General features: G+C 38.5%; 2 protein-coding genes and 1 long non-coding RNA gene across 3 annotated transcripts; 2 read left to right on the forward strand and 1 right to left on the reverse strand.

Annotated features, from left to right (window-relative positions):
- Positions 1–218: 218 nt before the first annotated feature.
- On the forward strand, positions 219–17645 carry LOC308528505. The gene is made up of 3 exons (XR_013996707.1): positions 219–1318; positions 14746–14847; positions 16562–17645. It is a non-coding gene; the product is annotated as an uncharacterized lncRNA (long non-coding RNA).
- On the reverse strand, positions 13859–36193 carry ENKUR (enkurin, TRPC channel interacting protein; the record flags this gene model as incomplete). Its single annotated transcript, XM_081104112.1, has 5 exons — positions 13859–14838; positions 16847–16993; positions 23031–23254; positions 24877–25022; positions 36117–36193. 5 exons carry the CDS (start codon positions 36191–36193, stop codon positions 14665–14667), a joined length of 768 nt encoding a protein of 255 aa, XP_080960238.1. The 3' UTR covers positions 13859–14664.
- A 647-nt stretch (positions 36194–36840) lies between these two features.
- THNSL1 (threonine synthase like 1) lies at positions 36841–45369 on the forward strand. Its single transcript, XM_081110885.1, has 3 exons — positions 36841–37055; positions 41606–41666; positions 43023–45369. Exon 3 carries the CDS (start codon positions 43075–43077, stop codon positions 45304–45306), a length of 2232 nt encoding a protein of 743 aa, XP_080967011.1. The 5' UTR covers positions 36841–37055; positions 41606–41666; positions 43023–43074; the 3' UTR covers positions 45307–45369.
- The last annotated feature ends 16345 nt before the right edge of the window (positions 45370–61714 follow it).

A 61714-nucleotide genomic window follows, 5' to 3' on the forward strand; every position in this document is an offset into this window, starting at 1 on the left:
GATGCCTGTAAGAATTCACAGCCTTCTTCCAGGAGAATGTGTCAAACACACTCAAGGGAAGTATGAACTGGAACCTCCATGATATGCCCAGAAAAATAACAAAAGAAACTTTAAACATGACTCATGTAATTTCATATGGGCCTCTATGCCACCTTTGTAATTAGAGAAGAAAAATGAAATATGTGCAAAGGTCTTCATACTAAAGTGGCTAATAAAGGAGAGATTCCATTACATGTGGTATGTGCAATGTTCCCATTAACTTTAAAACACAGTGTGGACTTTCTATTAGATGGTAACACCTTCTGGTATCCTTCCATCCTTTCTCCCAGTGCTGTGGGCTTTTCCTGAACACCAGAGACACTTTCCACTGAGACACTTTCCAGAATGAACTGAGCAGCCTGTGCTGCCAGCCCAGTTTCCCAGGCCCCCTTTCCACTGTGCATTCGCCTTCTGTGAGAATGGGCCATTCCACACACACAGGCATTCAAGTGGATGGAACATGGTACAAGAAAGATGTTAGAGATTCAGTGACATCTTGAGGTGTATGCAGTTACCCTTCAGGTGCCTAAGTCTGTGCCTTTGTTTATGGGCATAAGTACCCCCCACATCAACACTTCCCCTGCCAATCATAAATGGTGAGATCTTGGACAGTTACCTAAGCCCTCTGTGTTTCAGTTTCCCTATTGCTAAAAGGGAATGATAATCATACTTATATCTTTAAGTTATTATGAGGACAAAGTGAGTTTAAGTTAAGCCTGTAGAAGAGTGTAGAGCCTAGAATTGGCATAATGTGTGCTATTATTAGTATTACAGAGAAGAAAATTGGCAATGTCTATGTTTTTCATTTTATTGGCTATTCATAGCTTTGAAAAATCATATAAGAATTTAAGTGGGGTTTTTAAACCTAATTTAATAAGCAGATTTTCTCTCCACTGTGAGCAAGTCCCACTGCTCTGCTCATCATAACAGACCAAGAAGGTTTTAGATCCTAAGGTACCAGGTTCAATTTCTGCCTCCACAAATTCAGATATTCTGAGTCCTTTTTCTGGTGTGTGTGTGTGTATGTGTGTGTGCGCGCACACACACACACACACACACTCACATATGCTGAAAAAGTGCTAGAGATGGAACCAGCTGGCTGGGACTGCCCATTCTTGTGTCATTATTCTACATAATGAAATCATGTGCTTTCTTTCATTATATGCAGCTGCTACCACCTGGTCTGCCTTTAATGGATGCCATGCCCAGAAATGATGAAAGCTTTTGGCTCTTACAAATGAGAATATCCCTCCAAATGAGCTGAATACTCACGGTGGAGGTAGGACATGAAAGGTCATGAATTCTTTTTTCTTTCTTTCTGTTAAGCCCTAGTAGTTCTCATTGCATTACTCTTTGCTTAATTCTATATTTAGATCCTTGAATAAAAATTTTATAAGACACTTTTTAACAGTCTCGCCATGATCCTGGCCCTCTTTTGTCCCCTTACTTGGGTAGTAATGATACACATGTATGCAGGACATGTATTAAAGCAACACACACTTTTTAGAAAAATGATTTTAATAGATGCCCATAGACCAGGCTTCCAGTATTTCTTGCCATCAGCTATATTTTCACTGGAACAAGAAGTAAGATGTTGGGGCTACACCATTCCTTCTTCCTTCTCATCCTGATATAGGGAGCGGGGTTTCCCCAGGCTCAAGAGGAAGAAGAACTGTTTTCCTTTTTGCCCCAGCAAGAGTCCTTTTTTTCCATAGCTGTTCATCAAGGAAAACAGGTGTAAGCCTGGCCATCCTGAGGTGTTCCTGCCCCTCAGGTCTGGGATGGCACTAAGTTGCCCTGAAGAGCCAACAAGGTAAATGTAGAAAACAGGAAACGCCTTCTATGTCCTTTACCAATCTCCTCCTTGCTCCTGATGCTGATACTCCCTTGCAACTAATGTCCTTTATAATAGCCTTTGTTATTCAAGGTCCCACAGTGGTGCTATACCCAGATCCACCTTGATTGGTATCACTGCACATCCAAGACTTTTTTTTTTAGTCTCCTATGCTGCCACTACTCCCTCATGTGCCTTCTGACTCCTTCAGTTGGGGCCCTTCAACCATTTGGGTAATTTTACTCAGTAGTACCTGAGAAGACTTGATTGTGGCCTTTCAAACACTGTAGCAGGTTGATGGTGGTAGGCAGTGTAGGAAGTGGCTATAGGGTTAAGCCTCAGACTGACCTGTTGGCAAAGCCACAAACAAGTCCCAGTTTAGAGGTCACAGCCCTCTTAGCATAATTAGGCTTGACCTTATGACTCTCCCTAGATCTTATCTGGGTAGCTAATGGGCAGTGGGAGGTGCAGCAAGTGCTGCCAAAACAAGTGAAACCACAAGAATATTGTAACTATGATGACCACTACCTTGTTTACCTCTGGCTATAAAATAAAGGCTCAGCTTGCCTCTGGATCTCTCTCTGTGGCCTCAGCCAGGCACAGGAGATCCACCTAGACCCAGCTTATTCTCTTTGTCTGTCTTTTCTACATCCTTCGCTGCCCCCCCGCTCAAGCTCACCGAACCCTTCACTGTGCTGGCACGGCACAGGCAGGATGCTTAGAGACCCATAATATCACCTAGGAAGGCTGTATCATACTCAGGGTTCACTAGTACACAGGGACTGCTGCTTGCAGAGGCATAAAAATGGAAACAGGTCTGACCACTCACTCTACTCTCCCAACCCTTGCATTTCAACTTCTCTTTAAGTAGAAAAACTGGTGTTTTCAATTCTAAAGGAAGCCCATGATGCCCCTTTAGATATGAAGAGTCATCATTTTAGAGTCTATAAGTCATGTTTGCTGAGGATGGGAGTTATGAGCTTAAGATATTATGAACATGTGTCATAACTCTTCTTCTACATGTCTATCACAGAACTACAGAGTCCATAGATCTTTTTCTAACAAACACTAAAGGTTGTAGTATTGGTGTATTTATTTGCTTTAATAAGATTGTTATATAATTTTTAAAGCGAAAAAACTCATAGAGGTCAATGAATTTGAACAAAAAGATAGAGAAAATTTTTCATTTGCAAAAGTACAGATAAGAGCACTTTTAAAAACTGCAGTTTATGTGATATCAATAGTCACCAAACCCTTGGAATAGATGAATTTTATCATGTGGTAACATTTCAGGCCATTATTGACATTTACCATTTCTTATCATGAACATTCTTAGATCATTCCCCGAGGAATTCTAAAATTTTTCTAAGATTTTTTTGCATCATTCCAAAGTAGCATTTGTTAAACTTGAGCGCCTTAGGAGAAAACCATTGTTTTATTATTTTTTTTTGCATAGCAACATCCCAAACACAGCAAACATGATGAGGAGGCATGGAAAATGGAGAGTCTGAGAGAAAGACAGCCATGAGAAATCAGTCATGTGTGTGCTTCCAGCAGCCACTTGAGGACCATGTTGCTGCTCTCCCATGACAGCTGCAAGGGGCCAGGCCCATCCGTGATTCTCATTTCCTGAAGCTCTTCCTTAGCAAGTCTCACAAAGTTTTATTTTATTCTGAAATTAGGTGAAAAGAAAAAAATGAATGTTTATTGAAAGAGGAAAAATCCTTTCAAGATGATGTGTACTCCCATAAGGACGAGTTGCATATTTTAGAAGTATAGTAAGTATGCACTGTTCTAAAACAGTTACCATAGAAACAAAACTTTCTCCCCATTAGGTGGAAGGGTAATCACAGTAGTAAATTTCCACACAAATATCTAAGCTACACAAATTAAGCATCGGATGGGAATCAAATCCAATAGACTATGGATTTAATAGGCAGGTATTAGAGGGGGAGGAGAAGAGCCATAATAGAAAAGAAAATGTTTGCATATCCAACAATCAAACTATAAGTTTGCTTTAAATAACCCATCAAAGTGAACACTTTGATGCCCGCTGCTTTTTATTCTGCTCTAATTTCCCAATAGAGCACCACCCCAGCTCTGAGCTAAGCAGCATTAAAGTGGATTCTTTCAAACTAGTTCATAAGTATTTATTCTGAAAAAGACCCGAACAAAACAAAAGTGCCATACCACTGCATAGGTGCACAGTAGGTATGTCGAGTGGGTCAATAATCATGGGGGCTTCCACAATGGGCTGGGTTTGAGCCAGGTTTTAAAAGACACAGTAACATAAAGGAATCTGAGGGATGTTTTGGTAGAAGAGCTACTACCATATTTCATCTATCTTAAGATGTACATTTTTCACATTTGAACGGCTCCAAAATGAGGCTACCTTAGATTGAATGGTGTCTCAAAGTCACTATCAACCAGGTGGCAGTTGTGATGTGACATGATACACATGTGAGCAAACGTAGTCATTGTCACTTTAACTGAGTTTTGTACATGTTGGCTCTGCATACGTTGAGCTTAATAACATTTAAAATGTCTTATAAAAGATTCTACCCCCATTAATCCCTGAAATTAAAGTTTTTGTGTATATAGAAAGGTATGGAAACACAGTGACCAGTTTGATAGTATATTAGTTGAAGGAAGTGGTTGTCATTGGATGAAAGACCAATATCATCAAAACATGCAGAAGAGGAGTCAGTAACTGGAAATAAATCTCAGAGACAGTTTTGGAGACCTCTGTGTCTAATGTATCACCTACACTCTAATGTATCACCTACACTCCTGATGGCCCAGAAAATGGTAAGATATGGACAATGATGATTCTGCATAGAAAAGTGATAAAGATAAATCCAGCTCTGAATGTAAAGACATTTTAGGATTACCTTAACCTTCATCTTTTTATGTCACATAGGAATACATGAGAAGTTTATAACTAAGTCAAAAAGAAATCTAAAATAAAAATTATTAGTGATAAGAAAGCACTATGACAATTTGTTCATTTTTTTCCCTTCTTAGTGGTACATAAGATAGCGATACATCTTACTATAATGGCATCTTAGACTTAATGATATATGGGTATGTGAGGAAGATAAGATGAATATGATCTCAAGAACATGCAATTGAAAAGCAGACGTTCAATGTAGGCAAGAATCATACTACATAAGATACCCAGAAAAATATTGGTTAGCAAATATAATAATTTTTGAATTAGTTTTTCTTAAACACTTGAATAAGGAACATAGAACATGTGAATTCTGATGGAACTATTAAAAAGTATCTAAAAGTTTTAAGTAGTTTAAAAATCTATTTTAAGAACATTAGTCTCAACATGTTTATTAACTGTTTATAATAATGTTGATCTGCACATTCACTATAATTTCATTCCATTTCCATGAAAAATACCTGAGTTCTCAAAAAAACCCAAATATCATATGATGAATTAACACCAGATGATTACATAAAATAAGCTTATGGGATAGTACTATAACTATAACAACGATAGGCTAATGCATCTTTCACAAGGAGGATTATTCTGGTTAAGGCTCTGGTTTATACTGTTCCTTTTTGAGGATTTTCCATTTTATTTAATTTTAAACAACATAAGGGTCAATTGTCATCAACTTGTTTGGCTTATGCTGAAATAATTAAAAATGTGAAAACTTAGAATCTTGGCACATTCTTTTTTACTTTTTATGTTATAAAATATATTTAGAAGAAACAAGAGTCTTTTAGGTTTTATTACTGTGTGTCTTTTAGGGTGTGTCAAGGGATTTAAGAAGAAAAAAAAAAAGCTTTGGGTGCATTACAAAAGAACTGATAGCAGTTTAATGATATGAAAAGATGGTGACCCAAATTCTAAGATAACATTACAATTTGAAGGCTTACTTGCCAATCTCACTGTTTATATCACCCATACCCTATATGGCTCTCATGTTACTGCTAGTCATCATCTTACTACGTGGGTGGCAGCTGCCTGTCATCTCAGTAATTCTGTGGAAAAGCCAGGGAATTTATTTTAAAGTGTTTGTCCAGATGAAACCACAGATGGCCTCCAGGGTGCTCCGGGCCTGAAGCCTAAGCCTGCTGGCTATGCTGAACCATAGAGCTTATCCAGAAGAAAATTCTACTGTCTCCTGAAAGCCAATAAAGATAAAAGGAACTTGTGTTAGTCCAAAACAGCAGAGCTCATGTGTGGGAATTGCACAAGATGAAGGTTTGTCCTCTGTGTTGGCCTCAGAAAGGCCGGGAAGAGAACAGAAAGTGGACAGCAGCTGGGCCCCTCAGTTTCATTGTGTTGTTTGCTTAGGAGAAACTTTGGATTGGATAGTTAACTTGGTCTTGATGAACCCTTTTGGTGAATAGGGGGCCTTGTGCATGTAATAGCAACCTCTGGCTCTTATGTCTACTTAGGTGATATGTAGCCACACCATTGGAACAGAATCCTACGAAAGGTAAGACTTAGAGGCTCTCTGGGCCTTGGAAAGATCCAGTTTCTCTCAGTAGTCATTGAATAGAGTGGCATGTAGATGACAGCAAAGATTCCTGGGCAGTCTGGAAAGCTGTTGATCCCGGTTATTCCATGGCAAAATATTTGATAAAATTGTCACTTGTACTGTCACAGAAAAAGAAACCACATTCCTGTTTATACCTTTGGGGAGAATTGCTTGGAAAAACTCCAAATATTATGGTGGGTTGGCTACTCTTAGCAAGATACTATGAAAGAGAAGAACTCAGGCAAGGAGAGTACAGTTTGCACAGAAAAGATGGAAATGAGTAGAGTTGTGTTAAGGGAGGTTAATGGAAGAATCAGAAAATGTCACCAAGGGCAAAAAGATGTCATTAGAGACAAGACGGAGATCATCCAACCCTTATATTCCCAATTACTTTGTATGGATGCAAAAGTTGGGCAGTGAAGAAGACCTATAGGAAAAATATTGGTTCATTTGAAATACATTGTAGGAGAGCTTTAGTGATACCCTGAACCACCAGAAAGACAAATAAGTGGGTTCTAGAGCAAATTAAGTTTGCAACATTGCTGGAGGCCAAAATGACAAGACCGAAGTTATCCTACTTCTAGTACATCATGAGAAGGCCCGGTTCTTTGGAAAAGACAATAATGCTGTGGAACACAGAATGCAGCAGGAAATGAGAAAGTCAAAGTATGAGACGACTGACTCTATCAAAGAAGCCAGAGGCATGCGTTTCCAGGGGCTGAGCAGGGCTGTTGAGGACAGGACACTGTGGACATCACTCGTTCATTGGAATGTCACTCATAGGGACAGCACTCATTCAGAGCTGACTCATGGCACCTAACACAGAAGGGAGTTCTCTGCATGTGGCCTGTGTTCTAAAGTTAATGTGTATCCTTTCAGTGTTGGAAAAGACAAGAGAGAGGAAAGCACAAAACACAGGAAGCAGTAGACACACCAGAAGGCACAGGAAAGGGGAGACATCTCAGATGGTTACAATGAATCCAGACTGGAAAATTCAACATGGTGTGGCCTGGGACAGGACAAGGCCCCATATCCCTGTTCTCTGTTTTATCCATAATGAACACATAAGCATAGTGAAAGTCAATAAAACTATTGCTCTCTTGATGGAATCCACAATATTGATGGTGTGTGTATGATAATGGTGAGGAAGTGAAAAAGTGATTCCTTATATGAATGCTTACACTGATCAATGATGGCTCTCTTGGCAAGAGTCATCTGATCCCCATAGACTGTGACAGAAGAAAACTGTGTATCTGTTAAATTGAAATAATTCTCCAGTAGATATATCTATCATTTTTATATTATATATACACACATACATGTTATATTGCTTGAAAAGATACACAGCAACAGTGGTTGCTTCTGGAGAGGGGGATTCAGTGGCTGTAGAAAAGGAGCACGAGGGAGACTTACTTCCTTTTAGTCACCTTTGAGCATATTATGAATTTAAACTATGTATATGCATCACCAATACCACACACACACACACACACAGAAAGAGAGAGAAAGAGAGAGAGAGAGAGAGAGAGAGAGAGAGAGAGAGAGAGAGAGTAAAAACATAGTTTTGAATAAAAGTACAAATGCACATATCTTCTGACCTAGTTATTTTTCTCCTGGGAATGATTTCCTACAAATATAACCAAAAGTATGAAATGATGAATGTTCAGAGTCACTGTGTCATTGCTTTTATAGCAAATAATGAAACAACTTAAATGAAGTAACTTAATGTCCATCGATAGGGCACTGGTAAAATATTTGTGCAACTTAATACTATGCATCCACAAAAAAGAATGAAGAACACTATGTATGATAAAAAAAAAAAATGCTCCACAACATTATTAATGGAAAGGGGCAAGTGTTATTGCATGCTCTCATTTGAGTTTTTAAAAACTGAGACAATTATAATATATATAATTATGTATATTTTTTGAGAACAAACATGTTCATTACTTTTACAAAATATTTCTGAAAGGTAATAAAAATTGCTAACACTGGCAGTCTCAGGAATGGAGGACTTGGTGGCAGAGGTTCAGGGGTGGGGTGGATACTTTTATTCCAAGAATTCCACAGATGCTTTCCACGTCAGCAGCATCATTTATACCAGTGTATATACTTGTTCCATAGACAACACGCATGTGAGCGCCTAAATTAAGGCAGTCAAAAAATATGTCACTGCCCAGACTTACTTCCTATAGAAGCAGCATCCTTTAGAATAAAAATATCTGCATCTAAAAGCCATTTCTGCATGTGCAGTTTAAAATGAATATGTGCATGGCCTTTTACGTCAATCCTGTGAAACAATATATTCAGTTTTCAAAAATATTTAGCATTAGTCTTGCTAACTTCAGTTCTTTTTCACCAAGCACATTATGTGTGAATAAATGCTGCCACCTCTGACCTCATTCTGCAGTGAATCAATTTCTTATTACGAATTTCTTTTTTTTTTTTAATCACAGGTATTTTCTAAGAGCATAGAGGCTGTGGCACATCCAGAGAGATTGTTCTTCTATAATTAGAACCACTCTTTCCACCTAAAAAGACATCCAATTTCTTTTTAAAATTTCCTCCTGTCCCTCTCAACTTCCTTCTCTCCTGTTCTCTCCTCCTTTTTTTCTCTTTCTTTCAGTACTAGTTTCCTAAAGAGAACATCTATTTAAACTCCATAGAGTGAAGAACGCTCCATGGTCAAAAACCTCAAATGACTATGATTAAGAAAGTTTTCATCTAAAAAGAACTGAACACTGATGGTTTTTGCTCTATTTAACATTCTTTCTAGTATGTCAGATGGCGGGTTGGTCTGATGAGGGTTGGTGGACATTGTTGGCTCTGGATCCTAGTGCTTATCTGCATTCTGATCAGTTTGGAGACCAAACTTTTGCTTAAACTAAGTTGAAAATAGTCATAGTTTTATAGTGATAGACCATTAGAATAGAAGGGAGGGTTGGACAAAATCTAGGTCAGTTTCTTTGTTTTACAGATGAAACTAAGGTTGAAGGACACTAAGTGATTTCCCAAAGGCCACGTAACTATCAGAGTCAAATCTGCTGATTTTCTTCACCACGGCACATTTCAGCAGGAAGAAACAAACCCTCCAGGAAAAAGGATCTTGCTCTTTTTGTCCCTTATCTATGTTTGTCTCCTACTTGTAGTAACCAGTGTTTATGAATAAATCACCTTCTGGAGGTTACTAAGAACTAGAAAATTATTGCCCTCTTAAGAGCTAATTATGATATTAACCAACATTAGTCTCTTTAACTACTGAAAATTTTCCTTCAGCTGTTGAAAAGTTCCTTTCACTTTGGTGGTCAAATTATGTTCATGTGGGCGGTATTAACAGGCATATTAAGTCTCGTGCTAAAATCGTGACATTGGCCAATGGTATAAACATATCCAGAGAGAGGAAAAGAATTACAACAGAAGAGTTTTGACTGCAAATAAAACAGGAGCAGGGGAGTCAATGTAGATGTTGACCTGTAGCCTGCTCAGAGCTGGGAAAAAGGAGGCTAAGCCAGGGTGTTGAGAGTTGCATTCCCATTGTCAAGGTTCTACTTTAGGGAAAGGGTGTTCCTTTCTTGAAATTTCTTGGTTTTCTTCTGACCTCTTAAGACACTGTTTTTTGTTTTTTTTAAAAAAATATATTTTTTATTGATTTCAGAGAGAAAGGGAGAGAGACTGACTTTATAAAAGAAGCCTCCTGCATGCCCCACACTGGGAATCGAGCCCACAACCCGGACATATGTTCTGACCAGGAATCGAACTGTGACTTCCTGGTTTACAGGTCGACGGTCAACCACTGAGCCATGCCGGTCAAGCAGGACACTCATTTTTTCATCTACTTGATCCTTCCTGCTCTCCCATCTGACTTCTAAGTGAAAGATTTGCTGAGACCTATACATTGTCTTCTCACTCAATATGTGTCCCAAGATGATCTCATTCATGCTGTTCAATTCCCAGATTCATTGTCCTACCTAGATCTCTTTTCTGACTGAATCTATCATCTATCTATCTATCTATCTATCTATCTATCTATCTATCTATCATCTTTCTAAATTTCCAATTAGATATCACAAGACTGTCATAACCATGTCTATAATTGTGAATATATATATATATATATATATATATATATATATATATATATGAGGCCTGGTACACAAAAATTTGTGCACTCGGGGGTAGGGGCCCCTCAGCCGGGTCTGTGCCCTTTCGCAGTCTGGGACCCCTCAGGGCTGACCACTTGCTGGCTTAAGCCTGCTCCCTGGGGGATTGGGCCTAAGATGGCAATCAGACATCCCTATGGCAGCCCGGCAGTTGTCGGAAGATGTCCACTTGCCAGCGGGGAGCAGACCTAAGCTGCAGTCAAATATCCTTAGCACTGCTGAGGAGGCAGGAGAGGCTCCCACCACCACCGCTATACTGACAGCCATTGGCCTGGCTTGTGGCTGAGCAGAGCTCCCCCCTGTGAGAGCGCACTGACAACCAGAGGGCAGCTCCTGCATTGAGCATCTGCCACCTGGTGGTCAGTGTGTGTCATAGTGACCAGTCATTCCCAGTCTTTCTGCTATTAGGGTCAGTTTGCATATTACCCTTTTAGTATATAGGATAGAGGCCTGGTGCATGGGTGGGGGCCGGCTGGTTTGCCCTGAATGGTGTCCCGGATCAGGATGGGAGTCCTGCTTGGATGCCTGGCCAGCCTGGGTGAGGGGCTGATGGATGTTTGCAGCTGGTCACACCCCCTTCAGGTGGGGGTCCCCACTGAGGTGCCTGGTCAGTCTGGGTGAGGGGCTGAGGGCCGTTTTCAGGCTGGCGGGCGACTGAAGCTCCCAGCCTCTTTTTCTTTTTTTTTTATTCTGGGATTTATTTACCTTCTATAGCTGTCACTGGAGCTGAGAGTCGGCTCCAGCTCTGAGGCCATTGCCAGCTGAAAGCAGGTATCTGGGTTTCTTTAGCTTCTATAATTGCAACATTGTTGCATCCGGAGCTCAGAGCTGGGCTGTGGGATGTGGGGAACCTTGGCTTCCTCCATCACTGGAGCAAGCAAGCCTCATGTTTGCTTCGGCTGCCTGGCTGCCGGCTGCCATCTTGGTTAGCAGTTAATTTGCATATCCTGCTGATTAGCCAATGGGAAGTGTAGCGGAGGTATGGTTAATTACCATGTTTCTCTATTATTAGATAGGATATTAATATTATTTTTTACAGAATGGAAGGGAGAGGGATAAAGAGTTAGAAACATCGATGAGAGAGAAACATCGATCAGCTGCCTCCTGCACACCTCCTACTGGGGATGTGACCGCAACCAAGGTACATGCCCTTGACCGGAATCGAACCTGGGACCTTTCAGTCTGCAGGCCAACGCTCTATCCACTGAGCAAAACCAGTTAGGGCTATAATTGTGTTCTTGATCTCTCCACTGTAACCTCTCCCAATCTGCAATTCCTTTAGATTCCTCCAACTCAGATAATGGGACTTCCATTGTCCACTTGTTCAAATCAGAAACTTAGCTATCATCCTTGAAACCTCCTGTTTCTCTTTTCAATCTCTCACCAATTACATTTTTATTTCTTAAAGCCAACAGCTGCTTTTGTTTTCACTGTCACACTCTTGGTCTATGCCACTCACTTTTTCACCTGGAAGATTATGATAGTCTCCTAATTAGCCTTCCCCATGCATTCATTCTTTCACTTCAATCTATGTAGCAAGTGAGTGCTTAAAAATATTGATTGCATCAGGCCACCTTTCTGCTTAAAACACGTCAATGCCCCCTGCTTCCCTCTTCATCTTCAGCTTGTAACTCTCTAAGTACAATCCCACCCCAGTGCTGCCTTCCTCCTATGGACCGAGGGTTTCCAGCCTGAGATACTTAAGACGCTTTATTCTAACTGCTTGGAATTCTTTTCCCTCCACAACTCTTCTCTTCCCCATCTCTCCAAACTTCTACTAATTCTTTAGTCTGTTTTGAAATGTCAGATCTCAGAAAGGTATTCTTAAGAAGTCAACCACTTATCTATAAAAACTGATTTAAGAATACCTTGATATTCTCTTGTATAGCTTACTACTTTTTCTTTCAACTCACTAATTTCAATATATAATTATAAATGTATTTGTGTGATTATTTCTGTCTTCCAACACAGCTATTTCATTTTTCTGTCCAACAGTCAGAATAGTTCCTGGCAAGCAGTAGACAGTATTTGTTGAATGATGAACGTTAGCTGTAGAAATTTTTATAGTCTAAATTTCTTTTTTGTTTACATGGTTCTAGTCATAGAACCATGGTACCCTTTTGGTTTTGAGTTGTCTCTCTACATAGCTTGATAACTGGGAGAGAATGCGTTGATCATTCAAGTGAAAGATATTTCTTAGTTTAAAAATTGATGTTTACAACACACTTTCATTATAAAACACACACACACACACACACACACACACAAAACTAGGAATAGGAGAAATTAACATAACAAAATTCATATATTAAAAACCCACAGCAGACATTATACTCAATGGGGAAAGACTGACAGCTTTTCCTCTAAGATCAGGAAAAGGACAAGAAAGCCTGCTTTCACCACTTCTATTCAACATAGTACTGCAAGCTCTAGTCAGAGCAGTTAGTCAAGAAAAAAAATAAATAAAAGGCATCCAAATGAGAAAGGAGGAAGTAAAATTATCTATTTGCTCATTATATGATCTTATATGTAGAAAACTCTAAAGATTTCACATACCCCAAAATTCTGTTAGAAATAATGCATGAGCCCTGGGCAGTTTTCTCAATGGTTAGAGCATTGGCCTGCACATCATTGAAGGGTCCTGGGTTTGATTCCTGGTCAAGGGCATGTACTTGGGTTACAGGTTAGATCTGGGCCCTGGTAGGGGTGCATGCTGGAGGCAACCAATCAATGTTTCTTTCTCTCTTACTCTCCCCCTCCCTTCCACTCTCTAAAAATCAATAGATTAACAAAACAAAAAAGAGAAAGAAAGGAAGGAAGAAAAAAAGAAAGAAAGAAAGAAAGAAAGGAAAGGAAAGGAAGGAAGAATATGAATTCAACAAAGTAGCAGGATACAAAGTCAACACACAAAAATCGCCTGCACTTTGCCCTGGCCGCTATGGCTCAGTTGGCTGGGGTGTCATCCTTACACCAGAAGTGGCAGGTTCAATTTCCAAGCAGGGCACATACCAGGTTGTGGGTTCCATCTCCACTTGGGGAGTGTGTGGAAGGCAACTGATCGATGTTTCTCACACCGATGCTCCTCTCCCTCCCTCCCTCCCTTCCTTCCTCCCTCTCTAAAGTCAATTTAAAAATCCAGTTGTATTTCTATACACTAATAATGAACAGTCTGAAAATCACAAAACAACTCTCTTTAGAATAGCATCAAATATACTTAGAAATTAACTTAACCAAGTAGATGAAAGGCTTGTACAATGAAAATTTCAAAACATTGCTGAGAAATATCAAAGAAGACGAAAATAAATGGAAATACATCCCATGTTCGTAGATTGGAAGGACCAAAAAGAAAAAGGAACATCCCATTTTAATTAAATACATAAAGTGAATTACAGAATAAAGCACCTAGAGTAGCAAAGTTGTTTTTTGTTTGCTTGTCTATTACTTATCCCCCGCACCTCCCTCCACTCTCTGGAGGAGTAAAGTTTTTCAAAGTTGGATGTTAGGAAGGAGGCGGTTCTCTTTAATGATGCATTCTACAAGTTGTTTCCTTGATTTTATGTTATCTTCTTAATATTTCTTCCTCCAAATATAAGCTTTGCAGTATGCACTTGGGATATCAAAAATATTTATAGTTGGGAATAGCTGCAAGTGACAGAGCTACCAGAGATTATATGCTGTTAAGTTTGTGGAACTCTGAAACAATATGCAGAAAACACTTTAGTGTAGTAAGAAAGGATACGCCACTATTTCCAATTCAAAATACTTAACAGAGTTTAATGTTGTGTTCCTCGAATCATGCAGTGTAGAAAAATGTAACGTTCTGAGTGCTGAGTTTATTTTCCAGGGCTCAGAAATTAATGGTTATGGGAAACAAGTACATAATAATAATACACTAAAGAGCTGGAACAGATAACATTAAATCTTAGTTTATACATGAAAATCCTGAAATTGATAAAAAAAATGTTTTCTTATGTAAGAAAAAATCCCATTAATTTTTAAACATTGTCTACACATTTTGGTAAAGACTATTTTTATTCTCTTCATAGCCTTTTTCCTCTTTGAAAAACTTAGTTTCATTTGTATGTTTTCTTTTTCTATATTAAAATTACTATCCTTTAAAAATCCATTGTTACTTATTGGCAATATAAATAATTTTGTGCTTTTCAATGACACCAATGTCATGTTCCAGTTGCTTCATTTCTTCTTCCAGCCTCTGCTTGCGGATCTTCTTTGGTAAGGAATCGATGAAGACGGAGAGAGACTGGAACTCCTTATGCACCTCTTCCCAGTTCTTTTTTAGCCCCTGCAAATGGTAAGGGAACCTGTAACTACTACCGTCAACTGCCAAAGTAAAGTACATTGTAAAGCAAACTAAATGATAAGAAGACTACGCTGGTAAGCAAAATAGAAATAGGCTAAAAAACCCAACTGGCAAAAGTGACTTTTAAAATGATATGTGTTTATCAAGTACTTGGCCACAGTAACAACAAATACTGTACAGAGGCCAAACCCTGTCCTGATTGTGTGCTCAGATCCCAGAGGGAGTATTTATTTGCTCTGTTTTTAATGTTACTGTACTTGTCTTACCAACAAATATGCACATGCAGAGTTATGAATAGTATAAAACTAAGCTCACAGGAAATGCTTTTTGGTAAAAACAACAACTTAGAATTGATACCCTCAGACATTAAAAAAAAAACATTTTGGAACAGAAAATTATTTCTTAAACATTTTTAAATTCTTTTCTTTAGAATTTTCTTTTCATACTACCATCCTCATTCTTCAACAGAAAAATCACATCAAAAGATTTGATTCTGACTTGCATGGTCTTATTTTCCTGTAAATGGAATTGTACAAAATACCAAAATTCAATTTCACAAGATATTATATTTTATGTCTCTTTCAATGGATTAGAATTCCTCCTCCATAGAGCCAAGGGATCTATACTTTCCAGTAATGTATTTTAGAAATTACTGAAATGTCATTAAATGTAACACACATGCTAATTTAATAATGTAGTTAATTTTTATATTCTCAGTAACCAACAAATTCAAAATTAGGGATCTCTTAGGAGCAATAACGGCTATTTCTATCTCAGTGTTGTTACAATTTCTTATCATAGTACACTGAGGCCCCACTGACAAAATGGTATTCAACTACTAATTGAATTCATGCAATAAAATTTTGTAAATTAACACTTTATTTTATTCACTCTGGATGCATGTTATTTTTTTTTTTACAAACAAAAAAGTAAAACTGAAACTACAATAAAAGTATTGTCTTGATAATATGGTCCTTGAAAATCGTGACCATGCATTTAAGTTTATGAGATTAGAAGTGTCTTATATAATAATGCCTTCATAATAAACCCTTATAGTAAAAAATTAATCTTATCCATCAATTAAATGACAATATTCCTACAGCAGGAATTTTCACCTACCCTTCTTAATATCTTCGGGGCTTAGCATGATACTGTATGTGAAATAGACATTTTAAAAATGTTTATTGATGATTATTAAGGAATCGTTAAATGTTAAGAATTTATAATGCATATGAACCCATTTCTCAACAGAAATTAATGTGGTAAGAAAACCTTTTTTTCTGTTTCTAAAAGGTCACTAGAAATGACTTTGTAGAAAGCTTTCAAAAATAATAGGTAAAGTACTGTTTTTACTTCTATAAGAGATGGGATGACTATAGAAGAATACAAGTAGGTACATAGTTAATAAATACAACCATGCTCACATCCCTAATATTTTAAGTGCTTCAGATAAAATCTTGTATCAAACACTCTGATGTAAATATTATCTTTAAGTATTTTTTCAAAATAAGAAAAATACATGTAAAATCTAACATCTGGATACGTTAAAAATCTCAACATTTGTCTTATAGAAAACAAAATGATGGTCTGTAGAGTTTCAATTATTCTAGAGCTCCATCTAGTGAAAAATGTCTATTTTGTGGGTATTATTTTTAATAATTCAGGGACATGAGAATAAAAATAAAAATGTTTTTCTTCTCTGTAGGCATGTTTGTTGAAGAAGAAGGTGGGCTGCCTTACAACACTAACTACTTCAGGAAATAACAGACGCTCACCAAACTGGAAACAAATACTAATCCCTATTTCAACTTTTGGTTTTCCCTGAAGAGCCATCTTTGCTGCATGGAGTTGTCACCATAACTAAAAGAGAGCCATCGAATTTGAAAGTCAAAGTGCCTGCTTTGTTAATCATTGTTAATCACTGGCAGCAGACCTTTCTTTAAGAGGTGTTCTCAAGAGTTACATGGAGCCAGAAGTTCAGGACCCTTACCTGCAGCACTCCTTCCCTCTCTTCATCGGAGAGCCTTTTCATGGCTGCTTTCCGGAGGCTTTCCTGGACGTAGTTATCATACTCTTCCTGGGCGTTTTTCACTTCCTCGTTTCGCTTACATATATATTCAGGTGTGACACCATAATCCTTACAAGAATTTTTCAGGGGAAAAAAAATCAGTATCCTGAATGCACTCATACATGTGTACATACCAACCAATGAAATGGTACAGACTTAAAGCCTTTACTTACAACACTGCAAACTGGCAAAATTCAGTGACTTTCCCTCTATTGGGAACTAGTTGATTCTGGTCTTTTAAAACCATTTGAGCTGTTATTTGTGGCAGCTTGTTTTCCCTCTTCTGAATGTTTCGAGACCCTGCTCTTGGCTAATGACTCAGCCCTTACTTTACCCCTAAGAGCTGGCTTTTCTTTATTGCTTGTACTACTTCAGCTTTTACCTTGAAATATCTTAAATATCTTGAGGTCTCCTTCGCAAGGTTTTGTTAAATAAGATACTTACTTCCAAGGCATCATCAAAACCAACTCTTGAAAGATACAAAGTACATCTGCTTTGACAGAAAATTGACTTGGGACCTGTTTGGGGAGATGCAAAATCCTGGGCTGCTTACAAAGGCTGACAGTGAACTAGCCAGCTGTGATTCTCCCAGATCAGTGAATATGTGTGATAGATATCACTGTTTTGAGAAACAGAACTACTCCTTGTTTATTCTTCAAAAAATTATTTGTACTTGGCGCTAGATATATTAGTGAGTAAGAAAGGCAATGTTTCTGTCCTCATGGAATGTGCATTCTACGGTGAAAGAAACTCACCAAAAACAGGGTATAAAATAGGAGATTATATATATACTAGAGGCCTGGTGCACAAAAATTTGTGCACTCGGAGGGGAGAGGGGGTCCCTCAGCCTGGCCTGTACCCTCTTGCACTCTGGGACCCCTCGGGAGATAACGACCTGCTGGCTTAGGCCCGCTCCCAGGTGGCAGAGGGCAGGCCCAAACCCTAGGTGCAGCCCCTGTTCGGGCTCAGAGCAGGGCCGATAGGGGAGTTGGGGCACCGCCCCCTGTCACACACAGAGCAGGGCGGATCAGGGGGTTGGGGTGCCGCCACTGTCACAGTCAGGGCAGGGCCGATGGGGAGGTTATGGCTCTACCCCGTCACACACAGAGCAGGGCCCGTGGGGGGCGGGGGGGGGGCGGTGATTAGGGTGCCACACCTTGTCACACACAGAGAAGGGCCGATCAGGGGGGTTTGGGTGCTGCCCCCTGTCACGCTGATCCCGGTGCTGGGAGGCATATTACCCTTTTACTATATAGGATAGAAGCCTGGTGCACAGGTGGGGGCCGACTGGTTTGCCCTGAAGGGGTCCTGGATCAGGGTGGGGGTCCCCACTGGGGTGCCTGGACAGCCTGGGTGAGGGGATGATGGCTCTTTGCAGCTGGTCACACCCCTTCAGGGTGGGGGTCCCCACTGGGGTGCCTGGCCAGCCTGGGTGAGGGGCTGAGGGCCGTTTTCAGGCTGACTGGTGACTGAAGCTCCCAACCTGTCCTTTTTTCCTTTTTTTTTCATTCTGGGCCAGCTTTAGCTCTGAGGCTCGGCTCCAGCTATGAGACTTCCACTGCTGAAAGCAGGTTTCTGGCCTTTGTTACCCTTCTGTATTTGAAACAATGTTGCGGTCCTGCTGGCTGAAGCCCCTGGTGGGTTTTGTTTAGCTTCTATTTTTGTAACATAGTTGCTTAGAGTGCAGCTGAGAGGCCGGCAAGGCAGGCGGGGAAGCTTTGGCTTCCTCCGTCACTAAAGCAAGCAAGCCTCATGTTAGTTTCCAGCTGCCTGGCTGCCGGCCACCATCTTGCCTGTCAGTTAATTTGCATATCTCGCTGATTAGCCAATGGGAAGGGTAGCGGTCGTACGCCAATTACCATGTTTCTGTTTTATTAGATAGGACTAAAGGCCCAAAATTTGTGCACTGGGTGGGGGCGGGGGGTGGTGTCCCTCAGCTCAGCCTGCATCCTCTCCAATCTGGGACCCCTAGGGGGATGTTCGACTGTCGATTTAGGCCCAATACCACAGGGATTGGGCCTAAACAATCTGGGACTGCTGGCTCCCAACCACTTGCCTGCCTGATTGCCCCTAACTGCTTCTGCCTGCCTGATCACCCCCTAACCACTCACCTGCCAGACTGATCAATGTCTAACTTCTCCTCTGCCATCCCAATTGCCCCCAACTGCCCTCCCCTGCCAACCTGGTCACCCCTAACTGCCCTCCTCTGCTGGCGTGATTGCCCACAATTGCCCTCCCCTGCTGGCCATCTTGTGGCTGTGGGTGCCGCCATCTCTGAGGGCAGGGCAGTCAATTAGCATATTCCCTCCTTATTGGCTGTGGATGCTGCCATCTTTGCGATGGTGTGAGGGTCAATTAGCATATTCCCTCTTTATTAGATAGGAGATATATATATATATATATATATATATATATATATATATATATATTCCAAGGTAAAATAAAAGTTAAAAGGGGGAAAGAAAGAATAGGAGCTATTTTAGATAAATAACAAAAATCAGGAAAGACCTCTCTCAGGAAATAGTTGTTGAGAGAGAAGGTAGTCATTAAAACTATTCAGAAATATTCTGGTTCTTCTCCCTTTGGGCATTTGGTAGTTCAACACTTTCCTGCTCCCTTTGAAGTAAGACATAGTCATGTTACCTGACTTGCCCAATGTGAGTGGCAGTGACCTCAGTACCTTCTGGGTAGAAGCCTGAAGAATTAATGAGTGACTTGCCACGCTCTGCTTCTCTGGAATGGTGATGGGAGATGTTTGGGGTTGCCGGGGTTATGATATGAGGATAATAAGCAGAGCTTCCAACAACCCTCAATGGACATGTGGCACAAGGAAACTATACAACTTTGTTTGTTTTAGTTACTGAAATGTTGGGGCTTTACCACAGCATAACCCAACCAATTCTGCCTGAATAAGGGATAGAAATCCTAGTTGTGAATGTGTTCTGGAAAGTTGCAAAGCACTCGACAAATAAACTCCAAGAGCACAGTATTCTTGTTAATGCAGTGGTAAACAGTCCAATCCATTCCAGAAAACACTGAGGGAAACACCTCATTATAGTTCAGTACAGTTACTGAGGGTCATAATAATGATTTTGTGCCATCAAAAAGATTAAGTTATATTTGGCATACTCTGTTTAATAAAGGGAATCATATGATACATTTTAGGAAAGTCAACTATCTCACAAATAGCTAAAAGCTTCAGTGATCTGAAATATTCCTATGTGTTGAATCATTAAAGAATAATGCATACTATTGATAATAATAATTGCATATATTATAATATCTACTCTTTACTGAATTTTTATTAATGGCCAGGTCTTATGTCAAGTGCTTAATATATTTTATATCACTTAATCTTCACTCTAACCCTGTGATAAATTAATAACTTGTTTAAGATCATAGAGTTAAGTAAGTGGCAGAGGTAAAATTTGAAATGATCCCTTTACTACTATTGCTATGTGCTTCAGGCAATCATGCATGCCTCATGGCACAAATGGGCAAATATTTTCTTTGGAACTAAAACATGAGATTTATTCACTTTTTACAAATGACCTTGCCCTTAAAAAGGACTTATGATCTCACTCACCAATAGCAGATTTTTAAAAAACATAACTGATAAGTGGAAAGTAAGTTGACACCAATAATAGATTTTAAAAAAACATAACTGATAAATGGGAAGTAAGTTGAATAAGTCCATCATGAGCCCTGATTGCTCAGCCAGCAACAAGGGGACAATAATATTGTGGTGTTTGGATGGCTTGGTAAACAAGCTCAGGTAGACATACTTAATATTTTTCTGTCTCTTTAATGTATTTTTACTTCTAATTTTCTGTTCAAGGCAGAAAATACACTGAAGTGGGCAACTTAGGCAGAAGGCGCCAGAAGGAGGGGCAGACTATATGGCAATTGGTGGTATGACTATCAAAGGAGCAGGGTTTTTACGTGATGGTGGAGAAATAATGGACTGGAAATAGCTTTGAAGGACCAGGAGAGGGAAATTTCTGTTTTCCACACCCTATGGGACAAGGGCTATGTGCAGGCTCCAGGGGCCTTAGGAGGAGGAAGTATCCGGAGAAGCCTAAAATAACTGAATCGGCATGTGCTACTAGCTCCTAGATTCCTGCTAACATCTTCCAAAGGTGCCTTAGCCTATAGCATGACAATTTCTCAGGGAACAAGCAGTGTCCTCTGACAACAGCCTTGAGGTTCCTGTTTGATTTTGAACAGGCACAGGATTTCTCATGGTAGATCACTGGATTACCTCAACACAAGCCCCCTCATACATCAACGCAATTTTGTTTCTCTTTTTTCTCTTCCTTCCTTTCTTCCTTCTTTCTTTTTTGCCATGCCTTATTATTATTATGCACTAGTGACCCAGCGCACACATTCATGCACATTGAAAGGAAATTAATTAGAAGGTGGCCAGTGGGGCGGGACTGGGCAAGATGGGCCAGACACACCCTGGAGCCAACCTCCTTTGGTTCCTCCCTGGCATCTGCGGAGTGAGCGGGGTCCTTCTGGCAGGTGGGGTGCCTCAGCATGGCCTGTGGGGATTGGTGAAACCAGCTCTCCCACATTCCCCAAAGGGTCCCAGTGTGCAAGAGGGCACTCTGCAAAGTTGCTGTCATACAGAGTGTGGAATGCAAATGCAAGTGTGCAGTAAACCAGATTTGGGGCTGACAGTACCCCGCAACAACATAACCCACGGCCGAAGGTAGAATCGTGTGGCCCCGCAAGGAATTGGGCTCCCTCCTCTCTGGTTTCGGGGTGCGTCATCTGCAAACTGCCACTGCCAAGTCACTGCAGATTGGCAGCCCCTGCATTGAGTGTTTGACTCCTGGTGGTCAGTGCATGTTATAGCGACTTGTCGGACAGTGGGAGAGGAACTTAGCATATTAGCCTTTTATATATATAATTATTTTTAGGGTTTTGCACTCATATTTGCCATGTGTGTTTTGCACTCATATTACCATGTGTGTTTCAAGTACCTTTATGCTCTATACTAGAGGCCTGGTGCAAAAAAAATTCGTGCACTTGCGGGGGGGGGGGGGGTCCCTCAGCCTGGCCTGCGCCCTCTCACAGATCAGGAGCCCTCAGGGGATGTCCAACTGTGGTTTAGGCCTGCTTCCTGCGGGGGGTGGTCCTAAGCTGCAGTCAGGCCTCCCTCTGTGGGGGGGCGACCCATGGACCAATGGGGGGGTGGGATGGTTCTGGCTGGTTAGCGGCCGGCCTCATCCCCCCGATGACCCCTCTGCCACCGCTGGTCACCGTCACCTCCTGATTGCTGTCCCCTCCCTCTGCCCGCTGGTACCCACTCTGGCTGGCCTGGTGCCACCTGCTCACCAGCCCTGCCCCCCACTGACCAGTCAGTCCACCATTTGGTTGATTTGCATATTAGGCTTTTATTATATAGGAAGTATACAAAGTAAAATAGGTTTTGTATAAGGTATTTTTTGGTAAGCTTTTTTAATTTTAAAGATCTTCTATATTTAAACAATTAAACCCAAGCTTCTATAATTTTCACTGATGAAATTATATGTTCATCTGATTAGTGCCTTTTCAAATAGAAATGAAGGTCCCAGAGGACTATTTTACTGTCCAGTACTTTCAAGGTCCGCTTTATTTCAAACTAAAAGCAAATGAATACATTCAAGTTGAAATAATGTGAATTAGCTACATTTCGCTAATAGGATGGATGGCTCTAAAGTTGTTTTACTCTTCATTTCTCTCATTCTGCTACAAGACACTGAAACCTAATAACTAAATCTTAGGCTCTTCTGAAAGGTTATTCTTTTTAGACTTATAGTAATGACTGTGCTTTTAATGACTGTCCACCTAAAATTATTATATTTTAGAGAATGTTTGTTATAATTATTAAATATATTAAAAATTAAAGTTAAAGAAAAATAATTAGTTTTCCTTTACTGAACTATATGGCATTCATTTCAAGATTTGCACCAAACACAGATTTCAGGAGAATGAGAACTGGTAACCTAGATAACTTGTCCAGTGAGAGCATGATTACTGATAATATGGACAATTATTGTGAACATTATATTTAAATTATTTGAATCTCGGGTCTAAAAATAATATATCACAAGGTTACCTTTTTATTGATGTACTTTGGAACTAGTCCAGAACTTTCAAGATCATGCTTATCTCCAGTTCTTTTGTCAACGTAAATTGGTTTAGGCTTTTTAGCGACTCCCATAATGACATCGGCTGCGTTTGTATTGATAAAGTTTTTTCCACTCTGTACGCCCATGACTGGATGATCAGTCCTCAGTGGCACAGGAGGCTTTTTGGTCCCAAACCGATCAAATTTCTTTTCTGTGAAATATAATATATCCTTGTTAATATTAAACTATAAACATTGCTACTTAGTGCTATCTGTAACATCTAGATATTTTACCACTAGTATATTGAAGTTTTATTACAATATATTCAAATGTTTAAGATAAAAAAATCAGTAATTGTAAGTGTAAAAATAAAGTGCAACTTAATATCTCGAAGAACAGTATAAAAGTCTAAGGAAGAAGATAAGCACCCCCCAAATATATGTTAGCTAACTATTTTAACTAGCTATTGTGAAAATATTTTCTTATAAAGATTTCAACAACAAAAGTTCAGCTTTCCCATTGAAAAAAGTTCAAACTTTAAAACTTTTTTTATGAGTATTGTCAGTATTATGAATAATTGTTTCTTCAGAGGAAAGTTACTGTAAAATCACCACATAAATAAAAAAACTTGATGTATTGAAAGCCCAAGAATCTATTTTTTTCCACTAAAACTACTATTAATATAAGGTACCTAACATACAGCTTAATAAATAAAGCATTACCAATATAATTGAAGTTTCCTATTCACTCCTCCCTGGTTGCAGCTCACCTAAAATAACTGCTATGCACATTTATTTTATTTCTCTATACCAAATTCTCTTCATTAGCTGCAGGTGAAACTGTCCATTTTTACATAGTCTCTTCAACCTGACCAATCCAACTCATCTTTTTTGACAGAGCCACATCAAAATGCGTTGTAAATATATTAAAATGTAAAATAATTACTCCCCCCCACCCCCCACCCCCACCCCCCGCCCAAGAGCCAAAGGCAACAACTCTCTTGAAAAACCTTCCTCACATCTTAACCCCATCACAAGTACTAGGGACTTTGACTTTATTTATTTCTGCATTGTTGGAGCATTTTATGAGCTTATATAGCTTTTATTATTTATTAAAAAAATCCATACAGGGTGGGGCAAAAGTAGGTTTACAGTTGTAATACAGATAAATAATACAATCATTAATAAATAATAATAAAAGAATCATCTCTCAGTTTCATGTATTCACAACTGTAAACCTCCTTGGCCCCACCCTCTACTTATTACTAAAAACAAACCTATGGACTAGATTTACCTTTTGTTGTGGACTGAATTGTGTTCTCCCAATATTCATACATTGAAGACCTAACCTCCAGTATCTCACATTGGGACTGTGTTTGGACACAGGATCTTTTTTTAAAAAAAATACATTTTATTGATTTTTTTACAGAGAGGAAGGGAGAGGGATAGAGAGTTAGAAACATCAGTCAGCTGCCTCTTGCACACTCCCTACTGGGGATGTGCCGGCAAGCAAGGTACATGACCTTGACTGGAATCGAACCCGGGACCTCTCTGTTCGCAGGCCAACGCTCTATCCACTGAGCCAAACCAGCCAGAGCTAGACACAAGATCTTTAAAGCGGTACTTAAGTTAAAATGAGGTTATTAGGGTGGGCCCTAATCCAAGACACACTCAGAGGGAAGGCCACGTGGAGGGGCAGGAAAAGACTGCCGCCTACAAGGGAAGAGACACCTTAGAAAAAAAACACCCTGACAGCACATTGGTCTTGGGTCCAGCCCTCAGAATTGTAGCAAAATAAACTTCTGTTACTATGAAAAAGAGTGATAAAACCTACTGGGAGGAGCAGCTTTTTCCTTTGAGTGTTTCTTCAGGAAATCCTTTGGAGAAGGTACTTCAACTTTTGGTGGCCCCATAGTCTTCATTGCAGTTTTAACTTTTTTCATGTCCTCTTTCACAGCTGTCTTAAAAACTGATATGTACCTAGAATTAAAAGATGTTGCAGCATTTATATGTCTAGTAAAAAGTATTTAAAGTTTAACATAGGATATACATTTCTAATTTAGGTAAGTCTATATTCATTGGAAAATAGCCAAAAAGCATAATTATCTGAACCCTGTCTTCAGGTTTAGTCAAAGCTAGAGAGAAGCTTTGCACTAAGGAAGAGTTGCTGGGCTAAGAGGTTCATAGTATTTCCTTATTATTCTTTGAACATATGAGGCACCAGTAGTGATTTTCATCTGTGTGTGTGTGTGTATGTGTGTGTGTGTCCTCCTCTCTCCCTCCACCCCCCCCCCCCCATTTTTTTTCTGATCAGTCTGGCAAGGGTTTTATTAATTTTATTGCTCTCCTCAAAGAACCAGGTTTTCACCGATTTTCTCTAACGTTTACATATTTTCCATTTCAATAATTTCTGCACTGATCTTTACTATTTCTTCTTATTTTGGATTTAATTTGCTTTTCTTTGTTAAGTTTTTAAGGCGCAAGTTTAGATATTTGACTTTAAACCTTTATATTTTCCTATTACAAGTATTTAAAGCTATAAAATTCCCTCTATGCATAGTTTTTAGCTGCATCCTACAAATTTTGACATGCAATGCTTTCATTTTTATTAAGCTCAGAATACCTTTCTACTTGCCTCTGACATCTTTGACTTAGGAGCTTGTTTAGATTTTTTGACTTTCAAATATTGTGGGATTTTTTCAGATATCTTAATGATTCTTAATTATAAAAAAAAGTGTACTTTGCTATTGTTGGCTGGAGTGTTCAATAAATGACAATTAGGTCAAACTGGTTGGTAGTGTTCTATTAATTACTGAAATCCCTGGCTATAATTGTGGATTTGTCTGTTTCTTCTTATAGTTCTACTAGAGGCCCAGTGCATGAAATTCATGCATAGGTAGGGTCCCTAGGTTGGAGCCTTCTGGCTGCCAGTCGAGGCCTTCCTTCCCTGGCTGCTGGCCAGGCTTCCTTCATTCCACACCACCCCCTGGTGGTCAGCGCATGTCATAGCAAGCAATCAAACTCCCGGTTGCCAGGTTGAACTTCCAAAGCGACACTTTGCATATTAGACTTTTATATATATAGATTAGTTTTTGTTTTATATATTTTTGACACTGGTAGTAGGTGCATAGTATTTAGGATTACCATATCTTCTTGAAAAACTAACCACTTTATCATTGCTTTTTAATGCTTTTTAAACCTGCAAATATTTTGTATTCTAAAATCTCCCCTGTCTGATATAAATATAACCACTCCAGCATTCCTTTGATTTGTGGTGACATAATATTTTTCCATTCTTCAACTTTTTACTTATTTGTGTCTTTATTTTTAAAGTTTTTTTTAATGGAGAGCAAAGAATTTTTATTCTTTCTAACAATCTCTTTTACATGACATGCTTAGACCATTCACATTTAATATTATTTTTAAAATATTCACATTTAAGTTTTCCACCTTGCTATTTGTTTTCTATATATCCCATTGTTCATTCATCCTTTTTAAAAATCCTGCCTTATTTTTATTTATGTTTGGATTTTGTTTTTCTTTTGTGAAAATTCTAAGGTTTACTATAAATATATGTTTAACTAATCACAGGCTACATTCAAATAATGTTATACCACTTCATATGTGGTATAAGAACCTTATAAAAGAATACTTGCATTTATCCCTCTCCCAATCTTTGTCCTAATGTGGTAATATATTTTACTTCTATATAGGTTATAAAACCCACAATTATTATGTTAATTTTCTTTTAAGAATCTCTTTAATATTTTAAAGAAATTTTAAAAGAAAAAATATTTATACATATACAGGGTGTCCCCAAAATGTATAGACACTTTGATAATTATTCATTCCAATGAATTAAATCTGAAAAGAAAGAAATGTCTGAGCTATCAGCTGTTAAAGTGTGTATACATTTTTTGGGGGGACACTCTGTATTTCCCCTTTTCAGTGTTATTTCATTGTATAAATTCACATTTCTGACTCATACCCTTTCTTGTGCATTAAGAACATTTTAACTTCCGACTTCTATTGTTTCTGATGAGATATTTGCTGTCCTTCTTTCTTCCTCTTTATGCAATGGGTTTTCCTTTCCTTTGGCTACTTTTAAGATTTTGTTCCTTTATTATTGGTTTTAAGAAATTTGATTGTAATGTCCCTTGGTATGGTAATGTTCTTCTCCTTTTCTTTTGTTTCTTCCTCCTCTTTCTTTATTACGATTCCTGGATTTAGGGATTTCATTAAGTCTGCCAAATTTTTTTTGCCATTAGTAAAATATTTATTCTGTATACCCACCTCTCTCCTCCCTTTCTGCCATTCTATTTACACTTATGTTAGGCAGCTGATAATTTTTACAGGTCACTGATTCATTTTCCTTTTCCATTTTTTTTTATTTTGTATTGTTCTATTATTATGTCTTCACATTCAACAATATTTTCTTCAGGTTCTTGGATGCTATTAATCAGTGTTCTATTTTCATTTTAGACATAGTATTCTTTATTCTATAAGTTATATTTGGGTCTTTTTCAAAATCCTTTCATTTTTTCCTGCATATTGCTCATGTTTTCCTCCTCTAACTCTTTGAACATACAGAGAATATTTAAAATAGTGGTTGTCATATCCTTCTCTACTAATTCTCGCATTGATACCAATTCTTTGTCTGTTTGTATTTACTGATTTTTCTCTTGGTTATGCATCATATTTCTGTATCCAGAAGAGCTTTGGTCTAGTTCTAGTTTGGCTCCACTACTGAGGCAATATGAGTACACTCCTCAATGCCCTGTGTCTTAGGTGTTTCCACTCTGGCTGGTGGGAATATGAATTTTATTTGGCTCTGTTGCCTTCTGTTAGTTATTTCCCTGGCCTCAGTAGTTTCCTCACATACTTCCATACCTCTCTACCTCTCTCTTTCTCTCTCTCTCTCTCTCCCCACCCCTGCAGTGCTTTGCTGTGAATTCTACATGCCTTGTCTTGGCCTTCCTGAACCTAAACTCTGTCTTCTTAACGCAGGAAAACCGCTAGATTTTGTTTCAATTCCTCTTCCCTGGGCTTTGCCCTATAAATTCTCTCCAGAGAATATGTTGGGGCAATTGTAGGGCTTCTTCCCCTTTTCTTAGGGATGATTGCTCTGTGCTGCCTATTGTCCAGTATCTGAAAACCATTGTTTTATATATATTTTCTGTTGTTTTAGTTGTTTAAGGTGAGAAAGTAAATTCCATCCTTGATTGGAAGCAGAAGTTCACCACATTTAGCAACTTGTATTCTCTTCGTGCTCATGTGGATACGTTAGTTCGAAGAAACATGAGGTGGTTTCTTTCTTTTAGGGGCCTTTCATCAATCTTGAACTCAATGCCTAGGAACCAATTATGGTCCACACTGAACAAACTCATTAGATAGATAAGGTTCAATCCAAACCTGTGTCTTAAAATTTCCACAAAAGTTGGAATTGTCAGATATGATCTTTTGGTTAATAAAATATTCCTTTGGGGAAAAAAAGAAGTAGGTGTACTTTCACCACTTTTTAATTTGCAATCTTGTGATTCAATACATTAGCTTGTGTGAGCTCAAAGTTTACCCATCTGTTACAGAAAACAAGATATTAATGATACATCTTTATTTTTCTAAATTATAAAAAAGTGAAACTAATAGAATGTCAATTACATCTCAATTTTAAAAATTAATAAAAATCTAGGTTCCCCCTTCTCCTCAATCCATTTCCAGAATAAATTTTTTCTGTATTTCTATTTATGTATAAATTGTAACTTAATTTTAAAAATTTAACATAATGTGATCTTTTCCCATATTAGTACATGTAAAGCTTATACTTTCTTCTCAATAACTACATTTTATTCAGTTTTCTGGATGGTGTGGTTTTATTATAAAGATCTAGAAAATGACTTTATTAGATAATTGGCCATACATTCTACCTTTTATTAGATGTGAGTTATAGATTATTCTAAAACGAAAATTATCATCTTCAAAAAACATACCATAATTGCATTTATTTTATTGCTAATAATCACCACTTAGTGAGTCATATCAACTTTCTAGATATACATTTTAAGGCAGTTTATCTTAATTACACTCAGATAAATACGGACCAAAATTTGGGACAGGCCCTAACCGGTTTGGCTCAGTGGATAGAGCATCGGCCTGTGGACTGAAGGGTCCCAGGTTCGATTCCAGTCAAGGGCATGTACCTTGGTTGTGGGCACATCTCCAGTGTGGGGTATGCAGGAGGCAGCTGATCAATGTTTCTCTCTCATCGATGTTTCTAACTCTCTATTCCTCTCCCTTCCTCTCTGTAAGAAAACCAATAAAATATATTTTTAAAAAATTGGGACAGTTTGATAAAGCTTGATTGAGATTTTTTTTCCTAATACATTACTTTGTGTATTAATGGTTAACTACTTTTCTTTCTTTTTTAAAATTTGGGCCAATAGTATTGCAATGTTTCTCTGTTGCATAGAACTTTAAAATCTAGACTACATTAGAAAATCCTTCCAATTATTTCTTGAAGAGAATTTTGTCAATATACATAAAAACATCTTAAGCCTATTTAAAGGCACTGAAGTGATAGTCTTCAGTTCAGCCTCAAGACTATATCAAGTAATTCAATTTCCATAAACGGATGTCAAGTCTACTCCTAGCTTGGTGGGTTGTCAAAGCTATGCTTAGTTGACAACACATATATGTGTCATTGAATATAATTTTGATCTCACTGCTGCTCAATACTTATTGCAAGCTGATGAGAGAAATAATAAATATGGTAGATTATCAAAAGGATATGTAGGTAATGTTTTCATTTAGATCTGTGTTGTACAATACAGTAGCTACCAACCACATGTGGATATTGAGCACTTGAATTGTGGTTATGTTATATTCTTAAGTCATAGTATTTTAGATATATTGGGTTAAATATGTCATTAAAATTAATTTTACATGTTTTTTTTCTACCTTTTAAATGTGGCTATTAGGAAATAAAAAATTACACATGTGGCTCACATTTTATTGGATAGTACTCATGTAGAGATCAGAAAAATTATTCACTGAATCAAACAATATAGTGATATAATTGCATATATCATATCCAGACACATCATATCCATGTCTCTACGTTGTTTTTCTTATGTTTTGGCATGTGGCCACTGGTCAATAATGAGAGTAATATTAGACCTATGAAACTCAGTGTATTTAATGTAAAAGTGTGGCTAAAATCTTTATTACATTACACACATCGTTTCTCCTCTCTTTGAACCAAGGAGGACGTATAATCCTGGCTTCATACCAAGATTACTTCTCAGCTACTGCTTTGCTTTTGTCTTATGGAAAATGTGACTTACACTGTAAGTGACCTTTAGAGGATCATGGGAAGCATGTTTCTCCTTTGTGGGTTGCCCAGTTTCTAGTTAGCACTGAATCAAATTTATACCAGACTTCAAGCAAACTTACAATATTTTAAAGCATACATTTCATGTACAAGGAATTTCATGCTCATTTGTGGTATTATTTTATTTTTCTATCATTATTTTTTATTTGCTTTGATATCCTAATTTTAAAAATCTTATTACATTATAATGTGGAAATGTGTAAATAAATACTAAACACTATCTAATACATGTTAAATTATCTGAAGACTTAAATATAGATGCTATTGAAGCAATAAGTATTCATTAGGTTTGTTTCAATTAGTTACTCAGATTAAAAGCAGTGTGCAAACTGATTAAAGTTATATGCTTTGATGTCAGACTTATCATTCTATCTTAGCTCTTGTTCATCCTACGTGCCCTAATGTTCTGGGCCTGAGTTTCTCCTTTCCTACAACTGAGCTAATACTACTCATCTCATAGGGTTCTTGTGAAAATTAAGTAATGATTGTATAAAACAGACCAGTGCCTGGCACATTATAAACACTAATACATCGAACATATTATCATTATTTTTATTAGTGGTATTCTTATTGTTACTATAATTACTGGATATTCATCTTGCTTAAAAAAAAAAAACACACCTGTTTGACCTGGGGGATAGTCTACAACCAACAAGATGGCAGCCGGAAGCCACGGAGCTGGAGAAAGCAGGAGGTGCTGTGGCCAGCCTGCAAACAGCCATCACCTCCTCACCCAGGCTGGCCAGGTACCCCAGGGGGGGACCCTCACCCTGAGGGGTTTGTGGCCAGCCTGCAAACAGCCATCAGCCCCTCACCCAGGCTGGCCAGGCACCCCAGGGGGAACACCCACCCTGAAGGGGCTGTGGCCAGCCTGCAAACAGCCATCAGCCCCTCACCCAGGCTGGCCAGGCACTCCTATATAATAAAAGGATAATATGCAAATTGACCCTAACAGCAGAATAACTGGGAATGACTGGTCACTATGACCCACACTGACCACCAGGGGGCAGATGCTTAATGCAGGAGCTGCCAGTACAGCGGTGGTGGTGCGAGCCTCTTCCACTGCTTCAGCAGCTATAAGGATGTCCAACTGCAGCTTAGGCCTGCTCCCCGCTGGCAAGTGGACATCCCTCGAGTGCTCCCAGGCTGCGAGAGGGATGTCTGACTGCCAGCTTAGGCCCAATTCCCCATGGAGTGGGCCTAAGCCAGCAGGTGGTCATTCCCCGAGGGGTCCCAGACTGTGAGAGGGCACAGGTCAGGCTGAGGGACCTCCCCGAGTACACAGATTTTTGTGCACCGGGCCTCTAAATATATATATACATATATATATATATATATATATATATATATATACACACACACACACACACTCACACATATATATACATATATGTATATATGTTTGTCAAGAATGAATGTATATATAAGCATGAGAAGTGCACTTGGGTAAAAACACACAAGAGATGAAGAGAAGTATTATTATTGTGTAAGTCCGCAGAGAGAGATAGCCAGATGAAAAACCTGAATATTGACTTCCAGCACTAATTAAAAAACTGCCCAAGACCATATATTACAGAATGGGATTTTTAGCATAAAATTTCATTATGCTAAAACAAAAACATTTGGATATTCTAAATTTTCTGTGAATATAAATTCACTTAAAAGAACTATTGTCTTCCCCAATTACTGGCTGTACTTAGTAAGCAAAGAAGGTAAGAACCTCAGAAGAAAGTAACTATGTCATCTAAAATTTCATAGTAGTCAAGATTGCTTAGCAAACTCAGATACATAACTGGACTTTAAACAAAAAGATGTTACAAACCTTCAGAAAATACAGTATAACAGCATTAAAATGGAATAAAATGGAAGGTAGTCCAAGAAAAATGCAAAGCTCCAAAAATGAAATTCTGACTACATGTCGGAATTATCCCAATGAAAACCAAAAAGGCATGAAAAAGGAAACAACTACTGGGTGCTTATGACATTAAATATTTCATTTTCAAAATGCCTGTATATAGAAACTCCATGCTGGTGAGCCTGATGCCAATTTCAAAGAGCTTCTAAAAATTCGTAGAGCAGCAATGATAGCATGAGCCACTTGGAGTTTCAGGTCACTGAAATGAAGATCTTTTGTTTTTTGAAATGGTAAAGCAACTTTCTCAATGTAATTTTTATGTTTATTATTTATTTATTTAATATATTTTTATTGATTTCAGAGTGGAAGGGAGAGGGAGAGAGAGACAGAAACATCAATGATGAGATAGTATCATTGATTGGTTGCCTCCTGCATGCCTCGTACTGGGGATTGAGCCACAGCCCAAGCATGTGCCCTTGACCGGAATCAAATCCAGGACTTTTCAGTTCACAGTCCAATGCTCTATTCACTGAGCAAAACCAGCTAGGATATGAAGATCATTTTTAAGAAATATAAGACTCAAAAATCAGGAAAATATTTTAGACATAATATACACCTTGATGTTAGTAAAGCCTCTTATTAAATCCTTACTGATAAGGTAGAGAAATATGAACTGATTAATGAATGCATTTGGATGACTGACTGAATCTTCAAAAACATTTATTGCTGTCAGTCTAGAAAGAAATATCTAGTGGCCTATTAAAGTGCAAGGTACTAGCCCTATTCAATGATGGATGGAGATATAAAAGACGTTGGATCTGCAAATGTCACAAAGCTGGGAGGGATGGTTAAGAGAGTGTATGAAAGATTCAAAATTCAAAACTATCTCCATAGATTAATGCTAAGTTTAGATAAAAAAGAACCAGCTACACAAGTATAGGATGGGAGAGACTAAACTTAGTCATAATTCATGTGGGAATTTCAATGTGAAACAATGATAGGACGTGACTGCCATCATGCTAATGGATGCATAAATAAAAGTATTGTGCACCAAGGAAAGCAGATGAGAAGTCAACATTCAGGCCATATTGGAATATTACTTTCAACAAAAGGGAAAGAGAGAATGATTAAAGATATTAAGTAACGAGTTATCAATAGAAGGGTCACACATTTGGTGATGATCTTGGAAACCATCTCATACATCATGAGCAACTGAAGTTTTGAAAACTGATTAATGGTTTCTCATTGACTTTAACATGTGTTGTTGTTTTTTGTTAATCATCACCCAAGGATATTTTCCACTGGTTTTCTTTAGAGAGGGTGGAAGGGAGATAGGGAGGGGTAGAAGGAGTGGGGAAAGAAAGAGAAATAGAGGGAGAGACAGAAACAGAGAGAGAAGAGAGAGAGAAAAACGTCAATGTGTGAGACACACATTGATTGGTTGCTGAAACCTGAAACACAATCATGCCTTCACTTGAGAATCCGAACCCGAGACTCTTCAGTGCTCAGGGCCAATGCTCTAACCACTGAGTGACACCAATCAGGGCTGACTTTAACATTTTTATATCTTAAGTCCCAGCTTATAGTTCCACTGCAAAAGGTTGCCCTTCACCCCACTTTGGTTACATATATCTATCTGGTAACATTTATTTATTTTAGTATATCAGTATTTTAATGTTTATATTTTTGTTTGCTAAAGAAACTAAACTCTGATGTATGGGAGAGCACAGTATAGTCAATTTTTGATTTCTCCCAGAAATCCAACTCTTTATGAAAGCTCGACAATCACCTTGCCAGTCTTGCAAAGAGCCACCGAGAGTTTTCTTGAAGCTGGATTTATAACTCAGTAATACAGATAAGCCTTATAGCTTAATACATTTCTTATGGTTATGTAATTTTACTATCGGTAAGGAGATTCAGACAAGTTTGTGTTAGTGTGGTGAGAAAAAAGTGTGATTAATTATGCTCTGTTGTTTTTTTTTATGAATTAGCGGTTTTCGTGCATGCCATCAAATTAAAAACTCCTCATCGTTGTTGCTGACAGTGTAGGCTGACTTAACAGAGAAAGTGTGTGGCATCACATTTAGATGCCTTCTAGTCCCTTCACCATGAGTTCCTTTTTCCTACACACTCCTTCAGAGCAAACCAAAATGTTTGTGCTGTCACTGCAACACTCCCCAAGGGCAATATTATACACCTAATAGGGGCTCAGTCAATGCTTGCCCAATGAAGAATGATCGTTCCTATAAAATTTCTTGAAAAAATCACCTAGATGCATAGTAAAGCGTTTAAATTTACCGAAGGACAGAACACCTGTCTAATACAGCATCTTACCATTCAAATTCAGTCCTCTATAGAAATCACAACCTACCAGTGGGTTACAGAGAGGAGCTGTATCTTGTACAATATATAGGAATTTTGGACCAAAAGTCCATTTACCAAGAGTTAATTTGAACACTCCTCATAAACTGTGCACCTGTATCATATCTTCTTACTTTATATTCCCCTTTCCAATTTCTACTAGATTTTGAAAAACTAATGGAAGTCAATGTAGGTACTGCTCTGGTTAAAACAAAGAAACTCAGGCTGGTGTTGCTCAATGATTAGAGTCTCATAGGTGCACCAAAGGGTTTCCAGTTCAATCCCCAGCCCAGGTCATGGCACATTAGGGAGGTGATGTATCATTCTCACATGGATGTTTCTCTCTCCTCTCTCCTCTTCTCTCTCTCTCTCTCTCTCTCTCTCTCTCTCTCTCTCTCTCCCTCTCTCTCTCTCTCTCCTTCCCTCCCTACCTCCCCTCCCTTCCACTCTCTCTAAAAAATTAATGGAAAAAATATCCTTGGGTGATGAATAACAAAAATATAAAAATTAAAAAATGGAACTTCTTATTGAAGATGTAAATATTAGTAAAAATAATTGACCATAAGACTGAAAGGGGCCATAAAGACTCATTTCTTTTACAGATAACAAGTGAAAATTTATTCATGATCCCAAAGCCAATTAGTTGAAGCCCCCCGTTTGTTTTTTCTCCCAGCCCAGTGCTCTTTCAATGTGGTTTTCACTTAAATCAGGAAAAGGAGAAAGGTAAAAGACAGCCAAGTACTAGAAGAAATGAGATTTTCTCTATTACCTACTTCTTTTCTCCCCATAGATTTAAATAAGTTCTAAGTCTCTACACAGGAGTGTAAATGGATGTTTAGTTTGTGATTACCTTTTTGAAACTGGGGAATTTAAGAGGTCCTATCACCTATGTAAAATTTTTAACTGAGTTACATATTTTTGGTTCTCCATCCACTCTTCCTTCCATCTATAAGACCCGTAAAAGACCTTAGAAACTATCCAGTCTATTTTGTTTCACCGATGAAAACATTGAGGCTCAGAAACAAATTTATATTTGACAATAATCTTGGGGGAAAAATAAGTACTACACCCTTAGAAAAAGAGCAGTCAGAAATAAAACATGGAACTCCTGAAACCAAATATGAAATATCCTAACACAGGATAATAAAATTGTGATTTTATCAACAAGAAATTTCACACTAGTATATACCACATATCATGTGTGAGCAATCAGATAAATTATAAAAGTCACATGCCCTATTACAGGAGACTACCATAAAACGGCACTGGATCGCCCTCTCTGAATTTTGAGATTCTGAGTAGCTAGATTTTGCAACCTTTTCTTTAAGAAGTTATCATTCAAGGTTACTTCATTGAGACAAAAGTATTTTTTATTTCTTTTTAAAAGTCATATGATGCTTTGATTAATCCTGAAATAGAAGAATTATTCCGCATTCTTGTTTCAAGTGATAATCTTGTATTGCCCACATACCTAGGAGGCGGGGGAGGCTCCTTCCAGTCACTGGGTATGAGGTTGTAAATGCTCTCAGAAGGGCATGTTGGATCCATGGCCACCAAACGGCTCCTCAAAACTACTTTTTTTTTTAATGAAAATACCAGTATCTCTGTCCCTTTCTTCACTGCATCCCCTTTCCTTTCCTACTCTCTTGCCTTCTCAAGGAACTAAGGTTTCTCTCTTTCACACAGTTCCCCTTTGACCCCTTTTTGCCGTCCTCTCTTGGGAAGAGGATACTCTTTCTATTCCTCTTGGGGTTGGTGAGCGTCTAGACCGCGCGCTTGCCATGGAAACAGTTACTAGGCAACGGGGAAGTGGGCGGCCCCACTGCAAACCATGCTTCCTCTCTCCCGTCACCGCAGCTCAATTCTTCTAACTGGAAAGCTCCATGTGGAAACCACGTTTATATGTGCCTTTGGGAGTAATGGGGTGAAAAACGGCGTCCCCATAAAAATGTTGCTTTTTTCTGTCTCTGTATATATGGAGAAAGATTCAGACACAAAAGCCCAGCGAGCGCGCTGGTCACACAATAAGGCTCTTGTGCGCAGGTCCCAATTCCGGCAGGGGCGGGGCCAGCGGCTGAGGCCACGCTGACGCACGGCCCACGTGGAGAGCCGACCAGGTAGGGGCGGGGCCGGAGTTGGCTCGTAGGTGGAGCCTGACGAGAGTCACGAGAGTCACGTGCCTGACGCTGGGCGGCTCCGGAGGTGGGTGTGGCGCGCGGGAGCGCAAGGCTGCACCGGCGCAGGCGCAGGAGCGGGGGCTGCGGCGTGTGGGCGGTCCTGGCGAGGTCCTGGGCCTGGGCCGGGGCTGGGGCCGGAGGTGTGGGGTTCGGTCCCGAAGCGACACTGGCTGCTCCTGGACACGCCCTCCCATTTCTTTCTCTTTCCCCGTCTTCTCAGTGTGATTTTCTGGGTGAGTTATGAGAGGAGAAAGAAAGGGAGGCCATAGCCACGGGTCCGCTCCCATCGCATGCCTTTCTCCTCTCGCGCCCTCCCCTTTCCCTCCTCGCCTGTCATCACCGCTCCTTTCTCGGCCGGCGGTGCTCGGCCGGCGGTGCTCGGCCGGCGGTGCTCGCTGTGCGCCCCGGGCCGCCAGGCCTGCGTCCCCCGGTCGCACCCCGCCTCTCCCCGGCCTGCGCCTCCCCGGTTCTCTGCTCTTCGCCCGGTCTCCCCGTGATCGGCCCTCCTCTTGGGTCTTTGTCCACAGTGTGTGGGCTTGTTTTTTAAACGAGCAGCCTGAACCGGAGGAAGCCTTTCATATGGGCCCTGTAATTTTTGCCCCCCCCCCTTTTTTTTTGGTGTCCTTTTTTGAAAATCGTTTTTTGTGAGAAGCGGTTTTTGTCCGTTCTCAACCCATTTGGTCTTCCATAAACCAGCTCATACACGTGTGGCCGCTGGGAGAAACTGGTTTAAAAGCTTTTGCCATCCCAGCCTCTAAAAGACATTTTGGCAGTGGGATGTGGGAAGGAAGGCAGCCTGGACCAGCCTGACAGCGGCCACTCTGCCCGAAGAGAACAAGATGCTGGGGTGGAGAGCGCGCCAGCTTGGGCCGTCTCCATCTCAATGTTTTTGTTTTTTGCTTGGCATGCATAAAGAAAAGTTTTGTTCTCTATACATGTTAAGATTTGAACGAAGGCCTCACAGTGATAATACCATTAGCCCAGTGGATAGTCACTGGCCCAAACTTACAAATTTTCTAATTAGAAGGGACACTTGGGATGGTTTATGGTAAACAGTTCCTTTAGGGGCCAGGAAGGGCAAAGGAAAGCGCTTCTTTAGTGAGAAAGTACCGACTGGCCTCAGCTAATCCCAACTTTCTGGAGTTCCTGAATATAGTATTTTCACTGTCAGTGTACTTATTGCACCCTTAAAATTACTAAATAGAATTTAAGATCTCCTCACTATAGTATATTTAGTTTACAGTCATGATGGAAGTTGTTAAATCATTTGGTAAGGACCCCTTTTTTTCTTCTTCTTAGATACTTGATCTGTAATTCTGCTTGCTTTTTAAAAAAAATATATTTTATTTATTTTTTACAGAGAGGAAGGGAGAGGGTTAGAGAGTTAGAAACATTAATGAGAGAGAAACATCGATCAGCTGCCTCCTGCACACCTCCTACTGGGGATGTGCCCCCAACCAAGGCACATGCCCTTGACCAGACTCTAACCTGGGACCTTTCAGTCCGTAGGCCAAAGCTCTAGCCACTGAGCCAAACCAGTTAGGGCTGCTTGCTTTTTTTTTTTTTTTTTTTGAAAGTATGTTTACAAAGAATATATTTTTAATTTCTATATTTCCCTCAAAACGGCAGTACTGTTCAAGGAAATGCCCATGTCCAATATGTCCACAGGAAATCAGTGTTGGTATACCATCAGAGATCATGCACTTTTTCTCTAAAGGGCTAATTAATCAATATTTAGGCCTTTGCAGGTCAGATGGTTTCTGTTGCAACTACTCAACTCTACCATGGTAGCAGCCAAAGGCAGTACTAAACAAAGGAACAAATGAAAGCAAAGTTGTGTTGCGAATTTGGCCTGTGGGTTGTAGTTGGCACAGACCCTTGTTACAAATGGTTTCACATAAAAAGTAGGTGTTTTTTGTTTTTTCCTAAAGATTATTTTAATCTACTTAGATGAATAAAATAGGTGTAGGTGGGAATACGAATATGATAATTGGGAGGAAAATAAACGCTTTATAAAGACAAATATCCTTAAAATATTTTTCCAAGTTATAAAGTGGAAAAGTGGACTGTAAAAAGTCGAATTAGCCGAAACCGGTTTGGCTCAGTGGATAGAGCGTCGGCTTGCGGACTGAAAGGTTCCGGGTTCGATTCCGGTCAAGGGCATGTACCTGGGTTGCGGTCACATCCCCAATAGGAGATGTGCAGGAGGCAGCTGATCGATGTTCCTCTCTCATCGATGTTTCTAACTCTCTATCTCTCTCCCTTCCTCTCTGTAAAAAATCAATAAAATATATTAAAAAAAAAAGTCGAATTAAATACTCAAGACCATTGAGAGGATATCTAGCAGCAAAAGGAAACAACAGGAAGCTTAGTTGGCTTTGATACTAAGATAAATGCAGTGGTGAGTAGGCACCTTGTAAAATCCCTGTGATTACAGCATGGCATTGAATGTGCGCTCCTTTCACCCTCTCCACCTCACAATGTCTATGGAAGTGGGAGCTTGTTGAGAGGATTTTTGTTCAGAAGCAGCAGAGCTTTACCCCCACCCACCATTAGTTTATATCCTAGTATATTTTCATTTGTTCTTATTACTTGGAAAATAATTCAATGCTATAAAATGCAGTAATTTTAAAGAATTTTTAAAAACCTCAATATCTTTCTTCATAAGATAGTGGACTAGTTTTAGTCATCTGAGAAATTTAAATAGAGATTGCATTAATATAGGGTGACAAACAAGTTCATTGAACTGTATAGCCAGTTCTCATCAGGAGATAATTTTTGAAGTACTATGTCTTATTTTATTATGGAGGAGAATATAATAGCAAATATTTTAAATGGGTGAAAAATGTTGAATCCTTTTGACTAAGTAGGATTCTGACAATTTCCCAGAGGAATTGAAAACTAGGTAATTTTATAATGGCCAAGAGATTTGGTCTTTAAATGTTTTTGCTTTCTGACTCCTGTGTGATTGACTCTCATTCAATTTCAAATAGTTTTGTCCTTTGGCTAAGGAAAAATGTCCTCTTCATGACCATTATACTAAAAAACATGCTAACAGAAGTAAATGAAAAAAATGCCTAATAACATGACTTTCAATCATAAAAGAATGATATACAGTTGATCCTCATTTTTCACAGGTACCATATTTGTGGATTCTGGCTAAAATTTATTTATAACCCCAAATTAATACATGCAGCACTTTTGTAGTCATTTTCAGACATGCACACAGTGGTGAAAAATTTGAGTTGTCTGATGTGCATGTTCCATGCTGGAGTCAAACAGGGTGACCCTCTGCCTTCTTGCTTCCGCTCTCATACTGTGGACAAGTGTCCTTTTCATGTTCTATTTAGTGCCACATTTTTCACATTTTTGTGCTTCTCGTTGGTGATTTTGCTGTTTAAAGCCCAGTGCTGAAGTGCTGCCTAATGTTCCCAGGCAACAGTGCTATCAGTGCCTTACAGAGAAAATGTGTGTTAGATTAGCTTCATTCAGGCATGAGTTAAGAGGCTGTTGGCTGTGAGTTCATTGGTAATGAATCAACTTAATGTTCAATAAGATGTCTTTAAACAGAAACACATATAAAATAAGGTTATGTATTGATCAGTTGGCAAAAAATGTTATGACCAAAGGCTCACAGGGACCTAATCCTGTATTTCTCAGAAGCAGTGGTTTAATATTCACTAATTCAATATTCCTGGTGATTTTATAGAACACAAGTAACATGAATAACAAGAATTGACTGTATGACTTAAGTAAAATTCTCTTTCTAGATAAAAGTTACATCCATCTTCTCTTGTCATCTGGATTGCTTGCAATGGATGTTGAAGTCCTAAAATTAGTTTGCGGCTAAATGTTACAAAAGCAAAATTAGTATGTAGCTTAAGAATTCATCTTCTTTATTTTGCTTTAAAAAGATAGTATTTGTTACATGTTCTAACACTTAACAGCAATTTTTTTTCTTTTTTTAAAAATATTTTTTATTGATTTTTTACAGAGAGGAAGGGAGAGGGATAGGGAGTTAGAAACATCGATGAGAGAGAAACATTGATTCAGCTGCCTCCTGCACACTCCATACTGGGATTGTGCCTGCAACCAAGGTACATGCCCTTAACCGGGATCGAACCTGGGACCCTTCAGTCTGCAGGCTGACGCTCTATCCACTGAGCCAAACCGGTTAGGGCTTAACAGCAGTTTTTCTAGAGCCAGAGAGATTTTTATGATGAAATAATATTGATACAGAATTAATAAATTGAACGGTCATGATTCTTTTTTCCTTTTCTCTAATCCTCACCTGAGGATATGCCTTTTTTCTGTTGATCTTTAGAGAAAGAGGAGGGATGGAGAACCATCATTGCCTCTTGTATGCACCCCCTTAGGTATGTGCCTGACTGGTAATTGAACCTGCCACCTTTTGGTTTATAGGACAACACTCCAACCAGCAGAGCCACCCAGCCAGGACCGTAATTTTCTATTATTTATTTATTTATTTATATACTTTTATTGATTTCAGAGAGGAAGGGAGAGGGAGAGAGAGAGATAGAAACATCATTGATGAGAAAGAACCATTGATTGGCTGCCTTCTAACGCCCCCACTGGGGATCGAACCCACAACCCCAGCATGTGCCCTTGACCAAAATCAAACTTGGGACCCTTCAGTCCACAGGCCAGTTATTTTTCTGCACTTTAAATATTTCAATTGGGCATTGTAATAATAGAATAGTCTGCGTGGAATTTTGTGATTCTGTATGCAGTTATGATTAACTTGAGATTTCTTCCATTATAGACTCTACTTTTTTGCAAAGATTGACTTTGTCTCAGCATCTACAAACTCTTCATCAAGATTGGTACGTGTGTATCATATGTTTACAAGCCCCTGGGAGTTAAGCACAGCACATAGTACAAGTTGCAAAGCCAAATAAGGAAATGTATTCCTTCTCTTGACAGTTGCAATTTAACTTGTAAATTAAATTCAGTGTTAGTTTAAAATGACTTAAATGGTTAATTACAGAACAAAGTTTGAGTAGAATTGATAATCAGAATAGTAAATGACTGAAAGTTTTCAGAACATATTTAAGCCTATCATCTAACATTTAATATGGCTTAGTTGCATTTTGGTTCTACTATAGAATGTGTGAAAAGCCCCCCTGTGTAGTGGTCAAATTATCTTCATCAATTTAAATGAATGTTGCAGAGGTTATTAACTTGCATTTTACATGTGACTAAATTTTTGACTTGTCTGGCATACATTTGTGTTTAATGGTGAGTATATTTCTAAAAACAGGAATTTGACCAGTATCCAAAGCTGCTTTGGATTCCAGAATAATTTTTCCCTCTTGTCATTGATAACATTCTTGAGGGTTTTTTTCTATCACTCTGGAGTCTGGAATTTGAATTAAGTCTCTTCACTGATGATGTTTATGGGACAGAGACCAAAGTGGTGGTCTCATGCAGATAAGGTTATAGATATGTGGCCTTTGACCTTGCTGCTGATCATCACTTTAACTATTTGCGTAATGTTATACCTTTCATTCTAGCTTATTTTAAAAGGTCTTCACTATGAAGAATATGTAAGAAAGATTCTTAATAGTATGCATAGAAAAGGCACATAGAAATAAAATATCATGTCTGTGCCCTATAGTTTGGAAAATTATTTAAGCATTTTATAAGCAAATACTTTATTCTGGTTTCCTGTTGTGAATACTGTATCTAAGAAATGTATGAGTAACATAATTGTCTATAAACATGTTCATATAACTAAAGAGAAATTAAATATAAAAATAATAATCTTTTTGTGAATTCTAAGCAACCAGCATTACAACTTTAAATAACCCTTATTATATGGGTTATAAACCATAAAACAATTTTCATTACAGGAAAAAGAAATACTAATTTGATTTAGTATAATTTTTCAAAAAGTACCTATGATAATGGCATTTTCTGAATAAAGTTTCTGTTGCTTAATTGCTACAAATTATTAAAGTTTGATTATTCAGTGTCTTGAGACTTGAAAAGATTTTTAAAGTTGTAATATGCAGTATATGGAAATTTGGATTCAAATATTTTTTTAAATATCCCATAAATTTGGAAGATTTTCAAATAGTTTATGTACTGTGGACATGGTTATATTCACTCCTGTGAGGATTTTAAGTCTGTTGAAATTAGTAACCAGATGTCCTTTTTTGTTTTTATGTTTTGAAAAGGATTAAAGCCAGTTTTTAGGTTGGCTTTGGCAAAAATAAAAGTGAAAAGAGAATGCTCCACTTTAACCGATGTCAACATCTGAAACAAATAACCCAGAAATGTTTTTCTTTTATACATGTTAAAACGGATAAACATGCACAGCTATATCTTTCAAGATCCTTTGCACTTGCAGAATTAAGGAAGTCATGTCACTCAACTCACTCTCTTGTTGGAGACAAAAATATTATCCTGATGGGACTGCCTGGAGCTGGGAAAACAACAGTAGGCAGAATAATAGGGCTGAAACTAGGTTGTTGTGTCATAGATGTGGATGATGATATCCTTGAAAAAACCTGGAATATGAGTGTGTCTGAAAAATTACAGGATGTTGGTAATGAACAATTTTTAGAAGAGGAAGGAAAAGCTGTGTTAAACTTCACTACATCTGGAAGTGTGATTTCCCTTACTGGGTCTAACCCAATGCATGATACTAGCATGTGGCATCTGAAGAAAAATGGAATAATCGTATACCTGGATGTACCTCTAATAGATATAGTTAATCGTCTAAAATTAATGAAAATAGATAGGATTGTAGGTCAGAATTCTGGGACAGCTATGATAGACTTACTTAAATTTAGAAGACAGTATTATAAGAAGTGGTATGATACCCGTGTTTTTTGTGAAAGTGGGGCTTCCCCAGAGGAGGTAGCTGACAAAGTGCTTAATGAAGTTAAAAGATACCAAGATGTGGACTCAGAAACATTCATTTCAACAAGACACATTTGGCCTAAAGATGGTGAGCAGAAGGTTTCGACAAAATTCTTCAGTGAAGCTGTGATTGAGGGATTGGCTTCTGATGGTGGACTCTTTGTTCCTGAGAAGGAATTTCCGAAATTAGACTGTGGGGAGTGGAAAAGATTAGTAGGAGCAACCTACATAGAAAGAGCACAAATACTGTTGGAAAAGTGTATACATCCTGCTGACATACCTGCTGCTAAATTGGGAAAAATGATTGAAACTGCTTATGGGGAAAACTTTGTCTGCTCAAAAATTGCCCCTGTCAGGCATCTTTCAGGCAACCAGTTCATCCTGGAGTTGTTTTATGGACCAACAGGATCATTTAAAGATTTGTCTTTACAGCTTATGCCTCATCTTTTTGCACACTGTATTCCACCCAGTTGCAATTATATGATACTTGTAGCAACTTCAGGAGACACAGGGAGCGCTGTCTTAAATGGTTTTAGTAACCTTAATAAAAATGACAAGCAAAGAATAGCTGTGGCCACATTTTTCCCTGAGAATGGAATAAGTGATTTTCAAAAAGCGCAGATAATTGGCAGTCAGGAAGAAAATGGTTGGGCAATGGGTGTCAAGTCAGATTTTGATTTTTGCCAGACAGCTATAAAAAGAATTTTTAAAGATTCTGATTTTACTGGCTTTCTTACCGTGGAATATGGAACAATCTTAAGTTCAGCTAATTCCATAAACTGGGGCCGATTGCTTCCCCAAGTAGTTTATCATGCTTCTGCATATCTTGATCTTGTTAGCCAAGGCTTTATTTCCTTTGGAAGCCCAGTGGATGTCTGTATTCCCACAGGAAACTTCGGTAACATTTTAGCCGCAGTGTATGCCAAAATGATGGGAATCCCTATTCGAAAATTTATTTGTGCCTCTAATCAGAACCACGTTTTGACTGATTTTATAAAAACAGGACATTATGACCTAAGAGAAAGGAAATTAGCACAAACTTTTTCACCAGCAATAGATATTCTTAAATCTTCAAACCTGGAACGACATTTACACTTGCTGGCTAATAAAGATGGACAATTAATGACAAAATTATTTAATCAATTGGAAGAACAGCATCACTTTCAGATCGAAAAGAATCTAGTTGAGAAACTTCAGCAGGATTTTGTAGCTGACTGGTGCTCTGAGGGAGAGTGCCTCGCAGCTATTCATTCCACCTACAATAATTCCGGGTATATTTTGGATCCACACACTGCTATTGCAAAAGTGGTTGCAGATAGAATGCAAGACAAAACTTGCCCAGTGATTGTCACATCTACAGCTCATTACTCAAAGTTTGCACCTGCTATCATGCAGGCCTTAAAGATTCAAGAAATCAACCAAACGTCGTCAAGTCGGCTTTATTTATTGAGTTCATACAATGCATTACCTCCACTACATGAGGCTTTATTAGAGAGAACAAAACAGCAAGAGAAGATGGAGTACCAGGTCTGTGCAGCTGATGTGAATGTCCTGAAGAGTCATGTGGAAAAACTAATACAAAATCAATTCATATAAGTTTTCTGAGTAAAATAATTTTTTTTTGTTAATAACCATGCAATAATAAATCACAAGAATTGATTTGGAGTACAATAGCCTTTTTATTTAGCTATGTCTATATTATTACCTTTTGGAATTTCAATAGCCTAACCTCTAGGACTGAACTTTGTACCTCTGCATGCTCCTTGGATCCTTAATCTAGAAGTGACAAAAAGGTAGCATAGTGCACGGACCGTTGTGCTATTGTACTGTACTCTTTACTCATGAGGGATGCATCAGTTGCCACTTCCCAGCCCCACTTTTAGGTGGACCAAAATGCCTGGTATTTAATTTGGCAGTTAAAATATTTAAACACAGTTGTTAATAACTACTACATTTGTCACCATTACTAGTTCTCTTCTGATGAGAAAGATAATTTGCCGCTCAAATGGCTAATTTGTATGGAGGAAGTAGGTTATCTGCTAAGATAGAGCCAGTGTTTTTAACTCTGCTCAGAATCCGTTTGGGCTACAAATAATTATGTGTATGTGACACCATCCAAATTAGATAAGTGTTCTGTTTTCCATTCTCCTTTGGATGTTTATAGTTAGAGTGACGTAGTTTGAAAATCAGAACACATGATTTAAATCCAGGATGTAATAATCAACAGAACTACTTCGAAGTGGATTCAGAAATAAAATGACTTACCTATTTCAAGAGAAATTTTTTCCAAAATTCAGTGTATTTGGATAGTTCTATTAGAAGTATGTTTATAGTTATAGGTACCAGTTTCTCTATATTATTTGGAGTCCATTCTTCTATACCTGTTGTTTCCCTTTTCAATGAGCATTGCTTTTTTTGACAACTAAAACCACACACAATTGATGCACATATTTACTTTTTCTTTCTTTGTAGTAATAATACGTTTTAACCATACATTTGTGAATTTGCTGGATGTTTGATTTCTGAATTAAAGATGGTCACTGAAAGGAACTGTTAGTGTAAGGAACTGCTCTCAACCACAAGATGGCATTCCTAACATAATTTGTCTTTGCTGATGAACATTTTACCTCATTTTTTGGTAGAGCTAGCTCCATGAAAAAAACAACATAAAAATTGTAAGAAAAAGTAATAGCTTAATGAGCATGAATAATTTTTTTAAACATGCAAACCAATTATGTGCTAATCTTGGCTCTCTGTCTGAACTTCTAAAAAAGCAGAGGTTTGTTGGAGCTGGGCAAAGGGGTGTGGAAATTAGGGACATCTGTAATATTGTCAACAATAAAAGTTCTAAAACCAAAAACTGAAACCAGGAGCAGTTATAAGAAAATAATAGAGGTTTCAAAGTTTACTCTTAGTTATTTTGTCATTTGCCTTTAAGGATATTTGTTTCAGTAGATGGCATATTTAGAAAATACATCCAGATGTTCACTATGTGTATGAGAATACACTTTTTCTGAAAGAGGGTAGGACAGTGTTTAATGAAAGACAATTTCTGCCCTCAGGAACTGTAGTTAAGGAGACAACATAAAAAATCATGTGCAACACAAAAGAGTTATTGCAAGACAGTCCATGAGTAAGTGAAACATGAGTGGTATAGTCAACTGTTGTAAGATTTAAGGAAAGGATTACCATGGGATAGTCAGGAAAGGTTTCAGAGGACATAGAAGATGTGGTGAGTCTTGAAGGATGGGAAGACTTTCTGGAAGAAAAGGAAGAGGAAATACATTGTAGGCAGAGACAAGGGAAATAGGTAAGGTAAAATGTCCAAGAAAGCATCTGCATTTACCTGTGGTCAGTTTGTTCTCAGATTCTTTCACTTTTTCTCAAAACCAACTTTGATCCTTTCCTCTCAGCTAATGATCTTACCTCATTCAAGAGGAGGAACAAGCCATCAGATAGGAAATAACTTGGTTTCCCATCACCAAATGTATAAATCTGCTCACCTGTTTCTGTCCTTTTCTACTCCACTTTGATTGAAATTAGGTAGAGTCACACCTTTCACAGGTTGACCTCTTCAGGTGTGCCTTGGACTCTGTCCTTCAGAATACTTAAGTAACATCAGTTTTAACTTGTTACATCAGTTTTCTCCTTTCCCATTTTTTCAACTTCTCCTCTCTAATGTAAACTTTTTATGCCATTCAGCTCTCTTTTCCTATCTTGAAAAGCATAAGAGCAAAACAAAATCTAAACTTTCACATATTTTCCCTATTTTTTATTTATGTCCCAATCAAGGTCAAGCCTCTTCAAAAAGAATTGTCTACATACAGTTCTCTACTTTCTTTACTCCAATTTTCTCCAGAGTATGTACAAAGTATATATTTAAGGATAAATAATTAATACCCATGTAGTTACTGCCTCTCTTTAAGAATAAAACATTACTCATAATTTTGATACCCACTATAGCTCCTCTTTGATACATTCATTTCCCTCCCCCAGAGGTACCACTATCCTAGATTTTCTGTTCATCATTCCTTTGTTTGTATTTGTAGTTTTGCATCCTTTTAAGTGTTATATAAATGGAGTCATACTATATGTATGCTTCCGTCACCTTTTGCTGAAAAACTTTAAAATTCATCCACCCAGATGAGTGAAGCCACAGTTCATGAATTTTTATTACTTATAATATTCTATTGTATGAGTAGCACAATCTATCCATTTAATAGTTAATGGACATTTAGATTGTCTGATTTTTTCTGTTCTTGTATCCAATAGGCATACTGTTTTTTTTTTTAATTTGTCTTGAAGGCTAATGAATATGGACTTCCAAACATTTGTTGTTCTAATGACATGTAAGAATGGATTTCATAACTTATTATTAAAATAAAAATTTATGGTTTATGAAATGAAAATGAACAATTTTTAGGTTATGGTTATAATTTCTAGCTTTTACTATCTTAAATTATTTTTAAATGTTATAATGAATCTGTAATATTTTTAAGAAGAAATTAGATTTTTAAATTATTAATGAAAATTGTAATATATGTTTCCATCAAAATAAAGTTTTGAAATAGGTAAATTGTTTCATATGAGGTTTTTATAGCAATTCACTTTCAAAAATAGTTGGAGCAAGTACTGTTAAAAGCCATGAAATCCTTCATAAAAATTTTATAATTCAGACTATTTAATGGTAGTGAAAAAGAGCTGTTTTTCATGTGAACCTCAATCCATAGAAACATAAATAATGCAGTTTTTGTCTCAATCAAGGAACATGAACAGAACCTACAGAATAACTATTTGTGTGAGCCCCATCTGTACTCCACAACCATAAAATTGTTAGTTTTAACTCTTTGAAACTTTGAAAACAAATAGCCTTCTTCAAAATCGAAGTTAGAATAAGCTCTCTGATTAAAAAAAACCAATAACACAAAGTCAAGAAAGTTGCCAGTGTCTTGGGAAAGGTACCTGTCAAAAACAAGAAATCAAATTGTATAATGTATAGTAATACTCTGATCAATTGGCAATATTTTGACTGAAGCCCTACATACAAAATTTGAGTTTGTTTCCTAGAGAAGGTTGCATTGCTCAAGTTAGCTATTTTTCTTTTTAAGCTCTCGTTCTGAGTTCTTGTGACTTTCTTCATCTAACTGGCAATAACAATCGTCTAGAGATGTCACTGCACTGAAATTATGCAGATATGGCATTACTTTTTCTTTCTTTCTTTCTTTTTTTTTTTTTTTTTTTTAGGCTTCTAAAGTAACATTTATTTTTTAAAGTTATAGGAAACTGAAAAACACAAGCAAAGAACTTAGCCATCCATAATCACAGTTTACAATCTGACGTGTCCTTCTAAGTCCTGTGTATCTACACAACTAAGCTTTCATTTTTATGTAATTAAGATGGTACAGTTATGTATCATGCTTGCTCACACATCATGAATATTTACCATTTCAAAGTCCCAAAGCTATGAGTATTTTGATAAGCAAGAATACCCAACATCAACTCAATCTGGAAGAAAATGTAATCCTGTCTTACTTGGTGACAAAAATTTCATAAAGGACAAAAATAGCAACAAACGTCTAGATAAAAGATATTCACAAAGTTATAATTAAAATAATGTGTTCCCTTCATGTTCCATTAAAAATGAGACCCAAAGCAAGAGTACACAAAGTATAATGCTTCTAAGAGAATTATGATTTATACTTTAAAATATTAGCAAGGTGGCAAGTTTTAACGGAAGTACTTAACAACATATTCCTATAGCAGTCTAAAGAGATGCAATGGCATTACTTTTTCAGTTATCATTATAGACTTCAATAAGATGCTTTAGTGGCTATAAAATGCAGAATTACTAATACGGGTTAAATTATGTAAATATTAGGGGAAATTATAATTTTAAATTATATAATTCATAATGAATTGTTTTAAATAATTACTCATATTTGTTAAGTCCTAAAAGTAGTCAATTTAATACCATCTAATAAATTTAATGGTATGCTTGTGAGAGTATTTGTTTTTTATTTGAGAGAGAAACATTGACTTGTTCCACTTATTTATGCATTCATTGATTGTGTTCTGTGTGTGCCCTGACTGGGATAAAACTCATAACCTTGGTGTACCAGGATTATGCTCTAACTAAATGAGCTACCTAGCCAGGGCTTTGTGAGTGTTTTTTTCTTATTACTGATCGTATGAGTTTGACTAATCTAGATACCTCATATTAGTGGAATCATACAGTATTTAACTTTTTGTGACTCTCAGCACAGTGTCCTCAAGTTACCATTCATGTTGTACCACATTTTGTTTATGCATTCATCCATTGATGGTCATTTGGGTTGGCTCTACATTTTGGCTATTGCTATAAACTTGGGTGTACAAATATCTCCTCAGGATCCTGCTTCCAATTCTTTTGAATATATACTCAGAAGTGGAGTTGCTGGATTATATAATTCTATTTTAACTTTTTTTTCCCATAGCAACTGCACCATTTAATATTCCCATCGATGGAAATTTGTGTTATTTTAAAATTATGTTTTAAAAAAGCTATATATACACCTAGTTTTTAAAATCCAATAGTTTTAAAAAGCTACAATGAGAGAACCAAGATGGCGGCGTAGGGTGTAGACCTGTACGTGCTGCCTCCCACAACATCATTGAAACTACCAACTATAGGACAACTACCATTCAGAACCATGGGAAAGTTGGCCCAGTGGAAGTTCTACAACTGGAAGGAAAGAAAGAAGCGCAGTGAGACTGAGTAGGAGCTACAGAGGCACCAAGAACAGAGGTACAGAGTCGCGCATCAGGCGGGCTGCAACTGGATGTGCGGTTTTTTGTGTGTTTTTTTCAATCGGAAGGGATTACAAACTCTCGAATCCACTGGGCTTGTTCGGGGCGGGTCTCTGAGGCCCCAGACCCCACAGGGAAAGGCAGCACGGCCTCGCAGTGGTTGGAAAGCAAGGGAGGCTCTGGCACGCAGCTGCTCACCAGCACTGGGGGATGAGAAGTCCAGGAGTCCCAAGAGGCGAGGAGCCCCGGAGACACCGCCATTGCTATTTGCTCTGCCCTGACAACTCCCTGAGACTGCACCCTACTCAATTTACATTCCCATCCAAGCTGTGCCAGAGGCACAAGAGGAAACGCCTGTGCTTTTACAAACTCTTGAATCCACTGAGCTGGTTCAGGCAGTATCATGAGGCACCAGACCCTAGAGGGAGAAGTGGCACGGCCTTGCAGCCGTCAGAAAGTGAGGGAGGCTCTGTTGCGCAGCTGCTTGCCGGCACTAGGGGACGCGAAGTCCCAGAGTTCCAGAGAGGTGAGGAGCTGCGGAGACGCCATTGCTATTTGCTCCGCCCTGGTGACCCCCTGAGACCCCGCCCTACTCAATTTACATCCACATCCAAGCTGTGCCCGTGGCACAAAAAGACCCACCTGTGCTTTTGCAGCATAACCCAACAAATTGCAGACTTCAACTCCTCCCACCCATAAGAGACACACTCAAGAAGCAGACCCAGGAGAACCAAGATGGCGGCGTAAGGTACAGACCTGTGAGTGCTGCCTCCTACAACAACATCGAAACTACCAACTATAGGACAAACAGCTATCATACAGAACCATGGGAAAGCTGGCCCAATGGAAACTCTACAACTGGAAGGAAAGAAAGAAGAGCATTGAGACTGAGTAGGATGTGCAGAGGCACCAAGTACAGAGCCCAACCCAACGAACTGCAGATTTCGACTCCTCACATCGAAAAGGGACACACTCAAGAAGCAGAATCAGGTTCGAAGGAAGCCAGAGCCGGACCCAGCTGGGCCAGCAACATGGAACCGCTGTACCAGCAAACGCACAAGCACGTCCACCAGTTCCAGTCTCACATGGGACACTGGGAGATGGCAGACAAACAGTCTGTGCACTTAGTAGAAAACGAAATCCAAGCAAGCATACCAGATATTCAGCCGCCAAGAACGCCTGGAGATTTTGTCCCGCAAGGAGCCGCCCAACAAAAGACAGAATGCCAAACTTCATGTTGCCCCAGTGAGGTCAGGATGCCCCCGGAGAGGTCGAGATGGCTCCGGTGAGGTCGAGACTGCCCTGGTGAGGTCGGGACGGCTCCGGTGAGGTCAAAACAGCCCCGGTGAGGTCGGGATGGCCCCTGTGAGGTCGAAATGGCCCCAGTGAGGCCGAAACGGCCCTGGTGAGGTCAGGACGGCCCCGGTGAGGCTGAAACGGCCACGGTCAGGTCGGGACGGCCCTGGTGAGGTCGGGACAGCCCCGGTGAGGTTGGGACGGCCCTGGTGAGGCCGAAACAGCCCCGGTCAGGATGGCCCTGGTGAGGTTAAAACGGCCCCAGTGATGTCGAGACGGCCCTGGTGAGGCTGAAATGGCCCCGGTGAGTTTGGGATGGCCCTGGTGAGGTTGAAACGGATAATAAAGACCAATATAAACTGATGAACAAAAATAGATGCAGAGGCAGAGCAGCATTGAACAGACTGTCAAACTACAGTGGGTAGCCTGAGGAGGGTTTGGGGGGGGGCGGGGTAAGAGATCAACCGAAGGACTTATATGCATGCATATAAGAATAACCAATAGACTCAAGACACTGGGTGGGCGGGGCGGGGGGGGGGGGGAAGGAGACATATGTAATACTCTTTGTAATACTTTAAGAAATAAAAATTTGGACAAATTCCTAGAAAAATACAACATTCCAAAACTCAATCAGGAAGAATCTAAAAATCTCAACAGGCCAATAACTATGGAAGAAATTGAAGCAGTCATCAAAAAGCTTCCATCAAACAAAAGCCCAGGACCAGACGGCTTCACAGGGGAGTTTTACCAAACATTCAAGGAAGAACTAAAACCTATCCTCCTCAGACTACTACAAAAAATTCAAGAGGAAGGAACACTTCCAAGCTCATTCTATGAAGCCAGCATCACCCTAATACCAAAACCAGGTAAAGACAACACAATGAAAGAGAACTACAGGCCAATATCCCTCATGAACATAGATGCCAAAATCCTCAACAAAATCTTAGCAAATCGGATCCAGCAGTACATCAGAAAGATCATACACCATGACCAAGTAGGATTTATCCCAGGGATGCAAGGATGGTACAATATCCGCAAATCAATAAACGTGATACATCACATAAACAAACTGAAAGAAAAAAACCACATGGTCATATCAATTGATGCAGAAAAAGCATTTGACAAAATTCAACACCCATTTTTGATAAAAACTCTCAGCAAGGTGGGAGTAGAAGGATCATACCTCAACATAATAAAAGCCATATATGACAGGCCCACAGCCAACATCATACTCAATGGGCAAAAACTAACACCATTTCCCCTAAGAACAGGAACAAGACAGGGATGCCCCCTCTCACCACTCCTGTTCAACATAGTACTGGAAGTGTTAGCCATTGCAATTCGGCAAGAAGAAGAAATAAAAGGCATCCAAATTGGAAAAGAGGAAGTAAAACTGTCCTTATTTGCAGACGACATGATATTATACATACAAAACCCCAGAGACTCCATCCAAAAGCTACTAGACTTAATACATGAATTTGGCAATGTAGCAGGATACAAAATTAACCCCAAGAAATCGGAGGCATTTCTATACACCAGTAGTGAACTTTCAGAAAGCGAGATTATAAAAGCAATCCCGTTTACCATTGCACCAAAAAAATTAAGCTACCTAGGAATCAACTTAACTAAAGAGGTAAAAGACCTCTACTCAGAAAACTACAGGACGTTGAAAAAAGATATAGAGGAAGACATAAACAGATGGAAGAACATACCGTGTTCCTGGATTGGTAGAATCAACATCATTAAAATGTCCATACTACCCAAAGCAATCTATAAATTCAACGCACTTCCCATTAAAATACCAACGGCATACTTCAGAGATCTAGAACGAACTCTCCAAAAATTCATCTGGAATAAAAAAAGACCCCGAATAGCTGCAGCAATCCTAAAAAAGACCAAAGTAGGTGGGATCTCAATACCAGATATCAAGTTGTATTACAAAGCCACTGTTCTCAAAACTGCCTGGTACTGGCACAAGAATAGGCATATAGATCAATGGAATAGAATAGAGAGCCCAGAAATCGGCCCGAACCAATATGCTCAATTAATATTTGACAAAGGAGGCAAGAACATACAATGGAGCCAAGATAGTCTCTTCAATAAATGGTGTTGGGAAAATTGGACAGATATATGCAAGAAAATGAAACTAGACCACCAACTTACACCATACACAAAAATAAACTCAAAATGGATAAAGGACTTAAATGTACGACAGGAAACCATAAAAATTCTAGAAGAATCCAAAGGCAACAAAATCTCAGACATATGCCGAAGCAATTTCTTCACTGACACAGCTCCTAGGGCACTTGAAACTAAAGAGAAAATAAACAAATGGGACTTCATCAAAATAAAAAGCTTCTGCACAGCAAAAGAAACCATCAACAAAACAACAAGAAAACCCACTGTGTGGGAAAACATATTTGCCAATGTCATATCTGATAAGGGCCTAATCTCCAAAATTTATAGGGAACTCATACAACTCAACAAAAGGAAGATAAACAATCCAATCAAAAAGTGGGCAAAGGACCTAAATAGACACCTTTCAAAAGAGGACATTCAGAAAGCCAAGAGACATATGAAAACATGCTCAAAGTCACTAATCATCCGAGAGATGCAAATCAAAACAACAATGAGGTATCATCTCACACCTGTCAGACTGGCTATCATCAACAAATCAACAAACGACAAGTGCTGGAGAGGATGTGGAGAAAAAGGATCACTTGTGCACTGCTGGTGGGAATGCAGACTGGTGCAGCCACTATGGAAGACAGTATGGAGTTTCCTTAAAAAACTGAAAATGGAACTCCCATTTGACCCTGTGATCCCACTTCTAGGAATATATCCCAAGAAACCAGAAACACCAATCAGAAAGGATATATGCACCCCTATGTTCATAGCAGCACAATTCACCATAGCTAAGATCTGGAAACAGCCTAAGTGCCCATCAGTAGATGAATGGATTAGAAAACTGTGGTACATCTACACGATGGAATACTATGCTGCTGTAAAAAGGAAGGAACTCTTACCATTTGCAACGTCATGGATGGAACTGGAGAGCATTATGCTAAGTGAAATAAGCCAGTCAATGAAGGAAAAATACCACATGATCTCACTCATTCATGGATAATAGAGACCATTATAAACTTTTGAACAATAATAGATACAGAGGCAGAGCAGCCTCAAACAGATTGTCAAACTGCAGCAGGAAGGCCGGGGAGGGTTGGGGGGCAGGAGGTAGGGGGGTAAGAGATCAACTAAAGGACTTGTATGCATGCATATAAGCATAACCAATGGACATGAGACACTGGGGGATAGGGGAGGCTAGGGGACTGTCTAGGGCGGGGTGATAAAATGGACACATATGTAATACCCGTTGTAATACTTTAAGCAATAAAAAAAAAAAAAAAAAAAAAAAAAAACAAAAACAAAAACAAAAAAAAAAAAAAAAGAAATAAAAATTATTTTTTTTTAAAAAAAAGCTACAATGAATCAGTGATCCTTCTCATACCCACTTTCAAATCAGCTGTTTGCTCTGGGATTTTTTCTTATTTCTTGATAACATGCTTAACTGCTAATCTGAATTTTAGCTTTAGCTATTATCTGTTTACATTCTTGTATAAAAGATATTTCTCCTACTTCCACTGTCCTGCCCCACTAACCATTCATTTCCTTACCATAGCCTCTCAATATGGATATATTATCATTTTGGGTTAGATCAGTATTAGTGTTTGCTTTATTAAAACTATAAATATTATTCACAGCTAAATTATATTATGTATTATAATTTTGATTTTGTTTTATTTTTGGAGTTTATAATTATATTTATTTCATTTGCTTAGCTTCTTAAAGATACCCTTTTGGAGCCATCTGTTTTCCTATTCCAAAGCAAATTGGTTGATCTCTAGAGCTGTTACACAACTATTAACCATGGATCTCTAGTTATCTCTGCTGGGGTTCTTGATCTGGCATCTAGAAGAGTTCTGGAATCTGGAGAAAGCTGTGTGTAGATTAAATAGTCCAGAGACAAAATATAATTTTGAAAGGCATTTGGGGGTCAGAGGAGCCTAGTTTAAAGGAAACTAAGATGTCCTTGTCTCAGGACCCCATGCTTTTTTACTAACAATTTGTCCTGAGGCGAGGCAGAGATATACACTTCAAAGGGTCAGGGTTTCGTATACAGAGTCCATTGTCAGATTTGGGGAGAATTAGCCTACGGCTGTTCAGGTGTTTGCCCAGTAGGAGGCAATACCATGTAGATTAAGATGCCCTGAGCTGTCTGGCAACCAAGCAATCATCCCTTTTCAGGTTTGGGAAATGCCTTCAGCCATTCCCAACAGGTGACAACATATGTGACTCAGCCCTTGTTGAGTCCCCAAGTTCCATCAACCTTTTGATGAAACTCTTGTAATTATGACATGCTGGAATTGGCTTCTGGCATATCTCCTTTCTGTTCACATTGTCTTTTCATTTTTCTCCTTGTTAGATCCAATTTCTTACTCTTTCTTAGTTTATTTACTAATTTTGGTAGAATCTATCCTCCAGTAGTTCTGAGATAATATGCATGGGATTGTTATTATTTGAGAAATTGCTTGTCTACAAATATATTCCATTTCAAACAAGATTGATAGTTTTTCTAGGTATAGAATTATGGGTTAGAAGTCATTTTTCCCTCTTGGGATTTTGAAGCTATTGTTTCACTATATTTTAGGTTCTGTTTTTGGTTTTGATAAGTTTACTGTTGATTCTTAATTTTAAAAATACAACCTTTTAAAAGAAGCTTTTAGGATATTCTCTTTATGGTCTAACATTTCATGACAGTGTTTATTAGTATGGGTCTTTTTGCTTGTTTATTTTGCTATTGGAGCTCTGGTAAGCCTTTTCAATCTGGAATTCACATCCTTCAGTTCTGATAATTTAAAAATATATTATTTTCTAACTTTTTTATTCCTTCCCCACTGTTTCTGTTCTTTTTCCCTCTAACTCCTATTTTGGGGATGTTGGAAATCCTGAAGTCATCTTATGTGGTATGGAAGATTGATCATAAAGACAATGGCCAATAACCCCTCCAAACACTATTCATATTCTGAGCCTCACATTAACAGGTGAGCACTATTATCTTTCTCATGGAATCTGGTTTGGTCTTATGAGTTGCTTTTCCAATAGAAAGTGGCAGAGGTGATGTCTGAGACATCTAGGCCCAGGCTATAAGAGGATTGGACACTTCCTCTTTATTCTTTTTCTTCTGTAAATAAGCTTAGAGTAGATTACTCAATAGTGAGAGGGGATGTGGAGAGAGGCCTGGAGAATGAGAGGGCATCTTGGACTACAGAGCCTCAAGCAGTTTTAAGTCAGAATGTACTTATGTGACTGCCCTAAGCAAAAGAGGAGAATACCTATATGCTGAGCCCAGTCAACCAACAAATTTATGAAAAATAATAAATTGTTTTAATTCATTGTTTGGGGTGATTTGTTATGAAATAGTAAATAACTGATACATCCTCTAATTCTCTAATACCTTCTTTCCCATTTCCCATTTCTTTTCTATTGTTTAAATTTATCCATACATTCTTTTTTTTTTTTTTTTTTTTTTTTTTTTTTTTACATTTTTTTTTATTTATTTTTTTTATTGCTTAAAGTATTACAAAGGGTATTACATATGTGTCCATTTTATCCCCCCGCCCTAGATAGTCCCCAAGCCTCCCCTATCCCCCAGTGTCTTATGTCCATTTGTTATGCTTATATGCATGCATACAAGTCCTCTAGTTGATCTCTTACCCCCCTACCTCCTGCCCCCCAACCCTCCCCTGCCTTCCCGCTGCAGTTTGACAATCTGTTTGAGGCAGCTCTGCCTCTGTATTCACCACCGTTCAAAAGTTTATAATGGTCTCTATTATCCATGAATGAGTGAGATCATGTGGTATTTTTCCTTCATTGACTGGCTTATTTCACTTAGCATAATGGTCTCCAGTTCCATCCATGACGTTGCAAATGGTAAGAGTTCCTTCCTTTTTAGAGCAGCATAGTATTCCATCGTGTAGATGTACCACAGTTTTCTAATCCATTCATCTACTGATGGGCACTTAGGCTGTTTCCAGATCTTAGCTATGGTGAATTGTGCTGCTATAAACATAGGGGTGCATATATCCTTTCTGATTGGTGTTTCTGGTTTCTTGGGATATATTCCTAGAAGTGGGATCACAGGGTCAAATGGGAGTTCCATTTTCAGTTTTTTAAGGAAACGCCATACTGTCTTCCATAGTGGCTGCACCAGTCTGCATTCCCACCAGCAGTGCACAAGTGTTCCTTTTTCTCCACATCCTCTCCAGCACTTGTCGTATGTTGATTTGTTGATGATAGCCAGTCTGACAGGTGTGAGATGGTACCTCATTGTTGTTTTGATTTGCATCTCTCGGATGATTAGTGACTTTGAGCATGTTTTCATATGTCTCTTGGCTTTCTGAATGTCCTCTTTTGAAAGTTGTCTATTTAGGTCCTTTGCCCATATTTTGATTGGATTGTTTATCTTCCTTTTATTAAGTTGTATGAGTTCCCTATAAATTTTGGAGATTAGGCCCTTATCAGATATGACATTGGCAAATATGTTTTCCCACACAGTGGGTTTTCTCGTTGTTTTATTGATGGTTTCTTTTGCTGTGCAGAAGCTTTTTATTTTGATGTAGTCCCATTTGTTCATTTTCTCTTTAGTTTCAAGTGCCCTAGGAGCTGTATCAGTGAAGAAATTGCTTCGGCATATGTCTGAGATTTTGTTGCCTTTGGATTCTTCTAGAATTTTTATGGTTTCCTGTCGTACATTTAAGTCCTTTATCCATTTTGAGTTTATTTTTGTGTATGGTGTAAGTTGGTGGTCTAGTTTCATTTTCTTGCATATATCTGTCCAATTTTCCCAACACCATTTATTGAAGAGACTATCTTGGCTCCATTGAATGTTCTTGCCTCCTTTGTCAAATACTAATTGAGCATATTGGTTCGGGCCAATTTCTGGGCTCTCTATTCTATTCCATTGATCCATATGCCTATTCTTGTGCCAGTACCAGGCAGTTTTGAGAACAGTGGCTTTGTAATACAACTTGATATCTGGTATTGAGATCCCACCTACTTTGTTCTTTTTCAGGATTGCTGCAGCTATTCGGGGTCTTTTTTTATTCCAGATGAATTTTTGGAGAGTTCGTTCTAGATCTCTGAAGTATGCCGTTGGTATTTTAATGGGAAGTGCGTTGAATTTATAGATTGCTTTGGGTAGTATGGACATTTTAATGATGTTGATTCTACCAATCCACGAACACGGTATGTTCTTCCATCTGTTTATGTCTTCCTCTATATCTTTTTTCAACGTCCTGTAGTTTTCTGAGTAGAGGTCTTTTACCTCTTTAGTTAAGTTTATTCCTAGGTAGCTTAATTTTTTTGGTGCGATGGTAAACGGGATTGTTTTTATAATCTCTCTTTCTGAAAGTTCACTATTGGTGTATAGAAATGCCTCAGATTTCTTGGGGTTAATTTTGTATCCTGCTACATTGCCAAATTCATGTATTAAGTCTAGTAGCTTTTTGATGGAGTCTCTAGGGTTTTGTATGTATAATATCATGTCGTCTGCAAATAAGGACAGTTTTACTTCCTCTTTTCCAATTTGGATGCCTTTTATTTCTTCTTCTTGCCGAATTGCAATGGCTAACACTTCCAGTACTATGTTGAACAGGAGTGGTGAGAGGGGGCATCCCTGTCTTGTTCCTGTTCTTAGGGGAAATGGTGTTAGTTTTTGTCCATTGAGTATGATGTTGGCTGTGGGCCTGTCATATATGGCTTTTATTATGTTGAGGTATGATCCATCTACTCCCACCTTGCTGAGAGTTTTTATCAAAAATGGGTGTTGAATTTTGTCAAATGCTTTTTCTGCATCAATTGATATGACCATGTGGTTTTTTTCTTTCAATTTGTTTATGTGATGTATCACGTTTATTGATTTGCGGATATTGTACCATCCTTGCATCCCTGGGATAAATCCTACTTGGTCATGGTGTATGATCTTTCTGATGTACTGCTGGATCCGATTTGCTAAGATTTTGTTGAGGATTTTGGCATCTATGTTCATGAGGGATATTGGCCTGTAATTCTCTTTCATTGTGTTGTCTTTACCTGGTTTTGGTATTAGGGTGATGCTGGCTTCATAGAATGAGCTTGGAAGTGTTCCTTCCTCTTGAATTTTTTGTAGTAGTCTGAGGAGGATAGGTTTTAGTTCTTCCTTGAATGTTTGGTAAAACTCCCCTGTGAAGCCGTCTGGTCCTGGGCTTTTGTTTGATGGAAGCTTTTTGATGACTGCTTCAATTTCTTCCATAGTTATTGGCCTGTTGAGATTTTTAGATTCTTCCTGATTGAGTTTTGGAATGTTGTATTTTTCTAGGAATGTGTCCATTTCCTCCAGGTTGTCTAGTTTGTTGGAGTAGAGCTGACCATAGTATTTTTTAACAATCATTTGTATTTCTGTGGGGTCTGTTGTTATTTCGCCTCTATCGTTTCTGATTTTGTTTATTTGGGTCCTCTCTCTTTGCTTCTTGGTGAGTCTGGCTAGAGGTTTGTCAATCTTGTTTATCCTTTCAAAGAACCAGCTCTTGGTTTCATTGATTTTCTGTATTGTTTTTTTGGTCTCTATGTCATTTATTTCTGCTCTAATCTTTATTATCTCCTTCCTTCTGCTCACTCTGGGGTTTTCTTGTTGCTCTCTTTCTAATTCTTTGAGTTGTAGAGTTAGCTGATTTACTACCATTTTTTCTTGTTTTTTGAGATAGGCCTGTAGAGCTATAAACTTCCCTCTCAGGACTGCTTTCATTGTGTCCCACAGGTTTTGGATTGTTGTGTTTTCATTGTCATTAGTTTCCAGGATGTTTTGAATTTCTTCTTTGATTTCATTGGTAATCCAATCAATATTTAATAGCATGCTATTCAGCTTCCAGGTGTTTGAGTATTTTGGGTTGTTTTTATTGTAGTTTATTTCTAATATTATGCCATCGTGGTCTGAGAAGATGCTTTTTATGATTTCAATCTTCTTGAATTTGGGGATACTTTGCTTGTGACCCAATATATGGTCTATTTTTGAATATGTGTCATGAGCACTTGAGTAGAATGTATATTCCGTGGCACTGGGGTGAAGTGTTCTGAAGATGTCTATTAAGTCCATCTGATCTAGTGAGTCATTTAGGATTGCTGTATCTTTGCTGATTGTTTGTCTAGAGGACTTATCCAGTGCTGTCAGTGGTGTATTAAAGTCCCCTACTATGATTGTATTGTTGTTGATCTCTCCTTTGATATCTTCCAGGAGTTTTTTTATGAATTTGGGTGCTCCTGCATTGGGTGCATATATGTTTACCAGGGTTATATCTTCTTGTTGAATTGATCCCTTTAGTATTATGAAGTGGCCTTCCTTATCTCTTGTTATGGCCTTCACTTTGAGGTCTATTTTGTCCGATATAAGTATTGCTACTCCAGCTTTCTTTTCCTTTCCATTTGCCTGAAAGATATTTTTCCATCCTTTCACTTTCAGTCTGTGTGAGTCCCTTCTAATGAGGTGGGTTTCTTGTAGACAGCAGATGTATGGGTCATGTTTTTTTATCCATTCAGCCACTCGATGTCTTTTGTTTGGAGCATTTAGTCCGTTTACGTTTAAAGTTATTATTGAAAGGTACTTGTTTGTAGCCATTTCTGTTTTTGTGTGTGTGGCTGTTTTCTTTCTGAGCTTTTTATTATTTTTATACCAGTCCCTTTAGCATTCCTTGCATTGCTGGCTTGGTGGTGATAAACTCCCTTAGCCTTTTTTTGTCTGTGAAGCTTCTTATTTCCCCTTCAAGTTTGAATGATAGCCTTGCTGGATAGAGTATTCTTGGATTCAGTCCTTTGCTTTGCATCACTTTGT

This window comes from Myotis nattereri, assembly GCF_964212035.1.
Source record: "Myotis nattereri genome assembly, chromosome: 1".
In the NCBI taxonomy this organism is placed as follows: Eukaryota; Metazoa; Chordata; class Mammalia; order Chiroptera; family Vespertilionidae; genus Myotis; species Myotis nattereri.

What these genes read in the sequence shown, in the direction of transcription:
- THNSL1 (XM_081110885.1), top strand. Translation starts at nt 43,075, where the DNA reads ATGCTCCACTTTAACCGATGTCAACATCTGAAACAAATAACCCAGAAA.